We start from the raw sequence: 60,948 nt of genomic DNA on the forward strand, positions 1-60,948 counted from the left end.
AGGTATTTTTGTTTCAGAACATTTTTGAAACCAGCTCAAATAGTAATTCCATCCAAAAAGAAAAAAATCAGAACAGAGGACCAATCTGACAACATTATCTACGAAATGGTGCAAATAAAAGCACAATTGGCGCAAATATTGCGTGCAGCAAATCGATTGGAAAAAAAATTTGATGCATTTACAAGCAAACAGGAAGAAGTACGTTTTCAGACCTTTAGCCCAGCCAAAAATGATAATGAACTGAACACTTTATTAGAAAATGTCAAGGTATGTACCTCATAGAATTAAGTTTTTTGTCAGTGAAGGGTTTGTTGTGACATTGTTTCTTGTTTTGCAGGATTGTGCGCAAATTGCTAAAAGAATTGAAAGAGAGAACTTAAGGTCCACTGTGAGGAGCTTTATTAGGTTATTTATGACTCGTGAGTTGGCCATGAAATTTTGCAAGTTTTTAAAGGACATAAACTTAACGAACTATTACTTCGTAAGTATGCCTTTTTTGTTGTATTCTTGACTTGGATTTGTCAAAGATTTTTTTTATGAAGCGTGATAGATAACAGTGATGGCTGATACATTAGAATATATAAACAAAGAGCTTATCAAGCTTATGGACTTCAATATAATTTTCTTTGATATGTTTTGTTTGATGATAGCATAAGGTGTTGTTTTTGCAGATGTGCTGCAATTTACCTGCTACAAACATGCCACCATTAATATTGTTAAAAAAGACATCAAAGTGACCCTTGCTGGAGCAGTAGATTGGGATGGTGGTAGGGAGGAAAGAAGAAATAACATCACCACTACACTGAAAGAAAATGACAGTGACACTGACGAGGATACAGAGCCTTGTGAAGAAGATTAACTGACAGGTTGTTTTTGTCAGTAGTTTTTCTATGTAACCCAGTTCGTTCCTCACTGTCCGTCAAGAATGGGTGATTCAATGTTTTCTTCTTGTATGTAATAAATAGTTATGTGAATTTAATTCTTGCAAATTTTGAGCAAGTAACCCACAGCACCCTAAAACGTTAAATTTCTTACCTGACCCATTACTTAGACTTCAATAGAATCATTTCATGTTTGCATGAATTTTTGTTTGTTTATGTTATTTTGGCTTAACCATTATCCGCTAGTAGGACGGTAGTTTTGTCAGCTTGCTGTTTTTTTGTACAGTTTATCCAGTTGGTGCACAGGCACCCTGCAGGTTTTTTTGTGTATACTCTGTTCGCTCTGTCTCTCTATCCGACAAACTTAAATTAGGCCGCTTCCCCCTCTTTTTGACGTCACTAATTGGTTAACCTACGCCTCGGGCGTAAAGTGACCAATTAGTGTTTTTGCCTTTGTCGTAGCCCACAACTACGTCACACACGCTACACATCACGTCTCTGGACGTGCAACCAACAAACATAAAATTTTGCCCAAAACGCCAAATTACTAAAAATTTTGTTCGTCGGTCCTTTGTTTTTTGCCACTTCTCAGCTATCTTTTGTGCATCCTCGTCAGTGAGCTGCTCCGGACCGTTCATCGAAATGTTGATTAGAGCATTCGGGGTGATATCTAGTAGCCTATTTCGTTGCTTGGTTTTAACACGACATAGAGTCGAAAATCCTCGCTCTGGCCAGGCGGTTGCTAGAGGAATTGACAATGCAATGCAGCAAAGTCGATGCAGCTCTGGAAACATTTGCTGGAATACGTTGTCTCGAGCAATTTTGCTGCAGACATCACCGGGATCTTGGCAGAACTCAAATTCTGGCATTGTCATTCTATCTTTCAACGTTTGATAGTCATTTAGTACTTTCAAGGTTTGTTTAGCAGGAACAATGTCAAATCTTCTGATAAGCAGCGAGAGATCATCATTCCCATAAAGCTGGCGCTGAGGGGTATCAAGAGGAATCTCATTAGCATCAAAGATTCGAAATACAGAGAGTACCTCAGGCTCAGGGAAACGTTCTTCGAGATTATAGAGCAGTGCCTCACAGTATGTTTCTGTGGTGAATCCCAGCAGTTTAAAATCATCTTCAAGAAGTGTATTTTGAGATCTTGGTAAAATTTTTGAAATCTTCTCCCAGTCAAGTTTTAGGCTGTTTAAAACCTGATCTGAATTGGCAATGCTCCTAATCTCTTTTTTGCATATTGAAAGTGCCGACTGCATGTGAGAAACGTGAAAACTACCTTTTTGAAACAACAATGATAACTTGTTGAGATGGACCAAAGCAGCATTCAGCAAGTAAAGGGAGAAAAGAAAGCGTTTGGAGCAAATTAAATGAAGAATACCAACTGCTGTGCAATCTTTCTTCTCGGTAGCAAAATATTGGAGCGTAGCGTGTACAGCAGGCAGTTCTGCTTTCATTGCGATTACAGCCTGACCATGAGATAGCCAGCGAGTACGGCAGGCTCTACTAATTTTCGCGCAGACGAATCAACATCAACAGTTTGCATTTCTTGTAGTTTTGCGGTCTTGAGCGGCGAAATTGAAAAGTACTTCCACGTCTGGACTGAGCCACGTTCGCAATCCTGAATGTGTTGTAGCTCCTTTACCGTGTCCGTACATGCCAAGGCTAAGCGATGCGCATGGCAGTGCACTGTGTAGGTAAACGGATTTTGTGCAGTCAATTTCTGTGAGAGGGAATTTCGGCGGCCTATGCCCCGCGAGCGTCTATCCGACGGATATCCAAAAATGCAGTTGCCTGGCGTCCCTTTTATTGACGTACTGAACAAATGTAATATATTGCTGCAAAGTAGCAATATCGGTTGTCTCGTCGACCATGGTAGCCCAGCATAGGCTTTGCTTGACATCAGCAACGATGCGATCAGTCAGATGGTCGGAGATGAGCAAAATAAACTCCGTCACTGCTGTTGAACTGGTATGTCGCAGGTCACGAAGCCGGTCATTGTGACCAATGCGGTCAACCAGTGTTTGCAAGGAAGCAACTTTTCGATTCGCTACTTCCTCTTTCAGTACCCAGTAAATTAGGTGTACTCTCTCAGCCACTGTTTTGGTTTTATTTAATACACGATCTTGATACTTTGTGTGAAATAGCGACACGTTGGTTCTGTTCCAGTTTAACTGCTTGCTGGTGTTGCTCCGAGCTCAGATGCATATTCAGACGAGAGGGGCGCTGAGGTCTGGCGGGTACGCTGGTGTAAACATCAGCAAACTTGCCTCGGCCAGTGATAGCTACTGGATGCTTAGAGCAAAGCAAACATATTATGCCTCCGTCAGCATGGAGGGTGAACACGTTCATTCGTAGAGCATCATGAAAACCTTTCAGTTTAATCCACGATTGAAATATCTTGTTGGATGGTGCAGCTGGAACAGTCGTCGACGATGCAACAGGAAGAGTCGACTGCTCTTGAACATTTTCAGCAGAATTGCGGTCATTCAGTAAAACACAATCAGAACTTGTGGTGCTGTTGGCAGATGCGGTTTCGGGGGTTAAAGCAGCAGTACGTGTTTTCGGTTTACCAGAAATGAACTGCTTTATACTTCGATTGTTAGGTTTATCAGAGGATGAGCGTTTACGCTGCGACATTTTCACCTGAAATAACTCACAAAAACTTAAAAATTTTAAGTTAAAAAATAGAAAGAGTATTTAAGAAATAGCCTTTTCTAAATTTTATTGCATTGCAAAAACAATCTTTCTATCTCAAAAATGCTCAAGATAGCGACTGTCACGTCTTCCTTTTCTTTTACCAGGAAAGAGATCGCTGATCAATTACCGACTGAATAGTTCTACTTCTAAGATCGCTGATCAAAATCTTCAGAGAACTGGCAAAAAGGGCGATGTAATCTACAATAGCACTTGCAAATAACGCATTAAAACTTGATAGCAACTGTCAGCACTTCAACGTATTTCTTAATTTCTGTCCTTCCTCTCTTTTACACTCAAAATATGCCGCCTTATATAATGCCAAAAATATTCTCCCACCTACGAGAAGCTTCGGTTAAGTTACGTCACAAACAATTGTTAAAACAAAACGTCAGGTTGAGTAAATACGTTTATGACATCATAAGCTTCATAATATTCAGTTTAAGTCAGAGAAGAGTCCAGAAGGAATAGAATTAACTCGAATCTAGGTTTCGCAAAAAAAGCAATTATTACGTTATTTCTGATTTCAAAGGTTACTTTAGGACAAACATTAATCTCTAAAGATGCGGTTCAAACCTAGGCATTCAAACTACATACAACCAACGCAACATAAAATGAATTATTCGACAAGGCACAGCTTAAATGATTGTGACAGCGACCAAACAGCCTGCCCAACACGGCCGCCAAACAAGTTTGCTGCACAATCAAACAAAGTGTGCTTGTTGGCATCTGCTTGATCATTATGCGCCATAAATCAGAAATAAACATTGACGAGTATCGAAGGTGCACTTCTTTTGTGAATAACTCTTTGATTCAGCTGTTAGCTGTACCTCCACTTATTCTTTTTTCCGGACGTGAACTATTGATCGTAGGCTATATTCGTATTATCGACAAGACATAGCGAGAAACAACCATTATTTTTCTACTGTAGTTGCAAGTCCAAATTTGGGAAACAAAAAACACTGGGCATACCCATCAAATTTTTCGTCACACCATGCAACTCATTAAACCAGGGGAAACATTTGGACCCAGATGTGCTTATTGTCTTGGCGCTGGGCATTGGGCAAACCGGTGCCCAGTTAAACAACTATGCAAAATATTCAAAGATCCTCACGAATTTTCGGAATGCCCCTACAAATCTCCCATTGCGTCAGCAGAAACTGAAAACAAAAAAACAACAGCCAGATAGATCCACACCCAAATGGAAAACTATTCAACCAACTAACGCGGAAGACTTAACAGCCGTGCTTTCAGAAATGGAGCAAAACTCAAAACGGCTCAACACAAAAGTCAAACCGAATAACCAAATGCAGAAGAAAGCTATCCAACCTATCTTTGAAGAGCAGGCACAATCTTCAACCAAACCCATGGAAGAAGAATAAACTAAATCTCCAACTAATCAAAACAAAAAACCTCAATCTTCCGGATCTAAAGATGATCTCCAAATCATCTCTTCTACACATTCTCCGTGTGCTGAAGTTTCTTCTTCCCCAAGCTCACCGAAGCTCTCAACGCAAAATAGGAATGCTAACCTGCTCAATAATGCAAAAAAAGGATTGACTATCTCGAAAGTGAATCCTCACATTACGATACTCTCAATTTCAACCCGAAACGCCACTTCACCCCCTTCTAACGTCTAGACCAGGGGTGTCCAACACGTGGCACGCGTGCCAAAAGTGGCACGCAGAGCATTTGAAAATGGCACGCAAGCTTTTGCAAATTCAGATGGTAAACATTAGGATTTGTCACGCAATTAATATTTTTCTATTGATTCTTCTTGGTCTTTATTCTAACTTGTATCTTGTGTCGCATAGACATAATAAAAGGTTTTGAAGTATCATAAATTGAGCCCGTACCGTTAAGACGTTTGGGAAATGGTTTGGAAAAAGTACCAAACGTTGGCACGCGAGTATATTTTAAAACTAAATTTGGCACGGCGGTGTGTTCGAGTTGGACACCCCTGGTCTAGATAAAACCAAAACTGCTCCGATTTCTTACAACAATCTGAAACAAGCCCTCAGCTAGATACACTTTTCCGTACCCAACAATTGGAATCAACTCAAGACAAAGAAGAAGATACAAGATCCAGGAACAAAAGAAACCTTAGCTCCAGTGGCGAACAGAAACATTCTAAGAAAAACCAAAACCAAACAGATCAAAATCCTCGTAACTGTAATGGCGGAAAATATATATTTAGTTTATCATCATTTAATGTAAACGGTTTAGACCAGGGGCGTGCAACTGTTTATCGCAGTGGGCCACAACTTGCAGTTAAAATGATGCTGAGGGCCAGACAATAAAGCAACACATACATTTTTTAAACAGTTTATTTTAAAGAAAAGCACACACAATAGAGTTACTCATTGATCAATGGGATGTCTGATATCTCCTCTCTCCCGAGATCTTATCAATGTCAGCTTTGACAGAAGAAGTGGCACCTCGAAGTTGACACCCAGCAAACACACTACGTAGTTTCGACTTTCACAACGTTGTCTTACAGTCGATAGTTGGTTATATGCTTGACTAATTTTAAAGTAAATGTCGAATAAAAGTTGAAAAATTAGACGTAGAAAATGGACGTTGGTTGGATTACCTGAGAACGTAAAAAATGACGTGACTACAACGTTAAACGACGACGTTTAAGAAGACGTGACTGTAACGTAATTTAAACGTTGTTTATTACGTAGCAGTATGGGTTATACAAGACGTCAAATAAAAACCTCAAAGAAACGAACTTAGCACATTGGATTTAACGTAATATAAACGTCTGACTGAAACGTTTTAACTGAACCCGTTTAGAACCAAGATTCTACATTTGTTTTAACGTGAAATAAACGTTGGTTTCCTACGTTTAACTGAACCCGTTTATAACCAAGATTCTACATTTGTTTTAACGTGAAATAAACGTTGGTTTCATACGTTTTAACTGAACCCGTTTCTAACCAAGATTCTACATTTGTTTTAACGTGAAATAAACGTTGGTTTGATACGTTTTAACTGAACCCGTTTATAACCAAGATTCTACATTTGTTTTAACGTGATTGAAACGTTGGTTTCATACGTTTTAACTGAACCCGTTTTTAACTAAGTTTGTACATTTGTTTTAACGTGATTGAAACGTTGGTTTGATACGTTTTAACTGAACCCGTTTATAACCAAGATTCTACATTTGTTTTAACATGAAATAAACGTTGGTTTCCTTCGTTTTAACTGAACCCGTTTCTAACCAAGATTCTACATTTGTTTTAACGTGATTCAAACGTTGGTTTCATACGTTTAAACTGAACCCGTTTTTAACTAAGTTTGTACATTTGTTTTAACGTGATTCAAGCGTTGGTTTGATACGTTTTAACTGAACCCGTTTTTAACTAAGTTTGTACATTTGTTTTAACGTGATTCAAACGTTGGTTTCCTTCGTTTTAACTGAACCCGTTTATAACCAAGATTCTACATTTGTTTTAACGTGATTCAAACGTTGGTTTAATACGTTTTAACTAGTGATGGGACGATACCAGGTTTTGAAGCGAGTACCGATACATACCGAGTACCACATGTATATACCTTCGATACCGAGTACGATTACCGAGTACTTAGGTGTAGTGTGGTACTTAGTTGTATATCACTGGTTAATTTATCTGCCATGGTCGGGGTACAAGCGTGCACACACACATTCCGAAAAATGTAATCTCCACGTGACAGCGAAAAAGATATACGTAAACTGGCGGAACTTTTTTCCAATTTTGTGCTGTCCGAAGCAAATATTGGCATAAAGTTGCCCGTATTCTTATGGTGTAACTCGGCCTTTGGTACTCGCACGTTGGTATCGAAAACTGAGGCAAAATATTTCGATACCGAGTACGAGTATCGATACCACTGAAATCGTTCGATACCATCGATACCGAGTACCGGGTACCCGTCCCATCACTAGTTTTAACTGCAAATCCGTTTATAACCAAGATTCTACATTTGTTTTAACGTGATTTGAACGTTGGTTTCATACGTTTTAACTGAACCCGTTTAGAACTAAGAATGTACATTCGTTTTCACGTGAAATAAACGTTGTTATACAAACGTTGGTTTAATACGTTTTAACTAAACCCATTTTTATATAAATAGTGCGTTTCGAAGTAACGAACGATGCAAAGACACTGATTTGACACGTTGTTTAAAAAAAGTAAGACACAGTATGTTTCATGTTTTTTGACGTCACGTGTTTTGACACAAAAAACAAACGTTTGTCAGAAATGTTTTCATTTGGAAACAGATTTCCTTTTGAAGGTTAATAATATTGTTTGATTTTGCAATGAAGTTATTTTTTCTGTGAAATTTTAACATACAAACAACACACAATGCGAAGATTTCTATTCTTCCCGCCAAATTAAACATGTAGTTCGAAGTCTCATCCGACGATTTTACCTCGTGGTTTTGTCCTTTTATGTTTTACTTGTGTGGGTACTTTTATCCAATGTAAAATAGAGACTTATACTGGACAGATTGTGTTAAAAAAGGTTCTTCAGAAGAAATTGTATGATCACTTTCTTTTATTTAGTGTAGGTATGAAACTTATTTCACCAACTTTTGTTGAAAGTTTTTCTTGTTACGGACATGACCTTTTAAGCAAATTTGTGAAGGATTCTGCTGACCTGTATGGCAAAGAGTTCTTGGTGTACAACGTGCATAGTTTGTTACATTTGAAAAGAGATGCTTGTACATTTGGGAGTCTTGATGCATGTAGTGGCTTCAAATTTGAAAAAGTGACCACAAGCAACAAAAAACATATACCAAGGAACCAAATAACGGCTATATTGTGAATTTTTCTCAACAGTCTGAAATGTGCGTAGAAATTCTTGAGGCGCATAGCTCTGAAAAATTGTTTTGTCGTGTGTATAATAATGCAAAAAGTTTGTTTCTTGAACCATGTGATTCCAAAAAGATGAGTATATTTGTTACTACTTCTAAGGACACTAAAACAGTATTGTTAAAACAAGATGTTAGTATAACAAGAGCTATTGTTTTGAAATTTGGTCATAGATGCATATTTATGGCAGTTATGCATGAAATATGATATCTGTTGTTTACAGATAGTGCTATGTGTGGTAGCAATTGCAGGTTCAACATATTTTGTTAAAAATGTTTGTTGTTGTAATATTTGTTAATGAAGAAACAGCTGAAATTGTCCATAACTCATGGATATTTACTACACAGGAAAAAGTATCTGAGTTACTTTGTTGTTTTTAAGTTTGAATTTTTGTTTATGTGGTATTTATTTCCAGAAATTGATGTGTTACTGGCCAAAGGCCAAAAAAGGTGAATTGCCAGACGAACAGTGGCGGCTCGTGCATAAAATTTGTGGGGGTGCTGCCCCCACAAATTTTAGCCTTTACTGAACATATATAAGTTGGCAATAATTGAAAAGCTACATTTCTAGTTTTCTAGCCATTTGTTTAGTGCAGGGGTGCACAACATGCGGCCGAATAGACGATTTTGTGCGGCCGTGAACATGTTTATTAAAATATATGCACTGGCGGCCGTGACGTAAAAACAACTCTTTTGCTAAATATTCTGACTTTCAAACTGCACTAAATAGATTTTGTAAGACTGAAAAAGACATTACCAGCCTAGAAACCCCGTGCATCACACTTTATATACGCCTATTGTATGCAAACAATGCAAATAAACAGTCACCTCTTGCGTCACAATATAGATTATGACGTCATAAACAGCTCAGACTGGTCGTCAGACTGTTTAGCTCAATTTGTGGATCAAGTTCAGTGCTTTTTGGACGCCATTAGATGGTTTATGTATGTGGGACAAGCCCTATTTTCACATAATACATTTAAAAACAAAAACAAGCAGGTAATTGGCGGCCGTTGGTGAAATAAAGATCTGCGATGCGGCCGTCTTTCCAAAAAGGTTGTGCACCCCTGGTTTAGTGTATAAAAACAAGTAATACAAATCTTAATTAGCAACTCCATTGTGACGTAATTTTTGTTACGCAATAATGTACACGAGTGTAAACAGCAGACGGTATCATTTGTGTATTTTGTTTACTCGCACAGCGACGGGTCAAACACAATAACGTTCAGTAATAATGTGAAAAACACACGTGGCACAGCCTCGAAACGAAGCGGTTGTAAATACGGTAAAACACAACAGAACAATAGAAAAAAAAAGTAACAGAAAAAATACATATAAATGAGTCGAAAAGGTCGAAGTATTTCAGTTCGACAACAAAAATTGTCATGTTTCATTTAAGTAAATTTAGTCACAGTCAGCGTTTTCAACATATTCTACGACACTTTACAGATTATTGTCACACAAAAAAACTAGACATACAGCTTTTTATTGGTATCATAACTAACAAATTTAACAACCACATTACATTGGTTTCAGAACTTGTTCATTTAAACATCTTTCTTGAATTTTTGTGTGCAGACTATTGATTGTATTTTAGTTTCTTAGCTGCTATAATTGCTGCTTGCTGGCAAATAGCTTAACAATCCTTTTTTAAGTGCAAAACGCCTTCAAGCTTTAAAATTTACAACACTCTCACTTAAATTTAAACCATATTATTAAATCTTGTGGTTCCTTTTTCCAACCAAAATGAATCATGAAGTTATAGTTTGGGCATGATAATTGATAGCTTCTTCCTTAATCCCAAATGATAACTAAGAAACTGTTTTTCTATTTAGTACTAGCACTGCAAGTGCAAGTCATTTGGAAATATTGGTGTTCCTCAGAAAAATTGGCATCTTTTTCAGTGTTAAAAAGAACTGTTTTGCCTTTGAAAGAATCATGGAAAGAGCAAAAAGGATTTTTCATCCTAGTAATTTAACTTGTCAAAACATCATCTCTAGATTAATTATTTTCAAAGTAATCATGAACATCAGATCTACAGAAACATTTTCATTTGAGTAACTAGCTTTTCTTTGTGAACAGTAGGATGTGCTTGGTGTCACTACTATCTTGTCTGTAGAATGTTCATTCTTAAGAAACACTTCCTGTGAAGCAATTTAGCAGCTACTGTTCAGACAAACAGTACATGTCCATTATATCAATACACATGACTGCAATTGGTTGCAAATACTGTCAACATGGTGTGTTAAGAAATCCACACTTTAAATTGTCTTCACTCTTTTTTTGTCTTCATTTCAAAATTCCTGTTACTTGCAGTTGTTTGTTCTGCATTTGATATTGCCTGAATTTAAGTAAGGCATTTAACTTCACAGTCACAAATATAACTTTTCTTTGGTAGCATTATAGGAACTAAAACTGAGTATTTCTTGTTGTTGCTTATTCCTGCATGACATTGGAGTAACAGATGTTTTGTCCCATACTTTCATAAATCTTTTTAATTCAGTTATTTATTATAAAGGTTAATTGTGACTTTTAAAGGTGTTAGATACACTTATTTATTTTAATGATAACTGTAAAAACTGAAACCCACTTACAGTCATCTTAAAAAGTCACCACTAACAGTCAAACAATAAATTTAATGATAGCAAAATAGTTATTTAACTGCACTCACTGTCGAACTTAAAAACACAGTACACGGGTTTGGCTTTGGAGCTCACTGACGCGAAGCAGACAACACAACTAGCGCTACGTCACGCGAGGGGCTGCGCGAGCCACAGCCCCCTCTCGCCTATTTCGCCCGGCATGTAGCTTTTCCAAGTGCGCATGCGCACAACTGAAAACGTCATGAAACGTCACGAAACTGGAGCTGCAGCTCCGCCATAGATAACTTATTATTATTTTATTTTTTTAAATAATACAAAATTTTTATTAATTTAGATAAAATGTCGATTAATGCCATAAAAGTTATTCTTAGTATACACTGATCAAACATAAAAACTATCTGTAAAGATTGTTTTGTATAACAACTTGGAAAAGGAATGTCAAGTAAAAATACTGGGGGTGCTGCAGCTCCGCAGCCCCCTCGCACGAGCCGCCCCTGCAGACGAAGAAAACTGGGGACAACACCCAATAAGGATTTTGTACAAATCAGGTTTGTTCTACGATAATTATTAAAATTGTATGCTCAGAATAGGTTGTTTTTGTACAAAAGGGGAATTTGAAAAAGCGCTACAGAAATGCAATTTGGCCTTGCAAACATCAAATATGGAGAACTGTGATGAGATTGAGAGACCTCGGAAAATGCCAAGAAGATTTTTAGATGAAGGTGAGCAACACATGACAATCTAATCATAACAATGTAGCAAAGTGAGTCATCTGTGTAGATGAGCCCATATGTGCTCTTCCAGATGAAGACATAATCAATGAAGTCGGAAAAGAAAATGATAGTACTAATTTAAAAATAAAAGTTTTAATTCTACAGGTGAAGAATAAAAGTTGTTTGTGTTTGTTTTTGCTAATTTAAAAAAAAATATATATATTTGATAATAATTTTTTATTGGCAGAAAACACAAGGTAAAGGTCACATTTTTCTTCGGTTGCTGGTAAAGGGTTTTGCAAAACAAACTGAACTTGTGTTTTCTATTTATATTTCTAAAATATTTCTATTTCAGATCAAACCATCTTAAATGAAAATGAAATGATGCAGCATGCAGAGGGTGTGTATCAAATTTTTAGGTTATTTTGACTTTAGTTTCATATTTTTTGTGTAGCTGTAACAATCCAGACAATTGCAAGAGACATAAGTGACATGAAACAAGAAATAAAGATAGTTAAAAATCTCTTGGAAAGCAAGGAGGAAGAAGATGATGCAGAGTTTACATTTCTAAACAAGCCTTTAGAAACATTAGAAGAACTTGAAAAGCTTTTGTTGGAAAAAACCTTTAAAAAGTCATTTGTAAGTAACTTACCTTAGCTGCAACAAAACTTTACACAAACTAAACCTTTTACACAAATCATTAAGATCAATTACTTACGAAGTCTCGGAGGTTCTTCAGTGTGAGATAAAGTAAGAAGAATGATGAGAAGGGTGGGGACTAACAGAATGTGGTCAATGTACAGTTATAGAGGAGGAAAGGGAAAAGATTCCTTTTGTCAATCTTGTACAAACAAGGCAATTATTAGTATGTTATTTTATTATCATGGAAAATAAACTTTTTGGTTGTATTGGGTGGTATTGACCACAAACAAGATATTTTTTGATTGTAACAAAAATTTATGCATTGTTTTTTTTTCCACACAAGTTTGGGCAAAGGAAATTATTTATACTTCATAATATTTTTCAACTTAAAAAATGCCTACACTTTCTTCCTTAATCAGCCACTATAAATATTTGTTTTAACAGTTCATGTAACATTCAATAAGCTATAGTAGTCAAATTTTAATGTTATTTGTAGAGGCATGTTTGAGAAGTACAAACAACACAGATGTCAAAGCTATCGAAAAAGAAATCAGTGAATTTCTTAAACATGCACCAAGGAGACAGGGTGGTGACCTCTACAAGGTACATGTAATGTAGTGTCATTATAAATAATAACCTATTCTGAGCATCATTATAAATATAACAGAAGTGTAAAATGTTCTTGTTTCATTTTGTTGAAAATAAAAGCCAATATATTTTTTCATTTAAAATGTTTGTTTTTTTCATTTTGAAAATAATAACAGCATTTACCAATTTCAAGTCATGGTCATATATATTGTCACCACAGTTTCCCAGTAATCATTTACAAATTTTAGAAAATGCATGGAAGTTAGGTTGAAACAGCCTTTACCTAAACACACATTTCAACAAAATTTCATTTTTCTTGCTTGCCAAAAAATCTGGCATTGCTTCCATAACACTGTATTATTTTTGCAGTCCTTGAATTCAAGTTACATCAGTACCAGCAGCTCAGGTGACACCACTGCACTCCTTTCTTCAGATTCCGAATATGTTGTGCTGGCTTTGTTTCAATAAATTCTTTCTGAAGTAAGATGACTGGTGTTTCCCTATTGTTGTGGTCATAACTAGGTAGAGCAGCAACACACAAAAGAAAGCCAGAAATGGTTCGAACCTCAATGGATTAAAACATGAACTGCAACGTAGGCGAATCGTTGTAACTCAAAGGTGAAAACGCGTCGCTTTAACCACCACAGCAACGTTCGGAAGTATGTTCACAAAAACGTTTTCAAAACCATCGCCAAATGTTCTGCAATGATGTACGTCCCAACGTAAAACGGACGTATTTCCAAGTCAAACAATTTACGTAAACACAACGTTCGCTCAAATGTAAAACAAACGTAGGGTTCTGACGTATTTGTGTACTACGTATTCTCCAAGTGTGCTAACAACGTTTTCAAGACATCGTTTCGTATCGTATACACAACGTTTGTTAGGAACGTGACAGTGCACTACGTATTTTCAGCGTGTGCAATCAACGTTTTTAAGACATCGTTTCGTATCGACACTTTTACGTAAAAAAAACGTTTGATTAAACGGAAAGTAAACGTTTGTTAGGAACGTGACAGTGCACTACGTATTCTTAACGTGCGCAACCAACGTTTTCCATAACGTTTTAAAGACATCGTTTCGTATCGACGCTTTTACGTAAAAAAACGTTGGGATCTACGTTCCCTCGACCAAGTTGTAACACATAATCTACGTCGAAAATACGTCAAATTGTTTGCTGGGCAAATGCTCATCTGATAGCTGATTTCTGCATTTTGACTTAAATAACTTCATTTTTGAAAAGAACTGCTCACAGGAGTATGTGCTTCCGAATAGAGAGATCATTTTTCTAGCGTGATTTTCTAGATTTATGTAATTTCCATACACGTAGCTTCTGTAAAAAGTGATTAAATCATTTTCTTGGTAGGCCCGTTTGAGATCGACATTTTCTTGTAAATCTATGATTTCTAACTGAAAGCTGCAAGGAATATTTTCCACCAACTGGTCAAATGGATGAGAAAATTATTTTTTAATATGTTGTTTATCGTATTTTTATAAACACGATTTCAGGTTTAAAACCACAAAAATCGAAGTTACTAGTCAAATATTTACGTTTCAAATCTAAAAACACTGACACCTTGCGGATATTTTGTCACTTAGCTCAAACGTCATGTGACGTCACCTCGTACCAACTTGGTTTGGAGCTTGTTTGTAGTCGGTGGTTGTTAACGTTCTGCGACGCCAATTACGATAGTCAGTTTAGGTATTTTGGTGTTTAAATGTTTTCATTTTTATACTCAAGTGTGCAAAAATGCCTGCAGTGTGTTCTTTGTATGGTTGCAATTCAAGAGGAAATCGAAAGGCCAGCAATATGACACTTTTCGCTTTCCAAATATAAAGCCATTGCGGTCAGCTTGAATTAAATTTGTTAACGTGAAAAAAAGGGAGCAACGAAATACAGTGTTCTTTGTAGCCTACATTTCACAGATGAATGTTTCACAAATAAAATGCAGTATGACAGGGGTATGGCAAAAGTTCTGGTGTTACAGCCAAATGCCATTCCATGTATTCATGAGAACAGTCTTCTTCAGCAAGAAATGGCATTGAGAGCAGCTGCAAGAAAAGCAGCATATGGTATGCTTTAGTTAATTGTTTTCTGACATAATCTTCTTTAACATTATAGTCTTTAATATTACCATTACGTTATACTAATTTAGTTTATTGTCATGCCATTTACTTGGTAATAACAAAAAAGTGTGGTAATGAAAAAAGGTGTGATAATATCAATACATTTTCATGTATACATTTTTTTCTAAGCTATGAACCCAAATACATTGCGTGAAAGGAAAACTTCTTTACCTCTTAAATGTTGTACCAGAAGTAAATTAACTGCAGATTTCCCTGGACACTCAGCTAAATTTGCTACATACACAATGATGGATGATGGATCTTTGCAACAATAAAAATGTTGCTATTAACCTTGTTCATGTATTCAGATGGTAATTTCATAATATTTTCTAGAGCAATAAAGTGGCAAACAGCAATGATATGGAAAAAGAAGGATTCTTGGGAAGCATTGAAAACTTCACAAGCAAAGGATTGTTTATTGAAGCCTTTGTGACTGACAGGCATCCACAAATCATTAAATACATTAGTGAAGAATCGTCAGAAACAAAACATTATGTTTGGCATGTAGCTACAAATATGATAGAAATAAAAGATGAGCATACACCAGTATATTTGTGTTTATGGTTTTGAATTTAGAAATCCAAAAGAAACTGACAGCACTTTCTAACAAAGCCTATTGCAAAGAGTTGGGACCTTGGGTGAAAAGCATATGGAACCACATGTATTGTTGTGCAGCAACGTCACAACAAGTGGCTGTCAGTCTGGCAACGTAACTCTGAAGTCTTCCCCAGCACCATTCAACAAAGTTTCTGTAGGCAGTATATCTGTAATGCATAGAGGTTGCTGGTGGCATATTGCATGTTAGTAGTTAGTACAGTAAAACTTACTCGTGACGGGTGTTAATTACCCTCATCATGTTTTCCCAAATGACGTTTAAATCGATAACATGCTGCTTCTAATACACGTTGAGACATATAGATTCAAATCCAGGATATGCTTTTATACAAAGCAGATTCGACTCAGAATATTCGTTGAACTTGGCTAACTGCTGTTGCACTTACTAATTTCATGGCAGCAACCAAGGTGTCGCTCGAGAGCTCATTGTTTGATTGAATATCTCGAAAACGAGAAATCATAGGACTAAAAAAATTAGTGATTCGGAATCCCTGAATTTTGGCAATTCTAAATATCTAAAATGTAGAAAAAGTCACATCGCCGCTGCCGGGGCCCTTTAAAGCGAAAGTCAAATACCGAAATTAACTTTTCAATCATCGCAACAAACTTTAACTTTTCTACTTTCCAAACAAGAAAAATGAGTCAGGAATCCTTTGCTCAACTGTGATCGAAAGAGTTGTAGTTTTGCTTGAAATGAAGAAATATGTTCAACCATCTTATTCGCTAACTGATGCTTTCCTGGCAGTTTCACATTCAGTTCTGAAAGGTGATGGGTGATATCAGTTAAAAAAGCAAAATCATTCAGCCATGTATCATCTTTGAGAAAGGAAACGTCTTGACCTTTACTTTCCATAAAAGTTTGAATATCATGCTTAAGGCTCCAAAATCTTTTCAAAGTGGCAGCTCTGCTAAGCCATCTTACTGCACAAAAATAATTTACATCCGGGTAATCGGAGTTAACCTCTTGCATGAACAACTTAAACTGCCGATGATTTAATCCCCGCGCTCGAATATAATTAACACAGGAAACAACATTTTTCATTACGTCGCAAAAATCCAGTACTTTTGAGCACAAGCTTTCCTGATGAATGATGCAATGGCTTACCAAAACATTTTCAGCTTTAATAGCCTCCAAGAATCTTTTGACAAATCCGTTATTTTTTCCCACCATTGATGGGGCTCCATCTGTGGTTATACCAACCAACTTATAAGAATCTATTTCAAATTTTTTCATTATTTTTTTTACCTCCTCGCAGGGGCGTATCCAGAAATTTTTAAAGAGGGGGGTCCGACATTTTATTTTGGGAATTTCCCTAATGACGTCATTAGATCTGTGGAAAATTTCCCACACAAATACGCTAGACCGCACGAGACTAAATACGTAATTCACACGTCAAACTACCACTCAATTGTCCCGTTGCCTATTTCGTTTTCTTGTTAAAAACGAGCACTTTAACTCGAAGGTACAAGACCGAAACCTAATCCAACTTTCGACTTTGGCGGTTTCTCTATCCGTCCAATTGACAGAAATAACTAATAATTTTCGCGACAGCTTTGTAGTTTCCTGATTTCGCCGCTGCCATCTAGCTTACTCAGCAAAACTGCAGCTGCAAGATAAGCGATAAGCGTCAGGTAATCGAAATCGTTGCTTAAAACACGGGAAACAGTTTCTCTAGGACTGAACGCCTATCTAAAGCGATAATGCTACTGTTAAGTTGCACAATGTCAAGAATGCACTAAAGTTGGTAACTGTAGAAGGCATAAATTCAATGAACATCGATCTAATGTTCGTGACAAACTATTACGTATTTGGCGGGTCGAAACAATACAACATTAAACGTTTTTATCCATTTTTTTACTCATTTTACATTTTTAAAATGCAAAACAGGTTGATACGTTGCATTTAGTGTAGTTAACAACTAGCGTCCCAGCCGGAATGTAACTTTCCGATTGTTAGCGCATAAAACTCCTTATTCAACCCTTGTTACGTCACAATTGGCGTTAGATAACAAGCGAATACAAGAGATTAAAACCTCGCGGCTTTGAGATAACGACTCCCTGTTATCATGTAGCGGTAAACTAAACGATTTGGGCCTATTTAATTTACGCACAACTTTTTGAAAAGGGGAGGTCCGGACTTTCGCCTTTCAAAATCAATCTTTCTTTTTTTGCTGCAAGACATTTTCACTTTGCTAACCTTTTTTGTAGTATAAATCTCAATATATTTACTGCACCTATAAATCATGTTACTGAATCATTGCTAGAAAGGCACTTTTTTTCATAATGCCCACTATGGTGCAACAATGGGGGTATGTCGTCACAGTGGATAAAACCTTATCATGGTGTGACGTTGTACAAAGTCAAAGATACCAGTAATGGTGTACAAATAGCAACATTACATGCTCTAACAGTAAAAAGTATTCATAATTGTTAGAGTAATTTGAAGTCTGCGCGGGCCACGGAAACAGGGGCCGCGGGCCGTATGTTGCACGCCTCTGGTTTAGACCGTAACCTACCTAATATTGCTAATTTTATTAAACAAGTTGATTCAAATATTTTCCTGATTCAGGAAGTGCATAAAGTAAATGAAACTGTCTTTAAAAATTGGGCAAACAAACAAAATTTGATATTTCTTTAATTCATATTGGAGAAATATGTCGGACCAAAAAGCTAAACATGATGGCACTTTTCTGATAAAAAAAAACGTTTTGGGCAAAACGTACATTTCACTCACCTAATCATTACCGACTTTAGACTACAACAATTAGACTTTGAGTACAACGAAACACCTTTCACTATCATCAATATGTACATGTCATCTGGACAACAGTCCGGTTCTGTAAAGAAACGGCTTGACTTACTTCAAATCCTTGAACGAAGTATAACACAACACCTTCACATTATCCTAGGCGGGGACTTTAATCTAATTGTAGACCAGATCGACACACTTAGAACGATGCGCTACTGAAGCGACCAGCTCTTCTGGCGCGACACTATTAAAAAACATGACCTCACTGACACATTTCGATACTTTCACCCTACAGACAAATTCTACACACGCGTAACAAGCAACGTAGCCACAAGAATCGACAGAATTTACTGCAGTAGCAATCTACTGAGTAAACTCTCGAAATTCCACCACAAATTCATTCATTTTTCCGATCACAACCACGTACCCACAATAACTTTGAACTTAAACTCAAACAAACGCTGGGGCAAAAGCCTATGGAAGTTAAACTTATCACTTTTGGACAACTCTGACTATGTAGCCGATATAAAAAGCATCATTTTAAACCACCAAGAAGATAGGGATCAGTTCGAGAACCCTATTTCTTGGTGGGAAACACAGAATTAAAAAACACTCTATCAATTTCGCGATAAGAAAGCAAAAGCGGAGAAACAAGAAAAACTCAATACACATACTACAAACACTTATGACTCAGATGAACTCAAACAACTTGGAAGCAAATCTTAAATTTGTTGAACTTACAAATAAAATAAAAACACAGGAACAAAACGAGATAAAGGGCGCACAAATACGAACACGGTTAAAAGACATCACAGCCGAAGAAAAACTAAATAAAACATTTTTGAGACTCGAAAACACTAGACAAGAAACCACTAGTATTCGAAACTTAACTATCGACGGCCAAATTGAAACAGATCAAACTAAAATTATTAACGAAATTCATAGTTTTTACTCACAACTCTGGAAAACAAAAAATAAAACCACATCTAATGCACAAAATCAATTCCTGTCCAATATCACTGTTAACCCAACACATAACGATCACGACTTTATTCCAATTTCATGAGAGGAATTGGACATAACAATAAAAAAATGATCTCAAACCCATCACCTGGACAGGACGCTGAGACCAGAGACTGCACACTGCGTATTTTATTAAGATCGGTTCCGCTTGAATGCGACCAGTAAGAATGCGGCGTTTACAATGGAAAAGGATAGGAAAAAGTGGTGTTGTCGTCTGTTTTTTCGTGTATACATGAAGCGCAGGTTATTAAATTAGATTTGGTTGGTTGGTACACCAACTACACAATATTTTTAAACAACTTGACCAAAAATACTTTCAGAAAGTTAAGAAACAAGGGCAGAGGTAGCGATTGAATGCACGAAATTTGCTTCCCAACCTTCAGATGTGCAAAAATTTGCAGAGACATGTAGGCCTAATGCGATTATGTATTAGTTACCAATGTTGTTGGAGCAATGTTACTAAATTTTTAGATCAGTAATACTGAAGTGCAGATTATGCAAGGCCAACACATTTAAATTTGTTCTGTTATGTGACAGCTTCATGGAATTATGTATAGAGTCTTTGGCAAAATTTCCTATTAATAAAACCTGAAATTAATAATATTAATAAACCTTGTTTTTAGAATAAATTTTGTAATTACACATAATTTGGCATTATACAAATATGAACTGCTGTATTCCTGGATGTAATTATGTTTTCAAAAAAAATGATCTGTCACTTTTTAAAATATATCGCGCCGACCTAGCAAAAACAAATGAGGAACGGTTCCACAGGACCAGCCTAACAACATTTATTTTGTCATTGCGCAACAGCGAACAGGGTGACAGGATTAAAGAACTGCTGCACAAGGAAAAGTAAGTTCTTTGATAGCATTTGCTTTGCTGCAATTAACTGTTGTTTTACAAGGGTATGTATTTGTGAGAAACACTTTGCTCCAGACCAGTGGTTCCCAACCTTTTTTGGTGTCAGGGCCGAATTTCAAATTTCAGAGTACGTTTGGAGCCGCACGAATATACTCATTAAGTATAACAAAAATTATAAAGCATGAAAGCACGTACCAACGAATAGCAACACTAACAAGAAAAAAACACACAAATCAATTTAATGTCCAACTTGGCATTGGCTTTGAGCTTTAAGAAGTGTGTCAAAGCGAGGCGTAATTGCAGAGGATGCAGTACGCAGTAGCTGCTTGAGGTGGTCATCGGTCAATCGATTGCGATATTGATTTTTGATTATGACCATTTTGCTGAAAAGTGCTTCACACACATAAGTTGATCCAAATAGAGAGGTGTTTTTCTGGGCATTGGTTATCAAGTTGGGATACTTTCCCTCTGGAACTTGACTCCAAAATTCAAGTAAGTCTTCACTTTTAAATAATTGCTTGAGCTCGATATCTGACTGCATGTCTAGCAACTCCAATTGAAAATTGTCAGGGGCAGTGGCCACATTAATTGCAATAGGATTTGAAAACATTTTCATTATGGGCAAAAAAGCATTCATTCCGTCAATGCGGCGGTTGAACTCATAAATCAAGTTGCTGATAAGCCTGTTGTATGCATCAAATGATCCATTGGTTTGATGGTCAGATAGCGTTGGAAAATGTGTTGTAACACCACCTGCAAGCTGCGTTTTCCAAAGACAAAGTTTGTTAATAAAAGCAGTTGCTGTGCTATACAAATCATGACAAAGCTTGTTATTGCCTTGTAGAGTGCGATTTAGAGAAGAAAGGTACTTTTGATACATGAAGCGCGGCTTAGCCATCGTACGGCTGTGAACATGGCTACGTCACCATACTCAGCGTCAGTATCTGCTAAAAACTGTTTGAACTTCCGATGCTTAAGTGCGTTTGCTCTAATCCAGTTTACTGTTGTTATTACCACATCCATCACATTAGACATGTTGAGTGACTTAGCAACCAGACTTTCTTGGTGTAAAATACAATGATGCCATGTCACCGGAGCAAGATGATACTCGTCTCGCCATTTATTGATGAGCCCTTGAAGCCCTTGATTTGCTCCAAGCATGGAAGGACAGCCATCCGTTGCCACTCCAACCAACTTTGATGGGTCCAAATGTGCTTCTTCAAGAGTAGCATGAAATTCACGAAACATATCTGTTCCTTTAGTTGAGCCATGAATAGAACGCAAAGTGAGATATTCTTCACAAATCGTAAAATCCGGCATGACTCCCCTAATAAACACAGCTAATTGCTCTGTGTCGGTGACATCTTTTGAGCTGTCTAGCGCGACAGAGTAGCACACAAAATTTTTTGATTTCTCAAGAAGCTGATCATGTTGGTCGTTTGCTATACATTCAATGCGCCGTGTTACTGTAGTATTACTCAGCTGCAACTTTTTTGCCTTTTCTTTTACGGAACTTGAACAGCATTCTGTTGCAAACGTAACTATAGCCTGCTTCATAATTTCACCATCCGAGTATGGCTTCATATTGCGAGCAATTAGATGGCTCACCTTGTATGATGTTTTGGTAATATCTTCAGATTCATTACTAGCCTTGAACATATTTGTTTGCTTATGCCGTGCCGACTTAAGAGATTCCAACTTCCTTTTCCTTGATTCTCCTTGGTAGCAATCATATTCTGAAGAATGAGTTTTGTAGTGCCTCTCAATGTTAAAAGATTTTACGCTACTTATCACCACAGGACAAAGAAGGCAATGGGCTTTGTTGTCTACCTCAATTTGAAAATACTTTGCTTCCCAATCACTTTGAAAAACACGATTTTCCTGCTGAAGTGTACGTGCTTTCTTTGAAGGCTGTTCTGACATAATTTAAAGCTTGAATATACCTAAAACTTAAGTAAATGACTGATTATCCTACTGCAGTTTTATAGCGGTTGTAACTACTTTAGATCAAGTTCAATAAAAAGTTCACAAAAATAGAGTAAAATCGAGAAGAACTGGACAGCTGCTGCTGGGTTTTGCCTTAACTATAGCTGCTGCTCGTTCAAATGGAAGGTTATGACACATTGCTTTGAAACAACAGTGACGTAACAATAGCAGTCTATTCACAACTTTCCTCTCATCTTAATTATAAACTCCAGACTCCAAGCCAAGCAAGGGTAATTTTTGAATATGATTTTTATTTTTTTGTTATAAATAGATTTTTTTAAATATTTTTGTGGGATTTTCAAACGTCAATGAGAGCCGCAAGAAGGCTAGCTGGGAGCCGCATGCGGCTCTAGGAGCCGCGGTTGGGAATCACTGCTCCAGACGATATAGTCAAATTTGAAAAATCACAACGTTTAAAACTTGGAGCCATTCCGAAATATTTTCTGCCGAAGAAGTGTTCAGCCTCAAAGGTAGATTAGCAAACATTAAGTTGTTGTTGAGTTTCAGATTTTAAATTATTTAAGGTGCTATCAATGTTTTTTGATTCAGTTAATAATCCGTAAGTCACCAGCTTGTCGACAACCAGCACCAGCCAAAGTTAGACATAGTACTCTTAACCAAGTGAAAGGGTCCTATGATAAGCTTGCACAATATATGAAAGGTAAAAATGTGTATTTGCAAAACTTAAAACATTTTGCTGCAAAAGTACCATTTTAAGTGTTAGTGAGAAAAAATAGGTATTATTGTACAATACAATATTTATTGCCTATTCAGATAGGTGGTCATTGTTGAAAAGAGGAAGCAGAATGTTGTTGGCAAGATGCACACACGAAGACCAGGTTGCAGCAGATATTAAGTTGGTGAGGAACAGTAGTGATGAGTCACAAGGCAGCTCACTAATAAACTATAGTTTTCACTGTTCATGTTAGTGATGTGTTTTCATGTTAGTCTGCGTTTATGTAAATAAATTGTTCATTGACTTTATCCTCCCTATTGATGTTTTCAGTGTTTCAATTTTGAAGGATGCAACTGTTGAATATGTGGCATACTGTGCATGGAGAATATATCCACATAAGTTGAAGTTGTTGCAAGTTTGTAGCTTGACATCTGTAACATTGCATCAGTATTTAGGTGAACTTTTAAGAATGCTGAGCGATTTTACAAGCTTTTTAACATTTATGCCTAAAATCTTTAGAAACCTTGGAAACATATTCACTGTGTGAAGGAGTCCAATGCTCAACAAAATCTGTTCAAAATCACATAATTCAGGAATGGAAAGATGACCAGTTAATATCAAAAACCATTAGGCGCGCACCCAAGTGCATGTGTGTAGGTATGACAAGTTATAAAAGTATTAGGTAACCTGTTTTGCATATGAAGACCTGCTTTTTTTATTGCATTCAGTGCCTGCTGAAAGTGCAAAATGTTGCAAAGCTTGCTACCAGTATAATATTAAATCTCTCTACAATAAAGAATATTATAATAAACTGTCATCGGTAAAGAGTGAAGAGTATGTTGGTGTAGATGAGGGTATTCAAAAAGACATTGTTGTAAGTTAAGTAGTGGTGTTAAAAAGTATATATTTATTACATAAACCATTTTTTGTTTGAAACAGGATTTGTTTCACAAAGAAGCAAGTGAAATGAACGAGTGGCAGGCCTTATTTTTTTAAAATCAATGTGAAAATTTTGACCGTGCAACAAATGCTCGGAGGTATCATCCTGATGTGCTAAGGTGGATGATTGAGTTGCATTGCAGATCACCATCAGCTTATGAACATTTAAGGAGATCCGGAGTACTTATTCTTCCCTCATCAAAAACCCTTAGACATTATAGGTGAGCACTTTTTTTAACACCCAATGTCTAAACGAATTATCAGCTTTATAATCTATTGTTAAACATGTATAAAGGAGCATTCTTGATTCAAAACCTGGGATTGTCCAACTAGCTGTCAATGAGTTAAAGAGTTTGGTTATGCCTGTTGAAACATACTTAACAGTTGATGAAATGAAAGGTAAACATTTTATGTGCTGAAAATTAATAAATCTAAGTGCTAAATTTTGTAGAATTGTTTCAAATTTTCAGTTAAGGAGAATTTGGTTATGCACCATGGTAGACTAGTCGGTTTCATCAACTATAGGGACAGGCAATGTGATGAAAAACTTGCAACCCACATATGCAGTATGAAAAAATTGCAACTGTTTCAATTTGCCATAAAAAAACATATATTTCCTTTGCAGTGTTTTATGTGCGCTCTTTCAAAAAAGAAATCTCTTTTCCAATTGCATGGTGGCCAACTACTATTACTCCTGCTCACCAGCTCTGATCCATGTTTTGGGAAGTGGTAGGATTATGTGAAGTGAACAATGTTCACGTTAATGCCATTGTTGCAGATGGCTCCACAGTTAACAGAAAGTTTTTTCACATAATCCATGGTAATGTTTTCAAAGTGGCTGTTCCTTTTACATGTCCTAATCCATACAGAAGTGAAAGCAAAATTTTCATATGTTCGGACACAAGCCATTTATTGAAGGCTAGTATTTTTTTGGTATAGATCAATATATTAGTGTTAATGCTGCTTACCTTTGCAGACTGCCAGGAATGCTTTGTTTAGTTCGAAGCCATCAGGCACAAAATATCTCAATAAAAATGGAAATGACATTTTGTGGACACACATTAAAAATTTGTATGATTTGGAAAATACATCTCCTTTGCACAAAACACGTTTAACAGTAAATCATATGCAACTAAGTTCATACAACAAAGTGAGCTGATTTTTATAAATTTATGGCAAGACATGAATTTTATTGCAAAATTTATGTTTTATAAAAAAAACAGATGCGGGTATCATATGCAAGGGACACATTAAGTTGGGCAGTTGCACAGGCTCTCGTCGATGATGTAAAGAATTCAAATGGAACTGTTGAATATATTCTTTTGCTCGATAAGTATGTGGTGGTTTTGGTGTAAAAAGTATGTGAAAAGCCCAGTACCGATTTATTTGCAGATGGTTTGAGATTGTTTCGTGTCAGGCAAAGAATGCCATACACTCAAGCAAAGATGAGCGCCTGGTGTGGTTGGAACAAGAGTTTGTAAAATACTTTTTGGATTGGAGGGTAAAATAAAGAAACTGGGATAATATGTATGACCTATGCTAAACATTTAATCTGCAGAATGAAGTGGACACTTGTCATCCTGGGGAAGAGAAACGAATCATTGCTAAAAGCACATTTGAGGGGCTCATTTTTACCACTAAAAATATGGTTTCCCTGTGCAAGAGACTCCTTGACAATGGCCTAAAATATGTTTATTTAGGAATGTTGACACAGGATGTTTTGGAGGCAATGTTTGGAAACTTGGTAAATTGGATATAATTTGTATCCATTAAAACAAACAATAATCTGTCTATTTTTTTAAGCGAGCTTTGATGCACAGAAACACCAATCCTGATATCCACCAAGTATCTTTCGGAGTAACATCCATAACACAAAGAAAATCCATAAAAAGGGTTCATGGTGGAAACACTACATTTGAGGAAAAAAATGCATGGACCAAAGTTTGTCACGAACCATTGCTGAAGCTAAGTAAAAAATAAAAACCCATGAAGAATAACACAAAAACATACTGATACCACAAAATATTACATAAATTGTGTTTTTGTTTATTTTGTAAAACTTTTTTTTAATTCCCCTCTCAGACCAGTTGAAAACTTAGAGGATGAAGTAGTCATACTTTTATATTCATACTTTGCAAAGTTGTGTCCTAAAACCTTTATCAATGTAAGCAATAAATAATTTAAAATGCTGTGAATTTCTTCTTTTGTTAATGTAAGCTCATCACACAATGAGTCACAAAAAATTTCAGACTCTATTTGCTGCAACAAGCTAAAAAAAGTAATGCTTTTTCCTTGTTTTCCGCTTTCAATGTTGTGCAAAAAGTACATCTTTTCAATGACATTTTGAAATTTCTCAGAGGGGTACAGTAGCCTTTTTCCTTGTTTTTCCATTTTTTCTGCAAACTTTCCTTTTGGTGTTCGTTGAGACAGAGCTTTAAAAAGACCCCCATGCTTGGGTTCAATAAACTTTTTTATCCCCCTCCGAAGAAGAAACCCTCCAATGTATTCAAGGATGTCTAAAAATTAGTAAGCAAACACAAAACCGTGACCAAGTGTCGTTTTGTGTTGTTAAAATTCTTCAAATGTATGAAAGTAACTTTTGTGTGTAGTATATAATATAAGGGATGGACACAACAATCTGTAAACACACACACACACACACACATCTTTATATTTGTTTGTCACTTTTACACTTAATAAACATGACTTTTGACTTGTATTCTGCAAACTTAAGGATGGAAGACAGTATATTTAAATAGAAAAGAATTAGATTTTTATAAGTAGTCTAAACCCACCGGCATCACATGTGTTGATTCCAGATATAGTAGTGGGATGATTTTCTGGTTGAAAGTGATTGAATATGGCATCATGAACTTTTATTAGCAACATTGCTGCTTGGTGTTGAGGTATGTTAAAATTTTTTGAAGCATTATTGCAAGTTGCGGAGTATTGCATGTAAAATACATTTGGGTCAGCCTTTTTTTGAAATGAAAGTGCCAATTTTTTTATGTGTTCTTTTGCCTGATCGGATGGTAATGTGGTTTCAATTTTCGTGTGTTGTTCAGTCATTTTTACTGCCTTCCTGTATATTTCATGTATTTCGTGATCTGTAATTGCAACAATCGGACTGGCATGAACTGTTGAAAGGTGCTTTTTTTTCCTTGCATGTTTTGAACTGAACTAGGCAACCAGTTACACTGCATGAAATCATAGTTTGCTCTACCATTGTAAACGCATCCTCAATTTCCTCCTCTGTCAAGTCCTCCCACAAATCCCACATATTAAGCAAATGTATTGTTTTTGGTGAAAAAAATACACATATATTCCATGAAAAGATTTTCTACAACAGAAAGGTACATACAATTTATGTCAGTTATAAAACAGACATACCAACAGACTCAGTACTTGTAGTACATTAGCAAGTAAAAAGTATAGTTTAATAAGAAACTAATATAGCCTGACCAAGTGCAAATACTGTGCTGTAATATATTTCAATGCTAAAAAGACGTCAAAGCATAAATAACTGTTGATTAAATTTCCACTTCAATTAACTTAAATCTCATATATATTTGAAAAGCCCTAGAATGTTGCTGGGCTAGTGCAACTCCATAATTGTTTCAAGACACTTTTGAACAGGAATTGATAAGCAAGAAACTTAATCTGGAAAAAAAATTGTCAAAATATTAGTTGAAATAGTGATTAAGGTGGTTACGAACTTACAAGTTGATGCCAGTAAAAAGTAAAAGAAACTGCTTGGAGTAGTGACTCATTGTCAGTCAATGTATTGTTAATATAACATATAACTGTTAACCAAAACTTGGCTTTCAGCACACCATAAAATAACTTTGTGTTTAAAATCACTGTACCCACCTCTATTTGGCAAAAAATGTTGTTAAATGATCAAGAAAACCATGTTGGACAGAAAACAGGCAGTAACATAACACAACTTTGTTGCTAACACTTTTAAGTAATGTAACAAAAAACAAAACTATTTTCATTTTGTAATATTCGTATAGAAACCATTTTGTAGAAACAATTACAACTATCAATTAGTTACTTTGCCGGCTTTGTTCAAGAAGCTAACTATTACTGTAGTAATTTAGGTTATAGAAGATATGTTTTTAGGAATCCCGCTTGTGGTCACTTTCTTGGTGACCACAAGCGTCAGTATCCCCGTTAACCGGGTGTTGTTTTTAAATAAAAATCTTTTAAAATAAGTCTAGTTGGTGTAACAACCAACCAAATCTAATTTAATAACCTGCGCTTCACGTAAACACGAAAAAACAGACGACAACACCACTTTTTCCAATGCTTTTCCATTGTAAACGCCGCAACCTTACTGGTCGCATTCAAGCGGAACCGATCTTAATCATTTTTACTATCACTATTAATTTTAAAACTAAGTCTAATCAATGATACTATACAACACGATCGGACACTTCTGTCTTAACCAATCAGATGTTTCTGCCGTGTCACGCACCACTGAGATTACGTTACGGACGGGTAGTTTCCTTCCGCAAAGTGCAGCCTGTTGGTTAAGTCTTCCAATTTTCGTGCTCTTTTGCCAATTTTACTCGGTTAAACGTTTCAGGGATCTTTGATTATCTGTTATTTAAAAATGTCAAAGCATTGTTGCATTCCGGGGTGTGCTGGAAAACGCCCGAACCCCTTGTACAGCGTACCAGCGAAAAGGTTTTGTCCACCTGACAAAAAGGACTGGGCTAAAAAGTTGGAATGCATTATTTTGTCACTGCGAGCTGATCGGGATATTCATGATTTGTTTTTACGAGACAGTGTCAAAATATGTGACAAACACTTTGCTGAAGAGGATTTTGTGCAAGGTAAGTCTGTTATAATTAGGTACAAGGAGTTTACAGAGCTGTATTGCATAATTTTAGACAATCAGGTGACCGACCTAACATCTTTTACAGCCAAGAAGCGAAAGGTGTTAAGGACAGGGGCCATCCCAATCTTTCACATGCCTAAAAAATTATATTCCAGTACTGCAGTTGAGCGTAGACCACCGAAACACCGAGTTTTTGTAGAAAAATGTTTATACAAAACATTTGCAACATTTGTCAGTGCAGCAAAGCAGTACGTGGCCACATCAAACTCCTGGAAGGTTAAAAACGTGTCAGATTCCAATATACACATATCCAAATCAAGTCAATATGACCAGGAGGAGTATTCAGTTTATGTTAATGATAATATGCAAATTGATGTTCATCATTTTGGGTGGCCAGGAAAAGTTACTCTTGAAGTTAAAAAAAACACAGTTCATCAGCTTTTGATGTTTGTGGAAAATTTAAATATCTGTAAGGGAATACAATGTGGTGACAAGGAAAATGAAACAAAGCTTGCAGTCAAGCAAATACTCACGAGCCCATGCAAGCCATTTGAAAATAGTCCACCAATGATAACACATTATGCAACCAGGTTAGAGTCTCAGTAGTTACAAGTTGATTTGCTTGAGCACAGGTGTGTTTATTCACAAACGATTGTTTTTTCCTCAGAAATACTGATTGCATTTTATTTGTGGAGAAGGGCCATGACATATGTAAAAAGTGCAAAAATGAAGAAGAGACAATTCAAAAAAGGATAAAAGAACGCGTCCGTTACAGAAAAGTTGTATTGCATCAACCACTACAAAAAGTTTCAGTGTCCAGATCATTAGGTTCCAGGGTAAAGGAAACATGAGTAGATAAACAGGAAAAGTAAGACTTATGTTTATTTAATTGAGGGCACTGACAGCAGTAACAAGTTAACATTAATCGAGAAAGTATCTAAAGACTAGTATGATAGAAATGTATATTTGCAGAATATGTCATTTACAAGCCCAAATTGATGATCTTTTACAAAACCCTGCAAAACAAATAACTTTAGAAAAGGATGTGCATAATGATATTCAACAATGTTTACTGACAGGCCAGTATTTTTGAAAAGGTTTATTCTGTTTAGCTGAAGTGTGAAAAAATTAATTCATATATCTGTATTTTAGAGAAGGAAAATGGTACAATTGATAAATTTCATGATCTCTTTTGGTCTCAACAAACAAAATTAAATTTAACTGAAAAAAAATCCCACCGCTTTCATCCAGATTTAATCAAGTAAGAACAATTTTTGAAAAATATATATATTGAGTATACCGGTCATGTATATTCATCATGTGTAGGTACTCATTAATGCTGTATGGAAAGGGCCCAAAAGCTTACAAAATGTTACAGGATACTGGATTGCTTGTCTTGCCTTCTCAACGAACTCTTAGGCGATATCGGTAAAATGTCCCATTTTTTTACTTTTTTTTTCACTGAGTGGCACATTTTTTAACATGTTACTTAATTAGAAATGCTTTACGGCCAGATACTGGAATTGATGACAACCTTTTAAAGAGTTTGTTTGCCCAATGCAACATAAGTGACCATTCCCGTCAAGTTATGATTATTGTCGATGAGATGAAAGTAAGAGGTAAAATACAAAGTAGACCAGTGATTCCTAATTGAATGAAAAAATTTAAGGAACCTGTTGGTACATAATAATATTTATTTTGCAGAAGAACTTGTTTTTCAATCATCAACAAACAAATTTATTGGTTATGTTGACTTTGCAAATAGTGGCTCTGGATGCTACAACAACCAACCCTTAGCTTCACATGTTCTAGGAATATATGTAAAAGGTATGATTAATTTTTTTATTCTAAAAAAATGTCATGATATTTGATCTAATAGCTGAAATGTCCCCAAATCCTTATTAACTCTACAAAGACAAATTTCTAATTAATACATTAATAAAAACAGTGCATTTTAATCACAAACGTTAGTTCCCCAATTCCTAAAAAGAGTATCATATTGTTCCAATCAAATTTACAGGTATCACAAATGCAACAATTTCTTACATGATTGGACATTTCGGAAGTGTAGGTGCTGTTGGATGGGAATTGACGTCTACTATTTTAAAAACAATTACCAAACTATATTACCTATCAAACCTTTGGTGTATGGTTGTAATAGGTGGGTGGACACTCTTATTGGGTCTTAAATTATGTTTTATGCATGAATGATATTTATTGTAGATTTTTGTTATAATGGATTCCTTGTCAAGGATTTGACTGTTTTTTTTTATCATTCTTACTACAGGTGATGGATGTTCAAGCAACAGGCAAATGTTCCAACAGCTTGCAGGTGCCAGTGAAAATCAAGCATGTTGTCCCCATCCACTAAATCCCGAAAAGTACATTTTTGTTGCAATCTATAATACACCTAAAAAAAGGACCATTGTTTTTTTTAGGAAACTATATTTTGTCAGTGACCCTAGCCATCTAATAAAGACTACAAGAAACAACGTACTAAGCAGCAAACCAGGGGGAACTAAGTATCTTTGGAATGGAGAGGACATGACATGGTCAACTATTTGCAACCTGTACCATGAGAATCAAGCTACTGGCCCTCAAACTTTAACAAACCTGCACAAAATTTCCATTCAGCACCTATATCCAAGCACTTATGACAAAATGAAAGTAAACTATGCTGCTCAAATTCTGTCAAACAGCATGGCAGATGCCATAAAATCAAAAGGACACCCAATTTTTGCCAAATTTCTAAAATTAATGAATGATTTCTTTGATATTTGCAATAGTTCTTTGGGGCAGAGTAACCCTAAAAAAGCACCGATATTTCACCCTGAAGATGAGCGACTAATATGGCTGGAAACATCTTTTGTTGGTTTTCTGAATCAATGGTCACAAAACGTGGAATTTAGGCGAAAACAAAATGGGGAGTATTTCCAAGATTCCAAGAAGCAAAAGATGAAATTATCTAAGGCCACTCATGAAGGTTTAATATTTACAGCTCAGTCTCTTGTTGCAGTTACACGTGAGTTACTGGCACAAGGTGCGGAGTACGTAATCCTAAAAAGGCTCTCTCAAGATGTTTTGGAAGCATTTTTCGGAAATGTTAGAGTCTGGTGGTTATAGCAGAAACCCAAATGTTAACGAATTCAGTCACAGGATGCACAATATTAACTTTACCAGATCAATTAAAAGAAACAATGGAAACGTTAGTTTTTGTGGTGAAAAAGTTAAATATTTTGTCTTTTTATGTTTAGAATTGTTTCTCTTTTTTTGTTATTGTTTTTCAGTTGGTTGTTTGTAATAGAGACTATATATACCGCTTTTCTTTGGCATTATCATTTAATGTTATGATTTGGAATGTGTGCTGGCCTACTACGGTTTTTCATTTAATTTTGTACTTGTGTGCATTTTTAATTTTAATTGATAAATAAAGTATGACTTAAATTTAACTTATATACCTATTTATTTCAAGTCAATAAGATTTTACAAAAAATTAAAAAATTACACACATATGTAAGTGGAAAATAGCCCATTTTATTATTAGGAAATTAATTTCAGATCTGTTCTCAGAGAGCTTCTTGGTCCTTTTCCTTTGTTTTTCTTGGTGGTAAGCTTTTTCTGTTGAAAAAGTTGAGTGACACGTTTAGCATAGGCGTGGCCACGAGTGCGAACATATTTTTTAATCACTTGGGAAAGTCCATCCAGTACATGATTCATTGTGTTGTCATGCTCATCCAATTAGCGTTCAAGTATGTGCAAACTTTCATCAATAATTTCTTCGGCTATAAGCAAGGGGTCTAATTCTGGTTTAGGCTTTGAGAGAACGTTTTTTATTTTCAGTTCAGTGGAAATAAACACTGTTTGACATATTTCGGAAATTCCCCAGCAGTTTTTGTTTTTGCTCGGATTTTCTTCTCGAAGGCTTATAAAGAAAGGGTCACCAGTTTTATGGTACAGGCTTCTTATAACTCTACCACCAATATAACAGCACACTTCCTTCTCAATATCATTCAGTGCCCTTTCTCCATTACTTTTGATTAAAAGGCCTGGTGACAGATTTTTCCTGTTTGCCAAGGTTGGCAAGATTTCGCTCATTACAGCCCGTGTGGCTGTGGTCAATTGGTCGTTATGAAACAAGGTCAAAAACCTGCGCGTGAAAGCAGTTGCGCTCTGACTTGATTCGTAGGCAGCAAGGATGGAGGCACTAAGATTTTGGGTCAGTGCCGTTACTGCTGGTTCCGCGCCGGTATAAGTGGCAGCCTTTTCTGAAGCTTTAGTCCATAACTCCACTAATTTAGGGGTATCTAGTACATTTTGAGAGTGATTGGGCTGGTGTTTTCTTTTTTTGTGCATATCCATTCCTTTCAAAGATGTGAACTGCTTTAAACATACATCACAATTTACGCTTGAGTCTTCGTTTTCCATCATAGATAGTTCAATTTCAACCATAATCTGTTCAATTGCCTCATTGAAGCAAGTACTTTCGTTTTCATCCATTTCAAAGTTCGACTTTACACTCGACGGTATGTAGCTAGCGTCTACAAGCACTTCCACATGTAAACTCATTGAAGCGTGTGACGGCAGAAACAAAAAAAGAAAAAGGCAACTCTCACGCAATGAAACCAACAAAGAAAAAAAGAAAAAGGCAAACGAGTGTCCGATCGTGTTGTATAGTATCATTGGTCTAATAAGTACCAGATTAAAATTTGCAAAAATCAAATCAATCAACACAAACATATTTACAAAGTTTTAGCGTAATCTGTTGCCTATCGAAAAAGATATCGCCACATTTCCGTCGTCGCTAAGCAGGCAGTGTGCAGTCTCTGCTTAGTAGTCTGCTGAGACAGTTGTATAAACGTAGATATTGTTTTATATCTTGAACTAGCCCGTAACAGTTTTTTGCAGGCCTAATTGTTTTCTTGCAGATTGATTGATCACCTTTCTGCATGAACATTGTTACATCTTGAAAATCAGAGGATTCTGCACATCCTTTTGCAAAAACTGGGCGACAAAGAAAATTATAAAATTTAAAAAACCCAAATAAAAATTGCTTGTATGTGTATATCGTCAAATAATATGAAGTCATTTACGTCAAAAAAAAAACGGAATGTTTTAGGCCACGGGCATTGCTTAAAATGGCCTTACAGCGCTGTTATTCAGAATCTATATTCAAAGGCAAACTGGTTTATCTCGCCATTGTGCTGTAATGGAAAATTTTTCGTATCACACCATGGTGGACACATCCATACTTGGTTATCTTGCCACGAGTTAATGCATCGCTCCAGGGCGAATCTGGGCGGTGGCGCTTTGTGTTTCTGCTGACTATTTAAGTTTCTTTCAATCGCTCATATCTCCTTGAATCGAGTAAATCGCAATTTCTTCAAGTAATCTCTTAGTCTGGATTGGAAACGATTACGCAATTTCGTCCACATTTTTGAAAGGTCAATCTATACTTTTTTGCAGCGCATATAACCTGTGTATTTTCGACGGTAAATCATTTTTATAGGTGTGTCATAGAGCACTAATACTAGAGAGGTAACTGATTGTTTACTCAAGGGTGAAATCAATCATAACTTTTGTTGTTTAGCTAAAATATGTATTTTGTAAAGCATTAAGGTATTAAACAACTTTATTCTTTGGAATGGAGTTTTGGTTTTGCAAAAAAACAAACAAATGAAGAATTGCGGCACCTTTGATTTCGATCAACCTCTGCAGATTGGTCAAGCTTGGATACACCGTTGCCACGTGACCATTTTCATTTGTTTTTGCTAGTGATTGCATAGGACGCTTTAAACTTTTCTCAAAGTTTGTTCCAATAAATAAAAAGCCAGCCCCCTGATACTTATCTTTTTGGAAGCAAAATATACCTAAAGATGAATACAGAAGAAGTAACTTGCTTAGAGAAGGAAATTGACCTGATTGTCATAGAAATTAATCAAAACACCCGGGCTACCAGTGCAGAATGTTCAAAATGGCAAAAGATGTAATGGTAGATGTACCAGACGTTTGCACTGATGTCTGCAGATTGTATATTCAATCAACTATAGAGGAATTTTTAGTTAACCCCAAACCAGAACTGTTGTACAAAAAATATGTGCATGTTTGCAAAAATGCATGCGACATTCTTGGAATGCAACAAGTTGTTGCAGATCAGTTTTTAATAAAAATCTTTGATGCTATTTTTTAAATCAAGAAGAAAAGGCAAAGCAAGCGGTGGCAGGTGTTACTACACGTGAAACAGGTGTGGTTGTGTGGTTTTTGCAGATGTGGTAATTATGTGTATAGATGCTGAAAATTGTACAAATTTATTCCAGAAATTTTGGAGTATGTTGGTGGATACTTAATGCGAAAAGCTTTTGTTAAATATGGAAAAACAGTCCCCAACCTTCTGAATGGATTTTGTCAAGATGCACCTCAGGGAGAGTTTTCCATGTCAATGCAAAAACCCGGATGTATGTTACTGTACCCTTCTACCAAAATGTTAGGACTACTACTGAGAGTCTACTACTTGCACAACAGAGAAATAGCTAAGCGAGTGAAAGAGATTAATTTTTTTAACATTACTAATCAACTGAACAGAGACCCATTTTACAATCGATTTGTTGAAACACAAAGTACCAAATTCGACACTTGTCAAACAAAAACAGAGGAAGTTTTGGGATATATAATGCTTCTTTTTACTAAAGTTCTTGGACACAATTTTGCAAAACACCTACTTCAAAAATACACAAAAAAGTCAGCAAAACGTACCAGTGGCTTAAGATCTTAAAGTTCCCAAAAAATAAAGCATTTGTTTCAACATTGTACCTTTTATGTGTTTGTTAACTTGAGTATAATAAATGCAGCAATATTTTATTTATTTTTTAATCTCTGGTGTTTGGGAAGAGGTTCATCACATACGGATGTCCAAGCATTGAGTTTACCATAAGTAGTGTTTCCACCCTTGATTTTTTTAACACACTTGCGTTGTGAAAGCGCAGATACTCCATATCCAACTTGGGAAATGTCAGGATTTGTATTGCGGCGCATGTAAGCCCTCTACAAAAAATTGCCTCAGTTATTGTACACTTTAATTGCACACACAACCTACCAAATTTCCAAAAAAAGCTTCGAGAACATCTTGAGTCAACATGCACAAGCACACATAATCCATTCCATTGCGTAACAACCTTTTTGTCAGACAAATAATATTTTTTTGTAGCAAAAAAGAGACCCTCAAGAGTAGGTTTGGCCAAAATTCTCTTGTGTTCCCCAGGATGTTGGTTATTGACTTCATCCTAAAAAGTACTTTAATGAGTATCAGAAGCATTTTAAATGATTAAGTGAAGTACAAACTTTCCAATCTACTAGATATTGTAAAAAAACATCTTGGAGCCAAATAAGTCTGGAATCTGCATTTGTACGAATTGGATCCCTTGTATTGCAATTAAGTCACTATTTGAAACCACCTGTAAAAAAAATTTAATAATACTAATCAATAAACCATTACACAAAGTAAATGCTACTTACTTGTCAAATAGTAAAACAAATTCTGATGTTCCTTCAGATTTTTTTACATCCTGAAGGAGTGCCTGGCCAACAGACCAACTCAAAACTTCTTTAGCAAATGAAACTCGCATCTAATTAAAATGATACAACTTCTTTAACACAAAATGAATAAGTTAAAAATTTATCTGCAGCCTAATTTTGGAAACAAACCTTATTATAAGAATTCAAATTTGTATTTATTTCCGATAGTTTAGTTTTATGCAAAGGGCGACTCTTTTCAATTTTGTGTAGCAATTGTATATGTGTCCACAATATGTCATGTCCATTTTTGTGCATATACTTTTCCCACCTGCTTTTGAGGCATACAGCGAGTTACTGCAGTCTAAACAAAAATAATATTTTTTATCTGCAATTTGTCATACTCATTGCTTTTTGCATTTGTTACATACCTTTAGGAGATGGCTTGTATCACTGCAAAGAAGTATTGGCTCATCATTGTAGGGATTTGGAGCTGCATATATGCTATTGTGGTCTGGTTGTTGTCCACTAATCATTTCAAAAAATTTCCGGTTAATGCTAGCTCCATCTGCTACCACTGCACGAATATGAACATTTTCTTTTTCACATATATATTCCAACTGCTTCCCAAAACATTGACACCAGTTGGAACGCTGGAGTTGTCGTTGTAGGACACCAAGAAAGTGGCATTGAAATTTCCTTTTTAAAAGAGCGAACATAGAACACTAAATAAAAAACAACAACATATTATTCACTAATCTAAAATGCCAACAAATATTCTAAATATTTACTGCAGATATGTGATGCTATTGTATCTTCACAGGCTCTATTACCATAATCTGTAAATCCCACCAATTTTCCATACTGGTAAACCAAATTTTCCTTAACTGCATGCAAAATAATAAAAAATGTAACTTTCCAACATTTATAAAACACAAAACATATTAAAATACTTTTCATTTCATCAATAGTAATGAATGCATCAACAGGTGTAGTTAGCTTTGTTAGTTCCAAAAATATTTGTTTGTTTATACCAGCTGAGCCTGTTCCAGAGATCCTAAAATAATTTACCAATTATGTTATCTTATTTCTAGTTTAATTTTAGGAAAAATACCTATAATGGCGTAAAGTCTTTGCTGATGGAAGTATAAGGACTCCAGTCGTTGATAGATGTCTGTACGCAGCTGGAGATCGAGCATAAAGTTCAATTGCCCATCTTACAACATCAGGGTGATATCGATGAGCATTTATTGTTTGGTTTGCATTTTTGTATTGGTTTTTAAAAAGCATTTTTTTGCCATGCATTCATTTCTCCTGATTCATTTTTGATCAGGTCCTAAAAAATTATTTAACATGTTTCTCTTCATGCTTTTATAAATCCTAATGGTACAAAACATTTAATGAAACTCAAAAGTGTTTTTACCCCTATATCAGCATGAAGATCTTCAGTCACTACTACATCATTCTCATAATCTTCATCTGGCACATCTCTTTGGTTGCATACTTACGGTTATATGATGTCTTTACATCATACCTCATACAGTTAATGCAGTTTTCACCGAATTTTGCTGTGTACATGCCAAACATAATTATAGTGTAAAAAGAACACTACAAATGCCTTACTATATATGTCACAGTTTGGAGATCTAATAATCTTTTCTGATGCCAAGTGGTTTTCTTCCCACCATTGAAGTACTTGTATAGATGTATTTTTTGTTGCCTGATTTACACCTTTACATATTCTCTTTTCTTCAAGTTTAACTGTGAAAGTTTTAACATTGTTGCTTGCAAATAAGTGTCATTCAAAAACTTTAGACAATTTAAGATAATATGCTGTTAAATGTCGTGTATACCTACCCAGGAAAGAGTTTAGTGTGGAATATTTAATGTCCAGCTTAGGGGATACCAATCTTCCCACCCATGAAATGCAATCCAATTTTTAAGTGATGGTGATATACAGGCACTAACAAAATTATTAACATAAATTAAGCACACAGTGTAGTAATACACAGTACAAATACAGTAGACCTCACAACCTAACACTGGGATGAATGAACGTTTTTTCATAAAGTTCAATAAACAAACATTCCTGTCTTCTTGTAAAAGACCATTTACCTAAAATAAGACTGCAAATAAACTTCTATTTATGGCGGGGGTTAAAATTGCCCTACCTCTAAATGCTTTTCCAAGTTTTTTGCTCGCTGATTCTAGATCATTTAAATTTGAGTACTTAATTTTTGCTGAAGGAGGCTGTCTTTCTGTTGGTGGTTTTCTGGCTAACCAAGATACATAAAAGAATGAAAGGTATAGACTACAACATTCACATGCACTTACAAAATATGTATTTTAATCTTACCTTTTCTTTTTTGCAGTGGAATTTTGTAGGCAGAAACAAGGTTGGAAGAGCACCAACTACTAATCTTTTGCTTTTGGCATGTACCATAATTTTTTCTTTTGCAAAATGAGCTTTACAAACCGCCGCCCTGAATATATCACCAGTTTCTTAAAACGAGCGCTTTTATGCAGAATAACAGCAACCTACGTTTCCTTATGTAACATGTGTTTAATTTGATCGTTCTGGCAAGGATCTCTCAACTGTAAAATAAACTGACGCAAACTTGCCCTGTGCGCCTTTTCCTCATCATTTTTCGCCAAATCTGGTATTCTAATAATAAACAATGACCTAAACAACTTTGATCTATTTGTATAGGAACACTCTACAACAGTGTGTCATATTCACTTTTTTCGCCCACTGCTATATCAAGCGACACTGCAAACGGTCGAATCTTACCCGGAGCATCCAAGCGTGACCGATCTGCCGATTTTCGTAGTGTCGCCTCTAGTATTAGTGCTCTATGGGTATATTATGTTTTGCTTATGTAACAGGCTTACATGTGTAACGTAACCTTAATTTCAAAATAATCATTATTCTTTAAAAAGTAATTTTACATTTAATGATTAATAAGCCAATATTAATCATACAAAATTGTTTGTTTGATTGCATTAACTGCAGTTGGATTTTTTTCATTCTTCACAGTAGGTGCCTTCTGTGTCAAACGGATTTAATTTGTTTGTGTTTTGTTTTAGCAGTTCCCATTGCGTGTTGTTTTCCTAAGCAGGTGGAGTCGTCCCAATTTAAACACGCCCATTTCAAAGATGAAGTGATCACAGACGCATCCAATGTCAATGAAACAATAAACAGAAGTTAAATGTCAATACGTAATAAAAAGGATCGACGTGCACATTTAGTTATTCCTAGTATTTTTAATACAGTTAAATTGTGAAGTTCACACCTATAGCGTCGGTGTTTTATAACTTTTTTCTATTGTATTCGCTAGTTTCGACAGTAACATTGTATTATCTGATTATAATATGTTGCTAACCTGTATACGTTTTTTAACGTGCATGTAATAATAATGTGGCTGTATATCGAAGTTATGAAGCAAATTAAGAAGTTTTATTGACGTACTTTATTATTCTTATCCATAATACACTCATCTTTTAACCGATAAGGGCATGTCCCAATTGCATTTATTCCTAAAAAAAATAATAATAATATCTTCTTTTTGGATACTTGTTTTATTACTTTTCATTCATTGTTTCCCTTTTTTTAGAACATACCATTCACTTTTTGATAAAGGACGGACTTGATGCGTGGTTAATAGGGTTGTTCATCCACTAGGTGCCGCCACGTTCCTCCTATAGAGGCTTCGCGAGTCGTGCTAAACAATGGAAACAGTCACATATTCTTGACGTTTTTTTAGGTTTAATACTGCATGTTTCCCACAACTTAAGTTATTATTGTAAAACATATTTCAACTATTTTAAGAACTTGCAAAACTAAACGGAAAAAATACTAAAGAAAAAGGGGAATTTGCAGACAGTGCACACTGTTTCGACCTATGAGGTCTCATCAGTGCAGCTGGTGACGAGAGATCGAGAGTTTCATTTGTGCTGTATGCCCAGTTGTGGCATCGCACAGACTGGGTGATGTATGGGGTTGTACCCTGTTGCTCACCACAAACTGGAGTGCCGTTTGATGGCTACACTAGCCAATGCGGCCGATCTCTCGTCACCAGCTGCACTGATGAGACCTTATAGGTCGAAACAGTGTGCACTGTCTGCAGCTTATCATTTATTGGCTCATATGCTTTTACATAAAAAGGGGAATTCCTTGATAAGTTTGCGCATGTCATGCCACTTAAGGTGGCTGGACACAGACTGCGTATTCCGTCAACGTGGGTAAACGCATGGGAAAAACGCTCCGTAATCTGACGTGCGTAAACGGACCGAATTTACGGTCCGAAAGTGGCTGCGCTTGCTGGTATACAGGATCCGAACGATGCGACGTTTCGCTTGAATGCGTGCATCGACTGGAAGCCAGCTTTGTAACTGCGCGCTTGTGAAGGCTGAGTGATGTAAACAAAGAAAGAATTCAGTTCCTTTTTCAAGAGAAGTTATTTCTCTGCTTTGAAACTGTGACGTTTCTTGTTTCCAGAAACATATTATTTTGCGTTGAGATGGATAACGATCAGTTCTTTACGGTTTTGTGCATTCAAACAGTTGTGTTGTGTGGTTTAACCCACCATGAGCAGCAAAAAAACGGAGGTAAGTAAGGCATAATATATTTGCAGTAAAGTGCAACAAAAATTCCATGTTTTTATTTACTTTACAACTGAATTTTTTCAATTGTGAAGATTGTGGGTGCATGAGATTTTTGCAAACCGCCATAGGGGACAATGGCATTCTTTGGTTCCTGAATTGGAAAGGGATCCTGAATTTTACTTCAAGTATTTTCGAATGGACAAGGCTGATTTTGAACAACTTCTACAATGTTTCAATCATTGATTGTGAAAAAGCATACCAATTGGCGCACTCCTGTGTCAGCAGGCCACAGATTGGCAATAACTTTGAGCTGACTATACTGTAAATATATATTGTTGGATGTATTGAGACAAATTTAGTTGATGTTTTTTCTGCAGGTATTTAGCAAGTGGAAATTCATTTTCTGACCTCGCTTTTCAGTTTCGTGTCAGTGAATCTTTAATAGGCCGTATCATTCCTGAAACTTGTGCTGCTATTTGGAATATATTGCAGCCACAAGTACTGGTGCCACCTTCAAGCCACAAACATTGGAGGGATATTGCAAAAGAATTTGAACGCAAATGGCAATTTCCAATGTGCATTGGCAGCATTGATGGAAAGCATGTGGCTATTCAGAAACCAGCTAAACAAGGAAGTGAATTTTATAACTACAAGCATTATCACAGCATTGTGCTTATGGGTGTTTGTGATGCCAATTACATTTTTACAATGGTAAACATTGGTGACTCTGGTCATCACAGTGATGGTGGGATTTTCGCAAATTCTTCCATGTCCAAATTTTTGCAAGAAGATTCTAATATTCCACCAGTATGTACTCTTCCATTAACTAGTGTTGAAGTCCCATACTGTATTGTTGGAGACAACGCTTTCCCACTAAAGCCATGGTTGTTAAGGCCCTATCCAGATAGAGGATTGTCTGATGACAAACGCATTTTTAACTACTGATTGAGCAGAGCCCGTCGCTGTATAGGTTAGTATTACAACACATAAATGCATTATATTTTATTAATTTTTAACTTTTGTTTAGAAAATGCATTTGGCATTCTTGCTCAGCGATGGCGTATTTTAAGAACATCTATGCTGCCTAATGTGGATACAGCCAAACAGGTGGTTAAAGCAACAGTGGTTTTGCACAACTGGTTGCAGACCAAGAATATCACCAAACCAGCTGACCAACAAAAATACATCACACATGATGATGTAGATCAGGGGTTTTCAACCTTTTTTTGCTCATGGCCCACTAAATTAGTAAAAAATGGCGTTGGCCCATTAACGTTTAATGAAAAACTTCAATGAAAAACTTCATCAACGAAAAACACCAAGTTTCAACAACACAATAAATTAATCAGCTGAACATTCACACAAATTTAATGAGAAGGTTGTTGCTGTAGTTTGTCCACAAGACTTTGTATTCTGGGTGCAGTCGATGAGAGAGCGCACCGTATGTCAGCTGCAACATCAAGTCTGTTGCGCGGCTTGGATTTTATGTTCAATAGGGATGAAAATGCTGACTCACACAACCACGTGGTGGTGAAAGGCAGTAGTTTCATAAGACAATTTTTGCTGATTTGTGAATATGATGAGGACACTTGGATCCAGAATTCAGTGACAGGCACATCTTCAAATAGGTCACGACAGCCTGAGTCATTTCTAAGGTCAATTAGTTCATCTTGTAACTCGTCATCCACTTGCTCAATATCAACACGAAATGGATTCCTCACAAGTGTGAAAGCATCTCTGCTAAGCTCTGGAAAGTAGGATTTGAATTCAGTTTGTAGAGTACCAAGGTGGTCTGCCACTTCATCCCTAATCTCATCATCCACATCAGATATACATGCGAAACTGTGAAACATGTCAAAGTTACCATTTGTCACTTTACGTCTCCAATTGCCCAGCTTTTCAACAAATGCCCTTGTAAAGTCCACAAACTGAATGATATCTTTTCCTTTTCCTTGCATTTTTAAATTCAGCTGGTTCAAAGCTTCAAAAATATCCACCAAATATGCCAAGCAAGAAAGGAACTTTACATTTTCAAAATGTACTGCAAGTTCAGGTTTTGCTGTTCCCAGAAAGACCTTTATCTCATCATGGAGCTCAAACACTCTGGCTACAAGGTTACCTCTTGACAGCCATCGTACTTTGGTGTAGTAGAGAAGTTGCTTATGTTCAGAATTTAGGCCTTCACACAACTTCCGGAACAATCGAGTATTTAATGCGCTGTTTTTGATATAATTGACGCTTTTAACGACCACATCAAAAGCGCATTTAAGACCGTCAGGTAAGGTTTTTGAAGCTAATGCTGCGCGATGAATAAAGCAGTGAGTGGTCACAAGATTAGGTGCTTTGTTCTTTACGAGCGTCTGGAATCCACTCTTGGCACCTAACATGGCTGGTGCGCCATCAGTGCACACACCACACAAACTTGCCCAACTTATGTTCTCTTTATCAAAAAAATCCTCGACCTTAGCCATTACATCTTTTGCCTTTGTGGTGGTTTCCAATTCACTGCAAAAGAGCAGCTCTTCTTTCACATTTTTCTCTGTTACATAGCGAACAAAGGCCATTAGTTGAGCTGCTGAAGAAACATCTGTTGATTCATCCAGTTGCAGAGCAAACAAACCAAACAATGACTTATCTTTAACTTCGGTGACCACTTGCTCTTTTATATCATTCGCCATAAGATCAATTCTTCTCTGAACTGTGTTGTCCGACAAAGGAATTGACTTTATCTTTCTTTCACTTTCTTCACCCAATACATTTCGAACCATAGCCAGAGCACTTGGCTTTACAAGAGTCTCACCAATATTATGAGCCTTTTTCTGTTTAGCAATAAGTAGGCTCACTTCAAAAGATGCCTCTGTCAGTTTCTTATCTGTACGTGCAAACGATCCAGTCTTGTCAAGTCGTTGACGCTTCAAACCGTTTTCCAGTCTTTTAAAGTATTCAATATCTTTTCCCTTAAGGCCAGGATGATTCTTTTCCAAATGATTTTGTAATTTGGATGGTCGCAGTGATTCATTACTCAAAACACGATAGCAAATGACACATTGACCCTTTTCCTCACCTCGATCACTGAATGAAGTAAACCCATACTTTATAAAATCTTGATTGAATTTTCTTTTTGCCATGCTAAATTATTAAAATCTTTATGCTATTAAACGTTAAATTGAATCATGTCTAAAATCAAAATTGAATTTATTTAACGCTTGTACAGTATTTCAAATTCACTGCCCAGTGCCCACTCAACCAAAGTGTACCAGCATCAACGCAAGATAGCAACTTCCATAAACAGTTAAGCATTGTTAGCAGAAATTATGTCGTCACAAACGTAACGTTCTGTGTTGAATGTTCATAATGACATGATTTCTGATATCGCTGTATGCCAAGCTCTGTGGCCCACTGAAAACAGCGTCATGGCCCACTACTGGGCCATGGCCCATAGGTTGAAAACCTCTGATGTAGATGGTGTTATTGTAGAGGGAAACTGGAGAATTGATGAATCTGATTGGGAAAGTTTGGAACTACCAGGCTCAAGTCGACCATCAACATTTGCTGGCCATATCAGAGACATATTTAAAGACTATTTTGTATCTAACCAAGGTGAACTGCCCTGGCAGTACACTACCATTTCTAGAGAAAGAGGAATGCCATAAAATGCCTGTATTTTTTATTGAAACTGTACATTACATTTAATGAGTATGTGCAAAATAACACAGTGTACACAAATAAAGACTATTAAATGTTCATCTTCAAAAGTTAAACACTGAAAATAAAACAGAATATACATCAACGTTATTTTGTCAGATTAAACAGATTCTTCCAGTTCGTATTTGTTGAGAATTTCAGTCATTTCATGAAAAGCTTTGCCTCAAGCTTCTCCTCAATTATTTTAGAATAATGGAAGGCTCTACCAGTTTTTACAGTTTGCTTCTGTTGGCTAGCCAAAGTGTTAGCTGTTGCCTGCAAAACATCTGTGAGTTTTCCCTGAAAAACAACAACATAAGTATGCACAAATGATGTAAAAAGGGTGGTATGTACTAAATACCACATGATGTACGGAATGTAGGAATACAAGACACAGCACGAAAAAACGAAACCATATTGTAATGTTAATTTTTTAACAATCATATTCAGGTCTATTAAAACTGCCTTAACATATATTTAGGACATATATTAGGTGGTATTAAGTACCCCTGATTTCAAAGCTTCAATATTTTTCAATAACATATTTTACTTAAGCTACAACAACAATTACAAGAAAAAAATAGCAAATTTAACTCACTGAAAAGTCATTGTTGGCTGGTTTTCTTCTGTGTTTTCTGTTCACTGTGTTAGGTGATCTGCCAGTAAAAACTTGCGGCCTTTATTGGAGTCTGTGCTTCATCTGCTGTTAAATCTAAAAGAGGAGTTTCATCTCCTTCTTTTGCTTTATCAGGTTTGTTCACTGAAAAAAATACAAAACATCACTTAAATAATTATCAGAAGAATGTAAAAACTGAAACAAGTACAAACCATTACTCAAACAACCAACATAACAATGTAAAAAAATCTTTACATACCTTGTATGTCAGCAGACGAACAAAATGCTGAATACACTTTGTGCTGTTCAGGCGTCATAATCTCTTCACTCAAATCATTTGACAACAAAATGTTTGTGTCTGTCCTTTAAAAACAAACATAATGTATACAATTGGTTTGTTATGATAATGATGCATAAACATGTAGTTTACATACCTGCGGTGTTGTGTGTAATTATCCAAAAATGACATGCTTGAAAAATAGGGCCATGTTTGTGGTGGCATAAATCCTGAACCACTTGGTTTTTCTGCCTCCTTTTTTCTTCTAACATATGTGTCTTGCATGTTTCGCCACTTTTCTTTTACACTTTTACCTGATGCAAAAGTGAAACAAATCACATATTTTACATGTGCATTTCATACAAACTAAAGTACAACAAAATAGTAGTTAAAGCAATTTCATGGTAAACATTTTTATTTCAATCACCAGTCAAGAAACTTACTATGTTAAGAAATAGTTAAATTACCTGTTAAACCAAACTCCACTCCAATTGAATCCCAGGCATTGATGAGGTATGTTTTGTCAGAGTGCATTGGATCTTTAACATCATACAAGGCAGTTTTCTCTCTGACTAGTTCAATTAATTTTTCCTTACTAAACTCCATTTCTTTCGGTGGGGATGGAAAACAGAAGTTTCTAAAAATGAAGTAACTTTTAGGTGCACAATTCACAGTTAGTTGCAAAAATATCAACTAGCACTTAAGTATATGAAGAAAAAAAACTATTAACATGAGATTTCAAAAGCAACACTACAAATAATACAACATAGTCCAGAAATACTGTACCCCGTTGTTTTATTTTTTTTTCCTTTTCTGAACATGTTTAACAGCATTAACTACAAGAAACAGTTATGAACTGACTCTTTCGTGACCCCTTTGTTTCCCGGAAAGCCATTGTTACTTACATTATTAGCTTTTTGTATCCCGCTGTTGTTCTGCGTCCCATGCGAGATCGAAGCATGCCTTTTGACCCGTTTAGAAATGAAACCTTGCATAATACTTTACTTCTTTCCATTTGTGGAAACAAGATAGCTTGTGTTTAGATCAAAATAACTGCACTGTAAAAAAAATTTGATGGTTTTTACATATTTTTTATGGCAGCAGTGATGCCATAGAAAATATGTTTTTGATATAAAAGAAAAGTATGTATGCAAAGTTTACCTGTTCCTGCTTAAATTTGTTTTACATACTTTTTGTGTTTAAATACAAATGGTATATCAATTGACCTAATTTCAGTGAAACTACCTATTGAACCTAAATAATAAATGTTTACAATTAACAGCATTCGTTGTAAGCAATATATTTCGATCACCTTTACAACGCAACACAGTTTACACAAAAGTAACCAAGCAACGAAAATTGCGCTCATTGATGTAATGTTTATAGAGCATTAAAATGTTCACAGAGCACAGAAGTCGTTTATGTTGTTAACAAGTGTGGTCACTTTGGCATGGATTCCATTCATTCTACTTTTGTTTCTTCCAGCCTTTTCCAGTTTGTTACCAGTTGGTCTTATTTCAGCAATAGACCTACATACAAACAACATTTAGATTAAAGTATTATGGAAATAAAAATGCATATCATACCATTGCAAAAACTCCAATGTAACAGCGCACATGGAAGGATATTGAATGTTGAAAATGTAAAATGAAGCAAACAGGATGGCAAGTGCATCAGCGGCCATTCCAACATCTTTGATGATAATTTGCTTGTCTACTGCAATGTCATAGCCATTGCCAGTGTATATGGTTGAACCTAAAAAAATCAAATTTGAGACTGGAGTTATGCAATTGAATAACAATCCATGAACTGTGGACAGTAAAACTACATAGGTAGGAAGTCAAAAAACCAAACAAAGTTAGAGTAGTCTAAGTCATTGCAAGGAATTTGCTGCATGAAATCAATTTGCACTAGCTATGACTGACAGTAGAACAAATACAAATTTACCTTTACTGATGATACATAGTGTAACAAGGAGACTGGAAACTCCCTCCTAAAACAAAATTTTGATGTTAATGGTACTGAATAATGATATTTCTTGTCAACATTTTACCAATGATGTTTATTTAAGATCAGGGCCTTATTTTAAACCTATTCAGTTTATAGGGTTCTTCATTTTGATCCAAATGGTTTTCTAATTACCTTTAAAACAAGTGCGTTGATGTGCTCTCCAAAGTAATGTGTAAGTAATGTAAGCATTCCAATAACTTTAGGTTGAGAATCTTTGGTAACAGATTTGGCGGCATTTATTTCTTTGATTACAGTTTTGATACCCTTGTTCTTAATTTGAAGAGACTGCATATACATTTGGAAGTTTGACATAGTTTTGCACAAATTATCTGTAAAGTTTTTTAAGCTCTTTCCGACAAGTTGTTCAAAGTGCACTGACAGACCAATTTTTGTGAATAGAATGGGCCATCCCTTTAGCAAAGCTGATACTTGAAACTTTTGAGAGTTAATTTGGGATCTAACTCCAGTAAAGCTTCTTTGAAGAAGAGAAATGGCTTCTTCATCGACACTTCCAAGTGTTTGAAACTTTGCTACAAGCGTAACTCGTAAACTTTCCAATTCATCTTGTGACAAGTTGCATCCTTGTTTTTTTCTCGAGGTGCTTGGTTCGCTTTCAGAAGCAGAGGATTCTGCCAACCTCTTTTGGCCATGACGTCGACTATTGGACAAACTATTTTCAAGTTGGAGGATGAAAGAACCACACCCATCTCCCAAAAACTCTTGATTAAATCCATAATCAGCCAATGACTTTGGATACTTTAAGACTAAGTTATTTGCGATAATTCGCAAAATCTTTCTTCCGGGGTATTTAAACTTCATCAAAATGTCATCTGACATAATCCTTACTAAAAGCCTACGTTCTGAGGGTGATAATCTCTTTTTTTCTTGCAAACATGTGACAATAGAGATGGGAAGTTTTTCTTCGTTTATTTTGTAATCGATTGCAGCATTGAACTGTGGAACAGGTGAATCATCTTTTCTGGAGGAGACTTGTATTGCTTGGACATCAGAGTTCTGATCTGAGAAAATATCTTGAATTTTATTGTTGTTGAACTTTAGATGAATACAGGACAATAACTTTCTTCGCTGAATTGGTAAAAGAAAAGGTGCAAGATCTTCATCAGATATATACATCATATCTTTCACTGAGAAGGTACCCATTTCAACCATGAAGTCAACTAAATTTTGCTTAGTTTGTTCAGACATTTGTACTTTACTTTCATCAAGGACATCTAAAATGTTCTGCTCAATTGGTATTGTGTCACTATCACTCTCTTCCATTGTCAGTTGTACACTATACAGATAATTTCCCAAATGTTACAACCTATAAAAGACCTGCAATACGGGAAAAAAAACTTGTAACACCACCGAAGTAAGCAAATGATAACAAACAGCATACCTAACACTTTTGTCTTACAATATAATCTATGTACATCTAAACTACACTGTGGAAAAGTACATGCTTTGTGGATAAAAACTTTTGGCCACCAATTACATATGCTTGCAAGGGATAATAGTCAAACAAATCTTCACATTTTATTAACCTAAAATGTTTGGTACTTTCTAACAAGCTATGCATGCCAGTACTACAAAGTAACATTTGTACAACTGCCCTTGTGCTTTCTTTTTACATGACTTTGAAAAGAATTAAAGTTGGTGTATACTGCTGGACATTTGCCAAGAAAGCAGTGAAACTGAGCGTTTCGCACGTATCTGTGGCTTCTCATATGATTAAAATATTCTTCACCAGTTATAGAGGAGTGTTTATAAATGCTGCAAGTTGGCAACATCGTAATGTTTAGAAAAAGTCTACACCTACACACTGTAGTTACACCTGTTATAAATCAACATTGTAACCCATATAATTACAGTAACATCAGGAGGTAACTTTTAGCAAATACGTCAAAAAATACTTTCCTACCTTTCGCAACCAACCTACGCACAAAAAGGCCTCAAAACGGCATCCGACATTGCATCATCCAAATTCTCAAAGGTCCCGGATGTGACCATGCTTTTTACGCATGAATAAACTCGAAATTAAATAATCTAAACCAAAATGATAATGCTCTATACGTAATATTTTGTCGAACTAAAGAATGGTTTTGCAAACGTTTAACAAAGGTTTTTGTTTTAGCGCAAAACCGAGATTTTGTATTTAAAAATCACATATCATTTATGTAAAATAACCTTAAATCAAGTTACATACGCCAACTTTTTTGCGTGATTTAACATAAAATTACGTAACAAAAGAATACCTACAAAAAACGGCAAAAATGTATGTAAATGCACGAAATTTTTTTACAGTGTGATGCTATTCAAGCCATCTCGAGATATCTCTCAGTTTGCTCTACCACTTGATCAAAAATCGCATGCGTATCGTCCGAAAAAATAGAACATGTTCTATTTGTTCGGATGGCCTTGCGTTAACGTCCGTTTTCGGACAAAACGCATGGTTCGGATTCTGTGTTTACACGTCGACGGAAGGCGACGGACCGAGATTTACGCGCGTATACGCATGACGGACGAAAACGGACCGAAACGGATCCTGTGTCCAGCCACCTTTACACCTGTCCAGAAGGTAATTTCAAAAAATGTCTGGGTCATGTTTGTGAGAAAAATGGTTGTTAGTTTTGCTTTTAAAATATATTTATATTGTAAATACAGATGTTTGTTAATAATTTACATGATTTGTACCATGTTCTTTTGTGTTGATTCATGCCTTTTTAGTGACTATAGCGAACAATCACTTGCTAGATCTGATTCTTGAGGCGAACAATCACTTGCTAGATCTGATTCTTCTTTAGTGACTATAGCGAACAATCACTTGCTAGATCTGATTCTTCTTGAGTGTGTAGGGGCTGGTCCTGATGACGTCGTACTTATTACTACAGAAGTATCTTTCGCTGTAGATGTTTATACTTTAAGTCCCTGGCTATCTGATATACTGCTTGTCTGGGCTTAGTCCGATTATGAGGACGGCGTTAGACCTTAGAGTTAGTTTATTGCGTTAAAAGAGCTATACGTTCTGTATTAAGTGAGAGATGTTAGCGTCTCTCGTAGAGAGAGAGCTTGTCTCTCTGATAGAGAGAAAGCTTGTCTCTCTGATAGAGAGAAAGCTTGTCTCTGGTATCGTTACAACACACATGAACGTATATAATGAGAAAGGTGACGATGACGTAACTGTACAGATGGTAAAAGGTGTTAAATAGCGACAAATGACAATCGAGGTCGAGCACTGATAAGGTGACGATGACGAAATACAACGTTCATGCAATCACAGTAACTCGCATGATATTTGCGCTTATTTGTTCTGTAATACACGATACACCACAAGTGTATTATTGCAGGAGTTGAGCTATGTTATGTTAATACAGTGAGTATCGTTCCAAACATACATCTATGACCCAAAGTCAACAAATGGTGACAATATATGGTATGCTGCTATGAAGAATTAAATGCTCGAGGTGTTGATTGGTTTACTTACTGATACATTTGTACAGATCCTAATTCCACACCTTTCAGTTGTTGTAGAGATGTATAGGTTGTATTGAACAAGGAAAATTGTTAATTTTAAAGAGGAATAGGCAAAACCAAAAAAGAGGAGTTGATTGCACATGTCCCGTTTGGCTTCAACTTATGATGCTATAGTTGGACTTTCTGAGCAACGCATGTGAGAAAGTGTTAAAATTGGAATGCATCATTTCAAAGAAAAATTTTCTTTTTATTCTACTGCCAAAAGGTCTACTTGTAACAACTATAAAAGCATCATACTTTTTATTGCTTACATATTTGGTGACTTTACATCAATTTTCAAACAGTATTTCAATATTGTTTTGTTTAATGCATTGCCAATAGTTGTAAAATTCTATTTTTCCATTTTCAACAATAAAGTGTTTGTTTATTCCAAGTTAATATATATCATGCAATCCGTTGACATACTGGGTGTGTTTAGAAATACAATGAATCAAAAGACTTGTGAAATCATTTTTTACCATTTTAGAATCTTTTGGTTCACATAGGATAGCAGCCTCTGATGATTTATTACTTTGGAAGATGGCTATTTATTCAGTTAATTTAGCTGTCAATGATATAAATCTGATCTAATCAGAAAAAGAAATTCTGAATTCTTTCTTTAGATGTGCTAAATAAGATACACATATCTTGGTACTATTTATTTAGTCAAACCATGTGACGGTGAAGATCAGTTGATATATCTTTGAAATTAAACTGAAACATTATATTCATAGTTACTTTTTAAGTCACAGAAATCAATACATTAAAAACAGGTAAAATACTTGAAACTCACATTCAGTGTCATTCTGTAATGTTGTCAATTTTGAAAAAATTACTGTCGAAAGTTACATCTTTAATTTGCTAGCTGTTTGTATAAGCAACAATGAATATGGATGCAAGCAATGGAATCATTTGCAACTGATGTTACTTCGTTGTACCATAGTATACTAACATGGTAGTCCAGCTATTGTTACCGTCACGCTTGATTAACTCTGTACGCTTGTCGGTTGCTTGCATTGAGTTGGGTGCTTTAGGAGCAGGAAAATGACAAAACTGAGCGTGCGTGGTCGGTTTTATGCATCTACCATGTGTAATATTGCTACGTTTGGTTGGAATTGTGCTGATGGGGAGAATTTACTGGTTTTTTTTTGCCTTTTAGTCCTTTAAACGCGTTGAAGTGATTTGAGCGTGGTTTTACCTAACATATTCAAGGGTGCATAAAGCTTGTTACTGATTAATCTAAAGTCTGGTGAAAATTGAACTTTGCCAAACTGACTGCATTTTTAATGAACTGGTATTTAACGACTTTGACCCCGACCAGGAACTCGATTCGGACGGACGAAAAGTCAAGCTTAAACGAAGACCATATTTTTTTTCCCAAGTAGCTCATTTCAAACTGTCAACAAGCGGCAGATTTTTCATAAAAGAACTGATTAGATGAGAAACGAAGCAAAAGAGTGCTGTGAAGCAAAAAGTTTATTTGAAAAAAATTCAAGGTACGAAAACAATTGCTAGACATCATAAACAAGTGTTAAACTGGTGCAGATAAAACAGTTAAATGGTGTGATTGGTAACATAGAGTTTAGAGTATTTGGAAGGTGATGTTTTGTTCATGGCAAAAAACAATTTTACAAAAGTAAGCAAAATTGTTCGCAAGTTGCCCACCATGCAATCACAGCAGGGCAAGCTGATTTCTTCAATGGAGCAAAACCCTGGAGATCTCACTTATCCTTCATCAGAGTTGCTGCAACTTTTACAAAGTGTGTACCTGAAATGCTTGAGAAATGGTTTTGTGGCCAACCAACAAGCTAGACTTTTTTGTGTATTGCAAAAGTTTTTCCATGATCTTCATTATGAAAGTTTCCAAAATAGGACATGTGATATTCTGGAAGTTGATATGGATAAAGAGAGAGTACCCAATAGGTTTGTATCGGACTTTGGACTTTTTAATTCAAAACATTTTAATTCGTGTAATTGTCGTGTCATATCATCACGGTCAACCCCGTTCATAACTCGCCTTTTTCTACACAAAAGCTTGACCGGCTGTTAACTGTTGAAACCTGTTTTACTTATTAATGCATCGGTCAATTACTGCTTAAGGCTATCGTTTTATCGTCCCCTTACGTGTTAACGTGAAGCAATGTCTTAAACTGCTTCCAGCCATGTTACACTTGACAATTCTATAAGCAATTTAAAGTATAATTACGGTTTAGAACACAGTTAATCTTCTCGGGCGTACGTTTTACGACTATGCCGGTGATAACGAGATATGACCTGAACGCTATAAATATAGACGTATTTTAGACTTAAAATCAGTTATCTAAAGTTACCTAGAGTTATCATAAGAGTGACCAGAGTGACTAAAGTACGCATTGGAATTGATATCTCACAGTTGATTCTTGGCGCGGTGACTTTTGTGTTGCGTGTTTAGCCGCAATTGGCGCTCTCGTGGCATGGTTTATTGAAATATAATGTGGGAACGTTAATTTAGTTTTGCGTCTTTTTAGTTTTGTTTCGACAGCAATAGTTTGTTTGTTTATTAGAGTCAGATAACGGAGTGTGTTTAATTGTCTACCCACTGGGTCAGTACAGGTTTTAATATTCGTGGATTTATTTATTTGTGTCTTGTCGTTCACGTTTGCCGAAAAGCTCTTTTCTAAAATGTTCCAAAGGTCTACCAAGGAAACCCAAAAAAGGGGCTCTGAAAAAATATGTCAAAATAAAACTGTCAAAAGTGTCTGTACTTTCTGCACAATGTGCTTCTTTTTTCAAATTACAAAAAATGATGCCTCACCAAAATCTATTCAATACCACAAATGGGTATAAACCACAGAACACAACTGATTTTAATGCCTCATTAAGCAACTGCTGGGGAACCAAAGTGATGGCAATATGATTAATAAGCCAATAGATAGATGATACGTAAGCTGCAAATACTGCTCACTGTTTTGACAAGGTCTCATCAGTGCACCTGATGACAAGACACAGGCCATGTTTGCTAGTGTAGTAACATGCTGAAAAACCTTGCCTCGCCAATTCGGTTCATTGCCTCAATTTTAAAGCAATTTCTACAAAAAAGATGCCTGTCTATAAGTTTTTAAAAATACACTTCAAAGAGTTCATACAATTGAAAGCTAAAAACGTTTTAATAGCTCTACATACATTAAAAAATAAACCCAATAACTAAAAAACTTCAATACAGACACGGATTTGTCGCCAGCGGCTTTTAAAAACTAGCTGTTTACCACGTACCTCGTACAAAACTTCAGGCGACGTGCAGTGTTAGTCATGCGTAACCGAAATGCGCAGGATAATAAAAGAAACAAGAGGAAAAGAGGAGCTGGACTACCATGTTAGTATACTATGGTTGTACTATTTACTGCCATTACCATTATGACATCTCTATTTGGTTGGTATAACACCCAGCCAGTACATCAAATTTCCTTGTTTTGACTTTCCTCCGAAAATGCTGTCTTAAGTGGAAATATAGAAGGACATATAGTTTCTTTGTCAAATCTTGCTTGCTCGATGTTGCGAATGTTTCCGAAACGGTCCCCCAAATTTCTCCAGCGGTTTCCCAAAATTTGGACTTGCAACTACAGTAGAAAAATAATGGTTGTTTCTCGCTATGTCTTGTCGATAATACGAATATAGCCTACGATCAATAGTTCACGTCCGGAAAAAAAGAATAAGTGGAGGTACAGCTAACAGCTGAATCAAAGAGTTATTCACAAAAGAAGTGCACCTTCGATACTCGTCAATGTTTATTTTTGATTTATGGCGCATAATGATCAGTTTTTACGTGTGGAAACATAACAAGCGGAAGCCAAGAAGCACACTTTGTTTAATTGTGCAGCAAACTTGTTTGGCGGCCGTGTTGGGCAGGCTGTTTGGTCGCTGTCACAATCATTTAAGCTGTGCCTTGTCGAATAATTCATTTTATGTTGCGTTGATTGTATGTAGTTTAAATGCCTAGGTTTGAACCGCATCTTTAGAGATTAAAGTTTGTCCTAAAGTAACCTTTGAAATCAGAAATAACGTAATAATTGCTTTTTTTGCGAAACCTAGATTCGAGTTAATTCTATTCCTTCTGGACTCTTCTCTGACTTAAACTGAATATTATGAAGCTTATGATGTCATAAACGTATTTACTCAACCTGACGTTTAGTTTTAACAATTGTTTGTGACGTAACTTAACCGAAGCTTCTCGTAGGTGGGAGAATATTTTTGGCATTATATAAGGCGGCATATTTTGAGTGTAAAAGAGAGGAAGGACAGAAATTAAGAAATACGTTGAAGTGCTGACAGTTGCTATCAAGTTTTAATGCGTTATTTGCAAGTGCTATTGTAGATTACATCGCCCTTTTTGCCAGTTCTCTGAAGATTTTGATCAGCGATCTCAGAAGTAGAACTATTCAGTCGTTAATTGATCAGCGATCTCTTTCCTGGTAAAAGAAAAGGAAGACGTGACAGTCGCTATCTTGAGCATTTTTGAGATAGAAAGATTGTTTTTGCAATGCAATAAAATTTAGAATAGGCTATTTCTTAAATACTCTTTCTATTTCAGGGGTGCAAAAATTTTTTCGGAATCTGGTAGCGCGCAAAAAAATTTAGTAGCGCATACGTTTTTGTGTATGTGTCTTTTTCCACCTAATGTACAACCATTTCGCCACTAATAGCCGTATCGCAGGTTCCTATTTTACAAACGGCCACCAAATGACTCAAATTTTTTATAATTTAGTGATTTAAAGAATTTTGATTTATTTCACAATATCCCATTTGCTTGGACCTGAAAATTTATGCCTAATCCATAGATTGAACTGAACAGCTTAATGATTTGTTTCAATTGTTAATGACGCCACTATCTAAATTGTTAAGTTGTTTGTTGCCTGACATTTGACATTGTTTGCACACAATAGCGTACCAAAAAATCTGTCACGTATTGCTACCGAGATCACCCTAGTAGCCCCGAATAATCTATTTATACCAGTTTTATAGCCTAAAATTAAGTTTAAATCAACGCGTTACAGCCAACACATATACTTCCACATACAGTTTCGTGGCCGCACTAATTCGTCTCCCGAGTACGCATACGGCGGCAGGTTGTGGAGCATTGTGCTTCGGTAACATCACTGCATAGCCTATTGGCATAGGTTTTGGAATTGGGGCTTGCCGTATATCCAGTTTTTAACCCGACGCCTGACGAATCGTTGTTAAAATTGCTGATTCGGCAAATCGGTCTTTCGGCTCGTCTTACATGTTCTCAGATACAAACAGCAAACGTCCAAACTTGACGCAGAGATTGCGTTACAATGGCAACTGAGTCAAAAGTCCGTGTGAAGTGACTGTTTGCAAACTTAGTTGCACAAATACCAGACTAAAGCACGTTTTACTCGTGTATAAATGTATCGGTATTTGTTCCGATGCCACATAAGTATCGAATGAGTAGCGATGCTACACATAGCATCAGGTAATACTGTATTATCGGGCTAACCCTAAATACAACAACATGTATTGATTTGTGTTATACGACGCATCATACGAAGATTTGAAATTATGACCTCAGCTTTTTTTGTGGCAAACTTTTTTTGCCAAAATATTGCGTCGCGGCGTGAGTGACGTGTTGTTGAGTGCATGTGCGTTGCAAATTCTTTTTGAGACACGTGTGCGATTGCACCATACCCACGACGATTAGCATCACATTCGCGCCCAATGTGTAAGAATGCTTATTATTAGAGTGAAAAGTAAATGTTCTTTTTAGGTTGTAAAAACGTGTGCGGAAATCACTACTTCAACTGATGACAGTCACGTCATGTCAATTGGTGATGACACTTTTTACACAGTTACCGTAGCATCGCGATAGTGCCTCATAAAATAAGCTACTCAAGTAATTCGGTCGCGGCTTGACTCAAGCGTGTTTTTCGCGAAAACAATATTGGTAGATCGTTGCCTACTCTCTATTTTTCTGCTAATTGTGCCACTTCGTCAGTACTTTACTATTATTCTAAAAATATTTCTGAGAATTAATTAAAAAAATATAGACCACCTTTAATTGTGACTACAAACTGCGGTCGCGCACGCAAGTTTATTGGTCGCGCGGCGCGACCGTGCGACCGCATTTTTGCACCCCTGTTCTATTTTGTAACTTAAAAATTTTAAGTTTTTGTGAGTTATTTCAGGTGAAAATGTCGCAGCGTAAACGCTTATCCTCTGATAAACCTAACAATCGAAGTATAAAGCATGTCTTTTCTAGCAAACCGAAAACACGTACTGCTGCTTTAACCCCCGAAACCGCATCTGCCAACAGCACCACAAGTTCTGATTGTGTTTTACTGAATGACCGCAATTTTGCTGAAAATGTTCAAGAGCAGTCGACTCTTCCTGTTGCATCGTCGACGACTGTTCCAGCTGCACCATCCAACAAGATATTTCAATCGTGGATTAAACTGAAAGGTTTTCATGATGCTCTACGAATGAACGTGTTCACCCTCCATGCTGACGGAGGCATAATATGTTTGCTTTGCTCTAAGCATCCAGTAGCTATCACTGGCCGAGGCAAGTTTGCTGATGTTTACACCAGCGTACCCGCCAGACCTCAGCGCCCCTCTCGTCTGGATATGCATCTGAGCTCGGAGCAACATCAGCAAGCAGTTAAACTGGAACAGAACCAACGTGTCTCGCTATTTCACACAAAGTATCAAGATCGTGTATTACCGTAATTTTCCGTGGATAATGCGCAAAATTTACTTAATTTATTGTCCTAAAATCTGGGGTGCGCATTATGCATGGGTACAACAATTTTTGAAGAAAATCTGCCTCGAAATAAAACTTGAAATCAGACCTTTCTTCTTGTTTGTTGTCAATCGCCCATCACATTCAGCCATCCTGCCCAACACACTTAGTCAGTAAAATTCATAATTGACGACACATTTTTTTTTTTGAAGTAGTCAAGTTGATGTATCAATCAATAAAATTTAAGTCAAAAGCCTACGCTTCACGTAAACACGAAAAAAACGACGACAACACAACTTTTTCCTATCCTTTTCCATTGTAAACGATGCAATCTTACTGGGCGCGTTCAAGCGGAACCGATCTTAAGATAAAAAGGCAGTGTGCAGTCTCTGGTTTCAATTCACACTTTAATTAGCAGTTTCATCAAGATGGTTAAGAGAGCAAGTTATAGTATAGAATTTCAAAAGAAAGTCATTAAAGTGGCAGAAAAATTAAGCAATAGGGCAGCTGCGCGCAAATTTGATGTCAATGAATCAAACATAAGACTCTGGAGCAGTGGTTCTTAACCTTTTTGTAGTCACGGACCCCTTTTCTGAATTTTGTAAGTCTGCGGACCCCCAACGCAATTTACGATAGGTCTTTTTATGTTTCACGCTTCTTGCATTATACCCTGTCATGCTTTTGAAGCATTTAAATCCGCCTTCACAGTCCTTTAAATTCAATGACGTTTCTGTATTGTAGTGGCCAACGCATCTAATTGATAATATTTATGGTGTATATAATTTCACAAATCACGTCCTATGAAGTCTATTGTCCATTTGTGTTATGATGTCACAATAGGGAAGACAATCACAAAAAGTAATTGTTCTTGGCATAATTAAGGTGTAATTAACAGCGTGCACTCATATGCAGGATTGTAAAAACGGTTGAGATACTTAAAAATATTCTTCTGTTGGTTAATGATACTTATAATATTTCCCTCCGTGGACCCCCTGAAACCATCTCATGGACCCCTTTGGGGTCCACGAACCCCAGGTTAAGAACCACTGCTCTGGAGGAAGAAAAAAAATCAAATTGATACAGCGAAGGATTCAGCAAGAGCACCTGGAAGAGGAAAGAAAGCACAGTATCCAGATGTAGAGGAACAATTAGTGGAGTTCATTGGGGAGAAAAGAGCTGGTGGAATAGCCATCAGCACTATTGAGATTAGAATTTTGGCTATGAAATGGATAAAGAGAGACCACCCACATTCAAACTTCAGAGCCTCTCCAAAGTGGTGCTACTTATTCATGAGGCGCAATGACATTTCAATTAGGAGGAGGACTTCAGTGGCGCAAAAATTGCCACAGGACTATGAGGACAAGCTGTCGAAGTTTCAGAAATACGTGATTGGATTAAGAAAGGGTTATGACTACGAGGTAAAGGATATTGCTAATGCTGATCAGACTCCACTCACGTTTGATTTACCGGCAAGTCAGACCATGGCCTTCAAGGGAACAGGCACTGTAACAATTAAATCGTCTGGTAACGAAAAGAACAGGTTCACGGTTATGCTAGGGGCATATGGGGATGGGAAGAAAATGCGGCCCTATATAATATTCAAAAGAAAAACCCTCCCTAAGAACGTAGTGTGGCCTTCTGGTGTGATTGTCAGGTGCCAGAGCAAAGGATGGATGGACGATGCACTGACCAAAGACTGGCTGAAGACTGTCTGGTGCGCAAATCCATCCATCAAAAGAAGAATGCTTGTGTTGGATGTCTTCCGCTGCCACAGGATGCCAGCCATCAAGGACATCTTAAAAGAAAACAGAACGGATTTCGTCATAATTCCCGGTGGTATGACATCGCAGTTGCAGGTAATGGACGTCTCCTGCAACAAACCTTTCAAGACATACATGCGGCGGCGATGGAATGAGTGGATGGCGAGTGGGCAACACCAGTTCACAGCAGGAGGGAATTTAAAGAAGGTGGAGCTCCCGACCATAGCCACTTGGATTAAGGAAGCGTGGGAAGAGCTTGATCCCAACATCATCATCAAGGGATTCAAAAAGTGCTGCCTCACAAACAAAATGGATGGCACCGAAGATGACATTCTGTGGGAGGATCAGGTTGCACCGCGGGAAGTAGAGGAGGAGGAGGAAGATGAGGATTGCATACTGGATGAGGAGATGTACGCTGATGATCAGAATCAGCTGCAAGCTTTGCAAAACCTCTTCAAAGGGTCAGATTCAGACTCTGACGATTCGTTCAATGGATTTTAGAGTATTGATTTATGTATTGTCCTCTTATTGTCATGTTGTGAAAGAATGTGCTAAGTAGTACTCGGGACAGCAATTATTGAGGTGCAAGAAGCTTTAAGAGGATTATCTTCATTAAGTAGGATGGTAGGGTGGCAGGTCAACTTTGATTGTGAAAGGTGGCAGGTAGCTGCAATTGTACATAGTGGCAGGTCGACTCTTTGATGTAATTGATTTGTTAGTGTCAATGTGATATGTTCAAGTTAATGTGATACTGTTGGGTTGAATAAATACTGAAAGTGTGTTTGTACTGTGCTCTGGTCATTTCGCCAAAGAAGGGATAATAGCCCTCTTCTCTTCTTGACTGACAATGAATGCGATAGTTTAATACAATCAGCAAATAACAAAATGCGTATTACAGGTAATATTTTATTTCACAACACTTTGCCTTGTTCCTTTCTTCTCTGCTGTTCGCTACAAACACGCTCCATACGAACACAATGCTCTCGTATCAGACGCTTGCTCGTTTGCTGTCACAATGTACCCTACACAAATCCGAAACACGCTATCGAGTTTGCTAGCGCATGCGCAGTGATACTGACCGGCAGAATAACATCCGGTTGTTCCCAAAGATGATCTTTTTTCTGAAATAATTTTACGTTTACGGACTTAAATGGGTACAGGCTTTTTTCCAGCATCGACATGCCATTTTTAGGGTGCATATTATGCACGGGGGCGCACTATACTTGGAAAATTACGGTAAATAAAACCAAAACAGTGGCTGAGAGAGTACACCTAATTTACTGGGTACTGAAAGAGGAAGTAGCGAATCGAAAAGTTGCTTCCTTGCAAACACTGGTTGACCGCATTGGTCACAATGACCGGCTTCGTGACCTGCGACATACCAGTTCAACAGCAGTGACGGAGTTTATTTTGCTCATTTCCGACCATCTGAC

At 36.5% G+C, this 60,948-nt stretch overlaps 4 protein-coding genes, 1 long non-coding RNA gene and 3 pseudogenes across 6 annotated transcripts in view; 4 read left to right on the forward strand and 4 right to left on the reverse strand.

Annotated features, from left to right (window-relative positions):
* The window catches only part of LOC145232388 (uncharacterized), a 3,183-nt pseudogene extending 456 nt beyond the window's left edge, over nucleotides 1-2,727 (forward strand). Inside the window, exons 3-5 of the transcript XR_013860870.1 lie at nucleotides 18-267; nucleotides 338-481; nucleotides 672-2,727. The product of XR_013860870.1 is annotated as an uncharacterized LOC145232388 (transcript). The remainder of the gene's footprint in view (nucleotides 1-17; nucleotides 268-337; nucleotides 482-671) is intronic.
* A 1,599-nt stretch (nucleotides 2,728-4,326) lies between these two features.
* On the forward strand, nucleotides 4,327-6,469 carry LOC145234294 (uncharacterized; annotated as a pseudogene).
* An 8,411-nt stretch (nucleotides 6,470-14,880) lies between these two features.
* Nucleotides 14,881-15,878, forward strand: LOC145233181 (uncharacterized). The gene is made up of 2 exons (XR_013861036.1): nucleotides 14,881-15,060; nucleotides 15,448-15,878. It is a non-coding gene; the product is annotated as an uncharacterized LOC145233181 (long non-coding RNA).
* A 9,307-nt stretch (nucleotides 15,879-25,185) lies between these two features.
* LOC145232915 (uncharacterized) lies at nucleotides 25,186-25,968 on the forward strand. The gene is made up of 4 exons (XM_080097586.1): nucleotides 25,186-25,299; nucleotides 25,359-25,467; nucleotides 25,525-25,710; nucleotides 25,770-25,968. The coding sequence occupies exons 1-4, from the start codon at nucleotides 25,190-25,192 to the stop codon at nucleotides 25,944-25,946; spliced, it is 582 nt and encodes a 193-aa protein (XP_079953712.1). The 5' UTR covers nucleotides 25,186-25,189; the 3' UTR covers nucleotides 25,947-25,968.
* A 6,305-nt stretch (nucleotides 25,969-32,273) lies between these two features.
* LOC145233873 (uncharacterized) lies at nucleotides 32,274-33,483 on the reverse strand (annotated as a pseudogene).
* Nucleotides 33,484-42,130: 8,647 nt separating this feature from the next.
* Nucleotides 42,131-44,532, reverse strand: LOC145233038 (protein FAM200C-like). The gene has a single exon (XM_080097698.1). It carries the CDS (start codon nucleotides 44,049-44,051, stop codon nucleotides 42,291-42,293), a length of 1,761 nt encoding a protein of 586 aa, XP_079953824.1. The 5' UTR covers nucleotides 44,052-44,532; the 3' UTR covers nucleotides 42,131-42,290.
* Nucleotides 44,533-44,573: 41 nt separating this feature from the next.
* Nucleotides 44,574-46,736, reverse strand: LOC145233040 (uncharacterized). The gene is made up of 7 exons (XM_080097700.1): nucleotides 46,662-46,736; nucleotides 46,406-46,558; nucleotides 45,968-46,137; nucleotides 45,658-45,814; nucleotides 45,483-45,586; nucleotides 45,206-45,367; nucleotides 44,574-44,907 (listed from the first exon to the last, which is right to left on the reverse strand). The coding sequence occupies exons 2-6, from the start codon at nucleotides 46,513-46,515 to the stop codon at nucleotides 45,255-45,257; spliced, it is 654 nt and encodes a 217-aa protein (XP_079953826.1). The 5' UTR covers nucleotides 46,516-46,558; nucleotides 46,662-46,736; the 3' UTR covers nucleotides 44,574-44,907; nucleotides 45,206-45,254.
* Nucleotides 46,737-46,754: 18 nt separating this feature from the next.
* On the reverse strand, nucleotides 46,755-50,843 carry LOC145233039 (uncharacterized). The gene is made up of 4 exons (XM_080097699.1): nucleotides 47,643-50,843; nucleotides 47,448-47,493; nucleotides 47,087-47,255; nucleotides 46,755-47,029 (listed from the first exon to the last, which is right to left on the reverse strand). Exons 1-4 carry the CDS (start codon nucleotides 48,789-48,791, stop codon nucleotides 46,900-46,902), a joined length of 1,494 nt encoding a protein of 497 aa, XP_079953825.1. The 5' UTR covers nucleotides 48,792-50,843; the 3' UTR covers nucleotides 46,755-46,899.
* Between the last annotated feature and the right edge of the window lie 10,105 nt (nucleotides 50,844-60,948).

Source organism: Phallusia mammillata, chromosome 6, assembly GCF_965637545.1.
Source record: "Phallusia mammillata chromosome 6, kaPhaMamm4.hap1.1, whole genome shotgun sequence".
Classification (NCBI taxonomy): Eukaryota; Metazoa; Chordata; class Ascidiacea; order Phlebobranchia; family Ascidiidae; genus Phallusia; species Phallusia mammillata.

Coding starts and splice junctions, on each gene's coding strand:
- LOC145232915 (XM_080097586.1), top strand. CDS start 25,190: ATGCGGGTATCATATGCAAGGGACACATTAAGTTGGGCAGTTGCACAG. Junction 25,300..25,358: donor TATATTCTTTTGCTCGATAA/GTATGTGGTGGT, acceptor ATTTATTTGCAG/ATGGTTTGAGATTGTTTCGT. Junction 25,711..25,769: donor AGGCAATGTTTGGAAACTTG/GTAAATTGGATA, acceptor TATTTTTTTAAG/CGAGCTTTGATGCACAGAAA.
- LOC145233038 (XM_080097698.1), bottom strand. CDS start 44,051: ATGGCAAAAAGAAAATTCAATCAAGATTTTATAAAGTATGGGTTTACT.
- LOC145233040 (XM_080097700.1), bottom strand. CDS start 46,515: ATGGAAAGAAGTAAAGTATTATGCAAGGTTTCATTTCTAAACGGGTCA. Junction 46,138..46,405: donor GGATACAAAAAGCTAATAAT/GTAAGTAACAAT, acceptor CTTCATTTTTAG/AAACTTCTGTTTTCCATCCC. Junction 45,368..45,482: donor TTCGTCTGCTGACATACAAG/GTATGTAAAGAT, acceptor TATTTTTTTCAG/TGAACAAACCTGATAAAGCA.
- LOC145233039 (XM_080097699.1), bottom strand. CDS start 48,791: ATGGAAGAGAGTGATAGTGACACAATACCAATTGAGCAGAACATTTTA. Junction 47,494..47,642: donor TCAACGCACTTGTTTTAAAG/GTAATTAGAAAA, acceptor ATTTTGTTTTAG/GAGGGAGTTTCCAGTCTCCT. Junction 47,030..47,086: donor ACATTGGAGTTTTTGCAATG/GTATGATATGCA, acceptor GTTTGTATGTAG/GTCTATTGCTGAAATAAGAC.